The sequence below is a fragment of the Achroia grisella genome, unplaced genomic scaffold (assembly GCF_030625045.1).
Source record: "Achroia grisella isolate CSIRO2021 unplaced genomic scaffold, CSIRO_AGI_Agris_v1 utg660, whole genome shotgun sequence".
NCBI lineage: Eukaryota > Metazoa > Arthropoda > Insecta > Lepidoptera > Pyralidae > Achroia > Achroia grisella.
In genome coordinates this window covers 2,367,354-2,428,301 of record NW_026712984.1, presented here as the reverse complement: position 1 = coordinate 2,428,301, position 60,948 = coordinate 2,367,354, and the positions used below count along the sequence as shown (strand labels likewise).

At 32.7% G+C, this 60,948-nt stretch overlaps 3 protein-coding genes across 5 annotated transcripts; all 3 read right to left on the bottom strand.

Annotated features, from left to right (window-relative positions):
• Positions 1-2,097: 2,097 nt before the first annotated feature.
• Positions 2,098-9,261, bottom strand: LOC131849561 (facilitated trehalose transporter Tret1-like). The gene is made up of 8 exons (XM_059199653.1): positions 9,096-9,261; positions 8,358-8,587; positions 7,584-7,904; positions 5,699-5,822; positions 5,056-5,136; positions 4,100-4,317; positions 2,999-3,181; positions 2,098-2,322 (listed from the first exon to the last, which is right to left on the bottom strand). The coding sequence occupies exons 1-8, from the start codon at positions 9,154-9,156 to the stop codon at positions 2,098-2,100; spliced, it is 1,443 nt and encodes a 480-aa protein (XP_059055636.1). The 5' UTR covers positions 9,157-9,261.
• A 1,464-nt stretch (positions 9,262-10,725) lies between these two features.
• On the bottom strand, positions 10,726-17,390 carry LOC131849567 (facilitated trehalose transporter Tret1-like). Its single transcript, XM_059199658.1, has 8 exons — positions 17,061-17,390; positions 15,697-15,926; positions 14,666-14,986; positions 14,117-14,243; positions 13,342-13,425; positions 12,741-12,958; positions 11,990-12,172; positions 10,726-11,019 (listed from the first exon to the last, which is right to left on the bottom strand). The coding sequence occupies exons 1-8, from the start codon at positions 17,119-17,121 to the stop codon at positions 10,792-10,794; spliced, it is 1,452 nt and encodes a 483-aa protein (XP_059055641.1). The 5' UTR covers positions 17,122-17,390; the 3' UTR covers positions 10,726-10,791.
• Positions 17,391-20,056: 2,666 nt separating this feature from the next.
• On the bottom strand, positions 20,057-48,629 carry LOC131849558 (uncharacterized). 3 transcript variants are annotated; one of them, XM_059199647.1, is made up of 5 exons: positions 48,447-48,629; positions 29,662-29,740; positions 28,537-28,563; positions 22,932-23,027; positions 20,057-22,144 (listed from the first exon to the last, which is right to left on the bottom strand). In XM_059199647.1, exons 2-5 carry the CDS (start codon positions 29,738-29,740, stop codon positions 20,286-20,288), a joined length of 2,061 nt encoding a protein of 686 aa, XP_059055630.1. In that variant the 5' UTR covers positions 48,447-48,629; the 3' UTR covers positions 20,057-20,285. The 3 variants fall into 3 exon arrangements, with proteins under 3 accessions (XP_059055630.1, XP_059055631.1, XP_059055632.1); XM_059199648.1 differs by lacking the exon at positions 28,537-28,563; XM_059199649.1 differs by lacking the exons at positions 22,932-23,027; positions 28,537-28,563.
• Between the last annotated feature and the right edge of the window lie 12,319 nt (positions 48,630-60,948).

Below are 60,948 nucleotides of genomic sequence, written 5' to 3'. Positions count from 1 at the left end.
TAATTTAGTTTCTACATTAAAATAACACATACGGGCTATAAATTTCATGCGGGTGAAACAATTTGTACGTAATATTTTATCGTTTTAACTACTATATTGAAACACATAATTAATTCATTGTTAAAAAGATAATAGGAACATTTTACTTATTGTTTATGATTCCCATTTTCTCAGTTTTTTATTAATTAGTAACACTTTATTTTTATTGCCAAAACTTTTATACACAGTGGTACCTATACTGCAATGCCTTGTAATAATTTAATAGTACAATTATTTTGAGTTTGTACGTCTACTATAGTGTACTTAATGTTTTGTTATTGATTTAACGTATTTTTATTGTATTTGTTAGTTTAAAATGGTAATAGTAAACAAAAAATATAAGACGCATTTTATTCATCCGCTCTTCTCTGTATAAAGTATACCTCGGTAATTAATGTTAGCATTCAAAGAAATAATACCAGAATAGCGTGAAAGTAAATTTGCTATCGTAAAATTTTAGGCGTTCCAATAAACGTTTGCAAATTTATATATACCTACTTACCTATAAGTTTTTTTATGGATAATAACGAAATGGTACACACACCTAGCTAATGCTATTCGATGGCAGGGTGTCGGTGGAGGATGATAGGATAAACATGAATTCAAGTAAGTAAGCACATCATTCCTCAGGTATTACTGTATTCCAGAACCGGACCGCATTGAAGTCACTGTTCCTTATGACTGACTATCATTTTCTTTCTTTGTACAACTTACAGATATATGGTAAAAAGTATGAGCATTTCATTCTTTGTTTTCCTAATATTTTGGGTATTAATGCTAAAAATATAAATCACAAAAATTTTATATTTACATTACAAAATGATTATTGTCTACTTAATTACTAAAAATATCTTAAATAACGACTTATTTAAATAACACTTAATATTTAGGTAAAGATAATTCACATATTATACAACATTAGTTTTAAGCCAATGATAATAGGCTCATGAAACTAAATAAATTTAAAAACTAAAAAGAAAAGAACTTCATTTAAACATACATAGTATAAGTAATTCAAAATTTATTGTGAGATTTCCACTTTGTTTCATTATAAAATTGGTTTTACCCGTTGACTATGCCTTTACGATCATCCTGTATTGTTATGGCATATTAATTCTAAAAGCTACATTCATTGATTTGACAAAATTAAATAATTTTATTCAATTCCTTAATTTTTTTATTTCACCAAATTCAACAAAGCTGTAGTTACAAATAGATTATTCTTTATCTATCTATCTAATGTCAACCAACCAATAAATATCTACAATTTTTCTAAACATTCTGAAGGACTATGGTGTGATGCCACCGTGGGCTGTATTTTTTATTGCCGTATCTTATTCTTCAGAAGGAAATTCTTTTATATCTATATTATCTGGCTGAAATTGGTAAGCATTCATACAAAGAGTATAATTTAAAGATTAAAAATTAAAAAAGATGCTATTTTTCAACTTATATCAGTATAAGCCTAATTTATACAAATATCCGTGTCCTCGGCAGACGTCGTGCTGTCCGGAAAAACAGCGCCTACCATCGGGTCCAATTGTATTTTAAACCAATCCATGAACCTTTGAATATGCACATAAAATTTCATCTAAAACGGTCCAGCCGTTTAGTAAGAGTTAAGTGACAAAGATATATAGAATGATATATATTCAAATATAAAGCTAGTGTTTGAACGAAATTTAAAATTAGTTCAAACGCTACAATCGCTGTAATAATAAAACCTTACTACATTTTGTACTCTAATGATATATATCTAAAACGGTCCAGCCGTTTAGTAAGAGTTAAGTGACAAAGATACATAGAATGATATATATTAAAATATAAAGCTAGTGTTTGAACGAAATATTTAAAATTAGTTCAAACGCTACAATCGCTATAATAATAAAACCTTACTACATTTTGTACTCTAATTCTTTAAAAATTGGTCTTAGGCTTTTCAACATCACGCTGCGATCCTTTAGAAGCCGAGTAAATATAAAAAAAAGGAGTAATAACCAATGCACAAGGTGACTGCCATCATTTTTAAATTAACGCATGTAAAACTACAGAGCATAATTATTTGCGTTTTAAAAATAACAACTGAATAGCATCAGCTGATAGCCCTTTAGTTTCTGGAACACATAAATGAGAATACAGGGCTCCAATGAAACACACGACAGCGAATACACAAAAAAGTGGACCCAATCCTAAATAGGTTACTAACGGGTTGAATATGATGAGAGTGATGAAATTCATTGTCCACGCAACACCTAACACGAGACTGTTACAAAGACCACGTACCTGGAATTAGAAAAATACAATTATTGTAATACATATTAAACGACAATCCTTGTGGTCTATCGGTTTGGATAACAAACCAGACGATATTTCAGAAATAATCCCAGAGATGGCGATGGGCTCGCTCCTGCTACAACAGATTCAAATATACCCATCAAAATGCGAGCTTGTTAATTGTTGCGTTCACCAAGACGTCGATAACAGTCGTGATTTTATATTTATATCTGCTTTTGCACATCTTAATTTTAATAATATGATAAAAGCGAAAGTTTGTGAGTATTTATTAATGTTTGTTACTTTTTCACGCAAAAACTGTATGGATTTTGATGAAACTTCACATTATTAGGTATAGCTTGTACATCAGAATAACATATAGGCTATAAATTTTATGCGGGTAAAACCGCAGGCACAGCTAGTATTTTGTAATAATATCTGTTATCCACAACTTTGTTTGCAACAACTTTCATCCGCTATTTCACTTTATCAGATTATTTTCAAAATAAAACTTAGCCTACATTTATTAATTTGTCAAATGAATACACAATTAAAGGTACAAATGGAGAACTTTTATTTAAATCTATTTAGTCATAAAATTGTAACAAACATACACACAAATGGACATTTTCGCATTTACATTTAATATCGATAAATCAGAATTCGTCCAACAGACAATACTTACTTCTGGTAGAAATACTTCAGCAGGCAACACAAACGGTACTACAGCTGCTCCCAAGTTATATACAAAGCAGTATGAATATATCAGGACCACTGTACACCAGACTGGTGCCCAGTGAAACCACAGTTGTGTTCCAAGTAGCAACGCACAGATACCGGATGCAATTGATGATGACGTCAGTAAAGCCTGGTAACGATTGATTGATTTCTTTAGACATTTAGAAAACATTTGGATTAGAGAAGAAAATAATTTTAAAACAAATTATTGGTTAAAATTTGAATTCAATAATCTTTTACTTTTAAGGAATTTCATGATTATTAATACTAGCAACGTGTTCCGACTTTTTACAGAGTAATATGCAAGAAGAGGTCATAAATTTGATTTTTTTTTTTGCACAGACGAACGGTTCGTGTTCTTCTTAATTTGTTTTCTTTATTTCATTGTACTATACTAAGCTTCTTATTTTATTGTCTCATAACCGTTTACAATTGAAATTCTTAATCTATGATCACTCCAAATTGAAATTTCGAGTGAATCAATTTTGGCCAGGCCGCGTATAACCATTTCATGGATTGTAATGTATAATTCTTTAGCTTCAACCACAAACTTTATTTAAAACGAAATTAAAACGTTGAAAGTATAGTTTGTTATAACAGATTTTTTTTCTAAATTCTGTTAAGTATTTCATGAAAATCGAGTCACAATTATTAGTTTTGTGTGTAAAAATATTAATTGCTATCATAAAACTTATTTCTGAAGTAATATTTTACATTATAAATACGCAAAAATCAATTTTCATGTGATGAAAAAACAATTAAACTGACGGCAAATATGATGGTAAGTGGCAAGCATCGCCTATATACGAGGTAGCGTATATGTGATGCACGTTATACTTGTAATGCGCTATTCCGGAGAACTATAATGTCAAGATCCCGTATCCTGTAATTTAATTGTCGTTTCATATCCTTCAAACAAAATATAAGTTGCAAAACTAGGCTGCTTGGCGACTCAACTACGAGTATGTGATACAAAGGCGCCCATGAAGATTTTGTATAAATTCTATCTTAATAATTTTGCAGAAGTAAAAATAATAGTAATTTATACCTTTCGTCCCAGCCTGTCCAACATTAAAGCACATATCAGGCTTCCCACCAAAAAGTCAGAGGCGAGTAAAATAGAGCATAGGTTTGATTCCATTGACGGTAATGCTTCTTTGAAGAGTGGTTCTGCATACACTTGAAGTACAATTGCCCCCATCAATATCGTGGTAGACATAACTACCAAACATGATAAGAGAGCACGTTTTGAAGATGACGACTTCGCTGAAAAAATGATAATTAATTAAAAAATATTGTTGACAGGGAAAATATTACATCTGTCATAAACATGGTAAAACTTATACCTCATGTAACAATGATCAAACTTAACTTGGAAGTTCATTTCATCATTGCGGGCATTGACATATTAATATAAACGAAATATGATTAGCAATGCCCGCAACTTCTAAATTTGTAGAACGCCATCTATTGACTATAAAATCAAACTACAAAAATAAATAAATATATATATACTGTGCCAACTTTTCTAGTAGACGACATATTAAAACTAACACAAATTTCATTGTTTCTCCTCTTTGACCACTTATATTTAATAAAATATTCTGCGAAGATCATTCTAATACCACCTTTATATGAAATCTCAACATAAACACTGACCAAAGAAACTACGGATGAATATAAATAACATTAAGAACATCGGAAGCAGTATTAATATGATATTATCACACATGATGTTTGTTCAAAACATAAAAAGCAAAATACTACAAAAAATAAATTAATTACAAAGTACATAAATAACATTTTACATTATAAAGACATACACAAAGAAAATTACCTACTAAATATTTATATAATAAGTAATAGCAAATATTAAAAATTACAACTAAAATTGTCTCATGTTCTGCTTTGTATTATAATACACAAGAATACATTTTCTGTTTTATCTTAATAATACAAGTACACAAATGTACATACATACATTCATGATTAAAAGCTACTCACCAAGAAATTTCCACTGTGATTCAGTTTTCATTTCTTCATCGGTGCCTTTGTTGTCGAGTAATGTTTCAACTGCATTTATATCTGTAATACAATAAACAATTATTTCATTGTTTATGAAAATACTATTAGATTCATAATCACATTTCGCTAGAAATGTTCTAACTTAAATAGGTACGTTTTTAATATTATTTTGAAATCTTAAAACAGTATGTAAACTTCTTACATCTGGAGTTTCAAAATAACATAAAGTGAATGTTATACTTTATTCAAAGTCGTCTGCAGGTTTCATCTAGTTTACTTATTTTACCACCATACAATGGTAGAAATAACTGTATTTCATTTTTAAGAATGACGTTGGACAGTGAAATTACTGTGTACGATGGCATGATATCTTAACCTTCAGGAATATCAACGTTGTCGTAATCGCACATCTTGGTGTAAGAATTTATTATAATTATCTCTATTCAATAAAGAAATATTAGCTTATATTAAGGAAATAATTAATACTTCTTAATTATTTCTAATTATAACAATGTTTTATGAATTTATGTACCTAATCATACGTAGCATCCTCTATTGCACTTAGACCTTAGTCATTTTTATCTTTATTTTAGTATTACAGAATGATCTCTTGTTTTATTACCTTTTTCCTGTAATAGCCTCTCTATCCTTGGATCTAATAGCAATTTAATTTTTTTTATCTCCGTTTCAACTACTTTGGAATTTGCGTCTACTCGTCTGTAGAAAGCTATTGATTTCGCTGCATCCTGAAATATATATATTTTTTAAAACGTATAGTTCAAATATCAAAATTTTTGATACCGTCATTTATTTATATAAATGAACAATACTACAGGTGGTATGTCTCTCTGGAGACACCTTTACTGAATGGTGATCTTTGTAATCCTCGTCATGTCAGTTCAAATGAACCGAAATAAATATGCAAAAATAATAATAAAAATTAAGTGATCGCTGTCAAAGACATATGAGAAAAACTATTATAGGGGCTCTCCAACAACGTGCTGTTAGGGTTTTTCTGTGTTTGTCTGTGCTTTTGTGCAGGCATTGTCTAAGTTTTAAAGAATTTAGATACAGTTTTCAATAATATATTATGCTAAAATTTCGTTCATTTTATTCCAATCGGTTTACAAATGATAAAATTAATTATACTAAATCGCGAGATCAGTTAGTATATATGTATGTAGATAATATAGTAATACAGATTTATAACACAATAAGCTTTACACATATGTATATATCCAGTTTGATCTTGGGTTTTCCTTAGGTTCGTCACACTTTGTATTCCTATATAATTTTATCAAGTTTTACCTCCTAGTATATTCATTAATTTTATTTGCAGCGTACCTTATCTTACGTATTGTTTACTTGTGAATATAATTTTGTAGCTTTACTTTATTTGTTTTATAATAGTCGTTACGTTTGTCTTTATTTATAGACTAATTAATAAAGACCTTTTTAATTCAAAGAATGTGGTAATTCGAAAGGTCTACTCACTAGCTACTAGGTACTGGGCAATCATAACCTGTATGGATGAATGATGATTTACACCCGAGTGATACTGACACCAAAAAAAATTGTATATTAATTTATATTTCTGACTGAATATCAAGCAAACACTATCAAACTAAAAAATATTCCTAGAGAAGGCAGTAGGCTCGCCATTAAAATATACTCATCGAAATAGTGGATGTGTTGCGTTCACCACATCATCATCATCGTTGATAATGATTCTAACATCTGGGATAGCAGGCATGTTAGTTTATTTCTATAATAAACAAGGTTGGTAAATAAGGACTGTAATTTAAATTGTATCAAGCATTAATTCGTTACTGTACGTCGGTAACTTTATTTATTGATTTTAATAATTATTATTTTGCTAATTCTGTATGTGTAACATATTCTTCTTTTGAAACCTCTATACATTTTTTTACAAAAGTGAAGTATTTGTTTAGTTGTCTTAGGAACTGCTGTTTTGAAAATTTATTATACTGTTCGATAGCTAATTTATGTAGGCTATATAAAATCAAGCTTCAACCAATATGTAACGCAGACGAAGTAGTAGTTCTTAATCAGTTACATTTAAATGCTTGAATTTTAACTTACTATAATTGAATATATTAAGAAAATTTAAAAAACTTGTTAAATAGTTAAAGCGTACCTAGCGCAATTTTTATGCTACGTTTACATTCAGCCGCTTCCCCTGCCAATCGCGCTGCCGGAAATATTGCTGGGCGACAACTGAGCGAGAGGGCTGAATGTAAAAACACGCTGCCACTCGTGCTGCCAGTCCTTTGACTCGCGCACGAAAAATCGCCAATCGAGGGAGCGCCGGGCAGCGCGAGTGGCAGCGCTAATAGCATGGAAAGTGTTTCCACTCGTGTATACACTCTCGCGCTGCTCACTTCCCTGTCCACTCGGGCTGAGTGTATGAAAAAGTCTAGAAATAATATAATATTGGTATAGACTGGTAATGATGATATAGTATAGTGGAATTAGTGTAACCTTACCTCAAGTTTTCCCTTTTGTACCAGAAAAACAGGAGATTCCTTGAGTAGCGCCAACATCAATATATAAAGGATCGATATAATCAAATGTGTCTTCACCACTTGATGATATGATAAGTAACCGCCCAGTACATATGATACCAGTAATCCAATGAAGTAACACGATGCCACAGTCGATGCCAGGGCACCTCTTATAGAATCTTGACATATTTCAGATATATACACAGCCGAAACCACTTGACCCGCAGCGCCAGCGCCAGCAAATCCAACTGATGCAAGTACCAGGGGCACATGAGTCGTAAAAGATATTACTGTCCAAGCAATCTGGAAACACCAAGTAGGAGATTTTGTACAAAACCGTCTACGTGAGTCCTCTTATTCTACCGGCAAGCAGCTTGTCTTATACGCTGTGCTATGGTTTGAAAGTTAAATTGCAGGATACGGAAATATGAGATCTTAGTCCTCAGAAATGAGAATACTTAGGATACCCATTCCTATCATATAGGTAGTACAATTTCATTTTATTATGTCCATAGTCTTGTTAATATTTATAAGAGACAATAACATAAAAAAAGGACTATAATCGAATTATAAAGTAAGAGTCATGACACCTTAATTCTCTGGAATTGGAACGTACGAATGGTATGATGGGTCGCATGGTAACGTGATATCGGTAGTGCTGTTCATGCATATAGGCAATTGTTACCGCTTACCATCAAATGGGCAGTTAGTTATAATGGCAAATATCCATTCCAATTACATTAAAAAAACACGTACCACAAATGGTATTCCAAACAGCATAGCCGCGTACTTCCTACCAATTTTATTGAGAACATAACCACAGAATGGTGTTACAATTAATGCTCCAATGTTTGTCAAACTTCCCAACAGTGACATCTCCGTTTGTGACATGGGTGCTGATAAGACTGTGTCATTGGACATAAAGTTGGCGGCTGTGTACGATGGCCACGCATAGACGAATCCTGTGAGACTCATCAAAAGGGAAACTGCAAGGAAATACATCAAAAAATATATGACTCTTTAGGTAGACATCTTAGTGGTCTAGAAGTTTAACCCATCGCATTACTTCCGATGGACGCGGGTTCGATTTCTTGCACGATGCAAACATCAGTGTTCATTTATATAAATGTATTTAGATAATTTTATTAGTAAGGTATCCATAACACAAGTCCGGCCTAACTAGAATCTAAATGATTCTGTGGGAATTGTCCTGGGTTATTAATGATATAACAAAAATAGTTCTTGTAAGGAATCTTTCTTTTTACGTTTTTATCTGAAGTAAAGGACAAACAATTTAGTGACCGTATGACCGATACTTGATGGAAAGTGGTAATTATCGCCAGTATACATAAACAGCACAACGGACGTATAGAAATACCCACGCACGCAACTTTGTATTAAATTTACCTTTTTTAAACTTTGCCTCATTTAAATCACAAACAACGAAAAGCTAATGATTATTGATAAATAAATAAATATAAATTAATAACTTACTGGCCAATGTGCCCAATCCTTGAACAATAATGGCGGAAAATTTCACTTTCTCTCCAGTCATTTTTATACTTTATTTGTCGATAAATAATTTAAATATGAAGAGCTGTAGGAACTCTCCACCACTTACTAACTTAATTAATGTTAACTTGTGCTATAGTATATCATTTTAACATTCAGTCTAACCATTATCTTTACGACGCGACGTGATCCAACATTGTTATATAGATTACTATAATGGATAGATTATGTTAATGACAATAGACATATCATAAACAATAGCTTTACTTGTGTACTTTTGATTTTTGTGTACTGTGATAGTTATATTCTGTAATTTTAATGTCATTGTCCCTTCTTTAGAATTTTCAACGTTGTTTAGGCAAATATTTCTACCAATAGCTTTGAGTTTGTTTGTTTGTTTAAAAGGTGAAGTACCTATAATATAGCACTGGTATTACGAGATATTGAGACACAATAACTTACCATCAAATTACCAAAATTACGACGTTACTCATTATCAGCTCATTAGAGTAAGATTTTGTACTCAATAATAAGTATAAAAATCTTTGTCGCAACTTAATAATTGATCCTCTCATTACAAGGTATAATTTAGTTTACAGGTTTGATATAGCATAGTATGGACTTTCCAACTTCATTCTTCTAAGTTGAAAAATTATACTATGGATAGTATAATTTTCGAATGGAAACACAGGAGGAATGCGGAAAACAGTGTATTTTATGATATATCGTAAAATGGCTGTTTTTATTGTATTAAAAAAGTAGTATGACATATAATAAAACAATATATAATTCTCTCAGCAAACGAGTATATTTCTTCTTTATTTCCAATATATAAATAAAGAATACGAAAGGTACTAAGTACTTCTTGTTCATATTTCTGAATAGACTAAAGTTCACTTCTTCATAATAAAAATAATGACAGAGACATAGAGAAGCTATGTAATCGTAGTATGCACTCGGCTATAGAAATAGTCTCAAGCAACAAATTATATTTATTACAGTAATAATTAATGAATTTAACAATAATAATTAAATTTCTTGTCTAAATTATACATCGAGAACATTTTATAATTTATTTATTACCAAAAATAATAAAAAGAAAATATTTACTTTTTATTATTTTTGGTAATTAATACAAAAATATTTATAAAAAAATAATCTATATTTCCTACCAATATATAACAATATTTTTTCATATATATGAGGTTAAACGAGTTTGCTGCTCTCCTAATGGTAAGTGATTATCGCCTATGAGCTCCCTCAACACCAGGGGAAATGCACGTGCGTTGCCGTCCTTTTAAAAAGGAGTAAGCTCTTTTCTAGAGGGTTTCAATATCGTATCGTTTCGGAAATACCATTGCTGGAAGGTGATTCCTCAATGTGCCGGGCAAAAAGTTTCTGGAAAAATGCAGGATGGAATATCGTCATCTGATATTCGCATTTAGATAAATAATAATGCAGATATTTTTACCAAATAAAACATTATTACATATGGAACTAAAATGAGAACTCCAGTTGTCGGTAGTTAGGGTTATAGATTCAAAAACCTCTTGGCGTTCCTAACATTACTATTTACATTTATTTATTGTCACCTAATAATTTTTATATAAAATTTCATAAAAAGTAAGTAATAAATATACACCAATTCTACTAATAATCACTATTAAACCACTTCGATTTATTTCTTTTTCTTTAAAAATAACACTTGTATAGCATCCACTGATAGTCCTTTTGTCTCTGGTAATCTGAATTGACCATAGACAGACGTAAAGAAACAGATGGCGGAGAAAATGTAGAACACTGGACCCAGGCCGAGCTGCTCAACTAAGGGATTGAAGACTAGAAGAGTGACAAAGTTACCCATCCACATAATTGATAGGCCTATACTACTGCATATGTCCCTGACCTAAAATTAAAAAAAAGTTTTTTATGCACAAAAACAATAAATCTCACTAAGGTAAACTTTGTAAAAAGTCATCTGTGTAGGTAGTTGAGTTGCACCTATTATACGTCACAGGCGCCAAGCAGATTGCTTTGTAAACTGTGTTTCGTTTATGAGGTGAAGTCAAAGATTAAAGACATCTTTGTCTTCCAGAATGGCAATTTAGATGAAAGTTCAAAACAACGTGACGTCCATACTGCTGGTTACGTGTGTAGAATAGAATAGAATAGAATAGAAAATCATTTATTCAAATAAACTTAATTTAAGCACTTTTGAATAGTCATAACAATTTGTTTTTTATCTTCCAGAATGGTGTTGCAAATTTTGTAGATGAAAGTTCAAAACAACAAGTGGGTCACATGTCCATGATAAGAGCAAACCAGTACAACAAACAACTACAAGCAGCACTCGTTCACGAGTATGACGTGTGTAGATGACCCGGCCGACCACGCCGCCACATTCTGGACATTTTAGTGAGCATGACTACTCATTCCACACGACCACGTCACAGCTACAAAAATTACTATATGGTAGTTACAGTTTCGCCACATAGATGAAAGTTACCAATTACCATCAGGTGGGTCTAAAATGTTTGCCAATCCATTTATTTCCTATTTTAAACATTTTACTTATTGAAAGGCTCATTATTTCTGAGTGTTAATTATCCTTTATACATATATTACATCATCTGTAATTTCATTTACCTGGTAGTAAGACAGGCGGTATTTTTGAAAATATTTTGGCTCTTTACAATAATTGCAGTAATGTAAATTAAATGAAATCATTATTTGCGATAAATTAGTGCCAAAAAAAAGTATTTAAGTATTCCTATCAATTGTTTAGCGCCCATAACACAAGCTCTACTTAGCTTAAGTCTAGTTAGCGTTGTGTGAATTGTTTACGGTTTCTATTGTTTTTTTTTTTTAGATATTACCTCGGGTAGGAACACCTCAGCCATCAGCACAAATGGTATCATGCCACATCCCAACGAGAATGTAAAACTGAACGCGTATATTAAAAACGCTGTGAACCAATGTGGCGCCCAGTGCAGTTGCAATTGACTGCCCAATAGCAACGTACAGATACCACATGCTAGTGATGTGATGACGAACAGTTTCTGTGAACAAAAAACAGCCTATTTCAGCCGCCAAACAACTTTGGTAGAGGTAACCATCGTGGTGAACTTTCCATGAATGATTAACTAACCAAATTTTATGGTCATCTTGCGATGGTACCGTGTCAGCGTATAACGTAGACGGAAGTATTTAATATTTGTTTAATACAACAAGAAAAAGTTTACGTAACTTGTTTATTCTAACCTAAATTATTAGGGGAAGGGGATTGTCAGTGGAATTATAATCCCATTACTAATGTACCATATCAGGTTGACCTCCACGCGTTTTCCCTGGAAAACATCGTGATAAATTACTGGTGAATTTGTCATGATAGGCTAACTGACCTGACCTCATGCTCGTCTTATAATCCTCCACTGGTACCACGCCAGCGTAAACCGTTAGCGAAGGCGGGTGCACCATTTCATTATCATTCATTAAAAAACCTAAATTATTACTTATTAATTCAATAGCCTATTAAAAATCAAACCAAAATATCTTTATTCATATAGATCTACTACAGAGACTTGTGGTAACTCGGATCTATTGTTAGAAGTTAGGAGATTTATTTACCTTCCTTCCAAATCTGTCAACGACCAACACGCATCCAAAACTGGCTATGAAGAAGTCGATTGCTAAAAATATTGAACACATATTTGGTGGCATCGAAGGTACAGCGTCTTTGAACAGAGGCTCTGCATAAACTTGAAGAACTATGCAGCCCATCAGAAGAGTCAACGTCATCACTACAAGTACAGTAACCAGCGCTCGCTTTGATGATTTCGATGATCCTGCAGAAGAAATAGCATTATCTTTCAGTCATACTATAGTATTATATTGTGGAACTGTGTTTGCCTGTTTTCTTAGACACACTGTGTTTGTTTTCTCGACTAAACGGCTAAATATTAATTTCAGTCTAATTTACATATAAAATAAAGACAAATTAAGTTCCGGTAATCATGAAGACATGGACTATTAATTTTAAAAAAATCATTCACCACTGATGTATTACTTAAGTTATTAATGAAATTCAATTCATGTAAGAGAACAACATAGATTGTATTCCAAACAGGCGACACCGCTGAATACAACTAGTAATAGCAAACCTAAAATTTTTTTAAACTGTGTTTAAAGCTATTCTTTGTTACCTTCAATAGTATTAAAATACACTTACTTAATATCTTCCAAGGTGATTCCTTATTTATTTCAAGATCCTTCCCTAATTTTTCATTTAACAATTCACTTGTAACTTCGGGATCTGAAATTTATTCGTAATTCATGAAAATATTGCTATAATATTAATCAAATCAATGTCACATTTAATATTTATTTGATTATATACAACTTTATTAACATGATTTATATATAATTTCAATTTAAATTAACTTTATATAGTACAAGCAGTGCTCGCGACTTCGTTCGCGCTGCGCAACTAAAGCTCTCAAATATGAATAATTTTCTCCGTTTTTGAAACATTTTTCACTGATGTTTCGCTTCTATTAGTCGTAATGTCATATAGCTTAAAGCCTTCCTCGCCAAATGGACTATCCAACACAAAAAAATCAATTCGACCCAGTACTTCCTGAAATTAGCACGTTCAAACAAACTCTTCGGCGTTATAATATTAGTATAGACATATCCTTAAATATAGGAACTATCAATATCCATTATTTATGCTAAATTAAAATATTCGTTACCACTCCTGGGATATTCCTCCTCACTCCTGGGGAATCTTTGGGTCGTCGGTTTCTTTTTTTAATCATAATGTTATCCACCCGATTGCTCTAGCTATGTGTACTGGTGAGGTATTAGTAAAGGATAATACGATGAACATGAAATCAGGTCAGTAAGCGTTTAAATTCCTCACTGGTTTAACGACGATAGTTTCCAGAGGGGACTGTGGAACCGCGTAGTGAAGTAAGTTACATAATAATGGATAAACATTTTACCTTGCTGCTCGGCAAGAATCTTCTCCAATCTTGGATCTAATTGTAATCTTATTTTTCGTAACTCTATCTCTACTTCTTTTGAATATATATCAACTTGATTGTAAAACGCTATAGATTTAGCTGCTTCCTGCATAAAAAAAAATACGTTAAATCATGTTAAAAATGTTGAATTAAAGCATATGGCTTTAATACGTCTTTGTACACAATTATATAGTTCACTTTCACTTTTATATCCTACTAGATGTATCTTAAGATTTCACCCTCATTTCATTTAAAAGTATTGACTGCCGCCCAATTTCTTATTTTCCTTGTAATCCGACTTTTAATCCTGATGGAATATTAAAAATCAACACGATAAAGGTTAGAACTCAATCATATGTTGATTACATTTGAATGCAATGACACTTTTGCCGGCGTCATTTCTTGGATTAATTTTGTTTGTTCTTTGTTTTTTCATTACCGTAGCGTCTGTCATAAATATAAATTGATTAAACTAAGATATTCTCGGCTCTGATTATATTTATTTAATTTATGTTGATTTATTCTTACCTCTTCTTTGCCAACACGTACTAAATGAACAGGAGATTCTTTGAGGAACATAAGCAGCAACATACCAGCTACTGATAATGTCAAATGCGCATATACAACTTGATAATACGTTAGATATCCTCCAAGAACATAGGATATTAGAAGACCGAGAAAAAAGCCCGAAGATGAACACGCAGTCATTCCTCCTCTAATAGAGGCATGTGATATTTCTGATATGTAAATGAGGGAAACGTTTTGCCCTCCTATACCTATTCCAGCCACCGTCATAGCTATGAGTATAAGAGTTACGTTTGTGGTCAACGAAATTATTGCCCATGCCATCTGGAATTTAAAAAGAATCGTATAAGTATATAGAGAATGGCAGACAGTTGACGGTTCATCTGAATCATCACATCAGTATACAAAGTTTAAGATCCTCTTTCTACCGGAATAGGAACTCGTCTGCGATTGACTCACTCTTTCATCTCCGTTTTGAACCCCATTAACCAATTTTCTTTATTTATATTTGATTAACAGCCTAAAAAATAAGTTTCCGGCCTCTAGCTTTTAAAATGAACCTGTGTCTTTTCTCAGAATTTAGACTATCTCTGTACCAAATTTCATTTAAATCCATTTAGTAGTTTTGGCGTCCAAGTGAAACAGACAGCAGACAGATATGTATATAGTTTTTTTTATGTTATTGGGATGGCAGATTAGTTGACGGTTCATCTGAATTCAGTGATACTGACTCACATCAGTAGTTACATAAAGTCCAATATTTCTATCGGATGCGATTGACCCATTCTGTCTCACCTTTTTTTATTTCAACCTCAGAGCTAGCTTTTTTATTTGATATATAGTTTTTTATATCATTCGAATGCCAGATAAGTTAGCGGTTCATCTAAACGAAGTACGAACTACATGGTCACTTTGTCTCACCATTTTTTTTATTTCAACCTCAGGGCCCTCTTTTTTAATTTTATTTAATAATCTAAATTAGAATTTTCTCTAAAAACTGTCAATTGCAAGTATGTATAACAAAGTGTACTCACAACGTAAGGCAATCCAAACAAGATTGTAGCATATTTTCTACCAAGCACATTGAATGCATAACCACAAAATGGCGTTGCTATTAATCCCCCTATGTTTGGTAAACTACCCAGTAGTGATATCTCCCAGGTAGACATAGGTTTAGAGAGTACAGTTTCGTTTGATCTGAAGAAATCTGTTGTGTACGACGGCCACGCGAAAACATATCCCGTTTGACATGCTAGGAATGATACTGGAAGTATATAAACATAAAAATATATATTAAAGCCTCTTAAATGCAAATATCGCGAGTTCCAATCTGCCAGACATAAAAAATATATATATATTGACTGACTCTCAGATTATGCAATCTAGAATTAATATACAAGGCGGAGTTAGGCTCGCTTCCTTCCTGGTATTCAAATATACCCAGAATCTGTGGGCACATGTGAGACATAAAAAATATATATATATTAGTATGCTAATTATACAATCATCATTACATAGTATAAAATAAAGTCGCTCTCGCTGTCTGTTCCTATGTATTTCATCATCATCACATTGCAGTCCACTGCTGGACATTCTCCCAAGGCACGCCACTGGGCACGATCTTCCTTCTCTTCCATTTTTTACCCGCAACCCTACGTATGTCGTCGCTCCAAATACACTACGTTTGCCAATTCGAAGAACACGCCTACTGTGGCGAGCATCGGTTCTACGACAGATAACCAGCCCACTGCCACTCTCAAATACGAAGAGCTATGTCGAGATATAACACCGGCAATTGCCTTTCCATAGCTCGTTGAGCTCTCTCTTGGTGGACCAGTCGTATCGTCAGTGTCCACGTTTCGGCACCGTATGTCATAACGGGTATAAAACCTTGTCATTTGTGGTAGCGACGACGAGAAGACTTGACGAAGTATTTTTTTTTACCTAGTTGGAGCGTTTGCTAATAAATATATAACAACTCATCATTACATACGTATAAACATGATCTTGGTTTTGTCCAAATTCATCCGAAGACTGCGTTGAGACGACTCAGCCAGGCCATTCAGCATCTGCTGTAAGTCCTATGTATGCTTAAATCTTTAAAATTACGCATCGGATTTTGAAGCGGTTTTTTTAAATAGATAGAATGATTCAAGAGGAAGGTTTATAAATATAATACATGTACACCCATGCGAAGCCGGGGTGGGTAGCTAGTATTCTATAAAATATACTATAGCCATTGAGCGTTAAGAATGAAAACGAATAGTGTGATGTAATAAAAAACCTCTAATGGTAAAGTATAATAAAAGTATATACCTACATAAAGTAATGACAACCAAAGGTAATAAATAGGAACTATTTAGTTTGTTTTATTTAAAAAATAACAAATAATACATACTGCAAAATGTTCCCCAACATTGTATAGCGAAAGCTGACGATTTTAATTTCTCACTGTCCATTTTGAACAAATGTCACTTATTATTAAAAAAAATCTTTGTTAATTTAGTTTGTAATATTTCTACATTCTTATTTTATTATTTTTCCTTTCCATTAAATTAAATTAAAACTTTCTTGTTTTTACAAAATATCTTATACAATAAAAATATTTACAAAAAAGAATAAACTACATATGTCACAAACAGTGGAAAGGACTAAGTTATCGGTTCAGATACAGAGTCAAGAAAATCGTGACAATTACAATTATTACTATTATAAAAATACTCGTTATTGTAACATAATTTATTATTAATATGTTAATGATAACTAACGTGGTATTTGATACTTGGGTTTATTAATAAATACATTGATGTAAGACTACTCCAACTACCGACACTTATCAGATAAGAGTACAGAAAAGATTCAAGTGTTTAATAACCAGGTATTATGTTAGTGTAGACGGAAATCTTTATGTAAATATATATATTGATATTATAGTCAGAACTAGCTTGCCGCTCCAGCTTTACACGTGTAGTAATGGACCAATTTTCAGTTTAATCGTCTTCTCTCTACGTTCGTACTGTATATGAAGAAACAAATAACAGAAAAATCTATTTAGTATATACCGCGCTTAATAGAAACTGAATTAACTTACACATTTAAAATTTTTGAAAAATAGTCATTATTTGTAAAGATGGTATTTTCAAAATTTGTAACTTTTGAATCAAGTCAGTTTATTATTAAGCACGAGGTATATAATTTTATATCCTGTACGAATGTTCAAACATATTCATTCATACAAACGTATGAATGAATGTTTGAACACTCAAACACTACTATCAACGTAACAAAAAAAATACAAATAGGTGCAGCCATTCCTAATTAATGAGCTTATATACATATATACATTTGGCAATTATCATCGCTGGTAAAAAAATATTTGTACTGTGATCAAATCGTGTAATATTTTTTTCTTTCAACGCAATCAAGAAACGTCAGAACTTTGTCAATATTTTATTTCACATGATTAAATTTCTTAAATTTATCTAAGTAGTATAAATATATTGAGAATATTTTTATTTATTTATTTGTATCTGAAATTTTAGGTGGTGTAGTCAGGAATATTGTTAACTGTGAACGCAAAAATTAAAAAGGAGTTCTTGTGATTGCACTTATTTTTCAATTTACATGTTACTAGCTATGCCCGCGGTTGCGCGTGAATATGTTATTTATATGTTATTCTAACGTCTAAGCTATATTACTGTAAAGTTTCATCAAAATCCGTTCAATAGTTTTTGCATGAAAGAGTAACAAACATCCATCCTTACACACAAACTTTCACGTTTATAATATTAGTAAGATTTGTTATTATAATGAGGTTTTTTTTATATTATTTTATATGTACACTGTTAACAAATTAAATGAAAAGTGTTGTATGTCGGGGGCAATAGAAAAATCCTTGTTGGATAGTTCACAAATGTAATCCAGTGGAATGAACATTTACTACTTTTTATATGAATTAGATACATGGTTCAATATCCAACAGTGCTTAATTAATATATTTAATTTAATAAAATTAGATAAGATAATTAGATTATTACATTTAGAGATAGTTATAAATTTTTATTGTTCAATGTCTTCAAGATAATATCTTATTTGCTGCCACGTTGTCAAATTTACGTGGCAGTAAATATATTTAGGGATCACACTCATACGTATTGCGAATCCTTTCCCCTTTTTTATTTTCTTATTAATTTGTAAAATTTATCTACCATTTTTTACCATAATGCCCATTATTTGAAACATTATTGTTGCAGAAAACATGGCATAAACAAATATAGTACTGACCTAACTTTAGAGGAGCAGCATTTGAACCATAAAGAATGGTTACCAGTCTACCAGTAATTGAAATGGCAAAGTAGCTGATGACTTAATGGTGAGCCGCAAATATCTCCTATATGTATCTCACTCATCTCTTTTTCAAAAGAACGCCTACAAATTTTATATTAGCAATTTGACTAATCTTCCACACAAATATAATATAGCGTCAGGTTCATCGACTAATGAATGCATTCAGTATCAATCGCGAACATTCTTATATAATACTTAGTTATATAGCTCCGTATTCCAAGTTTTTTTTATAGTTTTCTTTTTACCTATACACAATATACCTATACAAAATAAAACTACCATATCCATTTTTATTGAATATGCCACTTTTACATCTCAGGTATTTTTCTATGTATTAACCATTCATTCATATATTCATTCATTCATAATTTAAGAGCTACGCTCTTGTCGGTGGAGCTATTGCATAACCATAATCATTTTAATTTTTTTATATTTAATTTACTGCTAAAATCTTATTTCCGTACTATACCCTTGGAAATACCGCTGAATTCATTCAGAATTCTGAATTGCCCATAAGCATCCTTTTGATTCTTAAAATTATTATTAGTAATGGTAGTAGGACATAAATCTCTAATCACTGCTAAAAGTACAGAAGTTTCCTAGAGCAGTATGATTAAGGAAATAATTTTACGAAAGAGTCTCTAAATTGGTATGTAAATAATATGATATGCAGTTTTTTGTCAATTCTTTTATTTTACAATAAAAAAATCTTAATCTAATATTTACACTGTTTCTTTTCATTTATGACTTAAATCAATGTTTTCATACCGTCTCTCATTCTAGCTATTAATCTATCTTTACGTCCCTTACGGACTAGGCAGAGAGAATTTTCATTCGAAATTATGATTTTTATGATTAATACTTATTCGGTAACTATAAATACTTTGTTTACTTAATATACAATATCTATCATCTGTTTAGTTTGTTACAATAATTATTATTATAAATTGGCAGTGTTAATTAAATTAAATGAAATATTATCATAATCATACATCACAACATTTTTGTTGAAATACTTAAAAAACAAATTAACTGTTTCATCAATGGACAAAGAAAATGTTAAAATGAAGTGACAGGTAAAAAATACTTATTTTTTTAAATTATATTTGATAGTGGCACGTGATTTTTTCTTTTATACGCTGGTATATTTGTTTTATTTTTCAAATGTCACAACATTTAAACAATTAACACTTTTTTATGTTGTCAAATAACTCTGAACTCACATTTGAGTTATATTTAATTATTTTTATTAAGTTATCATACGTTTTAATCGGTATTAAGAAAGTTTATTCGAACCCCTTGATTTCATCCAACAAAGTGATACCATGACACTACTTAGCAAAGACCCTAGCAACACTAAAACTCCACCCCATAATGCTGCTGATGATGAAATACAAAATCCAGTCGGCTCCGAAGGCAGGTCTTCAGCGAATACTACTCTCAAACCTTTACTGATTGTCGTGGATGGCTCAATAGTAGAGTTACCCACATGAATAATATCTCTTCGTCTCCTCCTAGGTTCGATGCTTCCAGGTAGGGGACATACATCACAGTCGGTCTTACATAATTCCACATCACATTGGATGATCAAATCCATTTCATCAGGGAACTTGAAAGCATTGAAGAATGCATATGCAATGATGGACGCTCCTGTGTTTCCTGTCTCTCTAGTCTTCTGGAATGCACCAAATAGTTTAGGTTTAAGCACACAACCGTTACTGTCTGTTAGTGGTACAATATGATTACTTTCAGAGTCACGAGCAACGCATTCTCTTACTAAGATATCAAAACCAGCATCACCAGTTACAGTAACGACCAATGTCATAATTTCACCAATTTTGACCAAACCGTTCGCTTCTGGAGCAAATGGACCACGTCCTATTTGGATGTCTAATCGGGCCATAGCAGTATCGCCACTGAAGTTGCTGGTGATCTGATTTAACATGCCAACACTAAGCGAGGAAACTAATTGCTTGGTAAGATTGCCTTCCCACAGGCATCTTACTCGACGAATGTGATCCCAAACTTCCTGGATACCTGGTTCATTCTGAAGTACCAAAACGTTTTCTAAATATGCCTGACCTTCATTCTGGAAGTCGCTGAAGAACCTCGTGCCACAAGTGTTTAAACTGACAGTGAAAGAATATTTGATCTGATTGGAGTTTTCCCGTACGTACACGCAGTCAGGTTGGTTGTAATGATCTTGAGAGTAGATGATGCCATTATAAACTTTATTGAACTCAATGTTGATTGTCATCATGTCTTTACCGCAATCAACAGTGATGGCGTGAATATGTGGTGGATGACGATTATCATCCTCGGTTGAGGAGGAAGAGCTTCCATCTCCGATGTCTGGTCGTGATGGTCGCTGTGGTTGGGACGGCACTTCAAAAGGTGACTGTGTGTTTTCATCTGGTTTGTAGGGAGGAGAGGTTGGTTGACTGGGTTGGTAACTGGATTGAGGCGGTTGATACGATGGCTGGCTAGGTTGATAAGTTGGTTGGCTAGGAGGTTGGTAAGTGGGCTGATTGGGTGGTTGATATGTGGACTGACTAGGAGGTTTGTAAGTGGGCTGATTGGGTGGTTGGTATGTAGACTGACTAGGAGGTCTGTAAGTGGGCTGACTGGGAGTTTGATATGATGGTTGGCTGGGTGGTTGATATGTAGGCTGACTGGGTGGTTGGTAAGTAGGTTGGCTGGGTGGTTGATATGTAGGTTGACTGGGTGGTTGATAAGTAGGTTGGTTAGGTGGTTGATTCGGTGTTTGATAGGATGGTTGGTTTGGATTGTAGGTTGGCAGACCAGGTTGATACTCAGGTTGACTTGGTTGATACGATGGAGAGCTAGGCTGGCTTGGCTGGTAAGGAGATTGTGTCGATTGTGAAGGTTGATATGCAGGTTGAGTTGGTTGACTTGGTTTATAGGATGGTTGACTCGGTGAATACGGTTGGTCTGGTTGGCTTGGTTGATTAGACGGGTATCCAGGACTGGTGTATGGTGGACTAGTAGGCGGTGGTCCTTCATTGTAAGCTGGTGTAGGCCGGGATCCACTTGGTGGGTATCCAGTTGGTGGTAAGTAGCTAGCTGGTTCAAAAGGCCGTGGCTTCTCAGGTTTGCCTCCAAAGTATTGACGCGCTGAAATTAGTAAAAAAATATATTAGAATGCTTAACAAAAATGTTAATAGTTTGTGCTAATATGAACTGTGTCACTGTGTTATATACAGTGCTTTTTGACATAATGTGCAAATTTTACACCCCTTTTATTGCATAGTGCTTTGTTTAGTGGACACAGTGTAAAGTACTAAAGTATAGTGTTATAAAGTAAAATATAAATTACGTAATTTGTATAATGCACTTAGTGACACTGAAAAGAATTTACACACAATTATATATGTTTTTATAATTTATTGCATAAAACCATATTTATATTTAGATAATAAATCAGAGAAAACGATTAAATAGAAAAACTTATAACGAAAAGTTTATATTCAATGCTGTAATCTTCGACTGATATGTGTGTAACTATAGTACCAATAAAACATAATAATAATAATAGTCAACTAATTTTATGTAGTTTTACACATTGTTTCCATATTTACTGCATCTCAAATTATTTTTAATAAATCATAAAAAAATGCTAAGAAGTAGTTTATGGAGACAATAACGATAACGACAATCACGAAAACTTACGGTAAATTGTTTAGTCTAATTTAAATTACTTGTTAATATTATTTTAATTATCTAAAATTATATATTACTCTGTACTTATTAATAATATGGATTTTTAAATAAGTATACGTTTACACAAATTATTAAATTATACCAAATCTAAAATAAATGCCTCTTATTTTCTTACAGTATACATAACAAATTCAGAATCTTCATAAAAATCAAATTCAAATTACAACTCAACAATGCAGACCTTTCCTATTTTTCTGCTGATACAACCCCTGTATCCACTGCAGTAGATTGGAGACCATCTCATCTGCGTCTGCCTGACGTGCTGACTGCAGATCCGCTGAAAACCAGTTCATCATCAGGAACAAAATCACCAACGGTGGAAGAAGCCATCACCGGCTAATAACTGCAGCTATAGCATTAGCCATAAGATGTTTTAGGAAAGCTTCGAATCAACAGATTAGTATGAGATGAATTGACCTGAATCAATAGGCTAAACAATTAGGAAATACATTTATAAATGAAAAGGAACAAAGTATGAAGATTTATGATTGAAATATGATAGTTTACTAGGGTTATCAATGTTATATCACTTATAAGGCATACGCAAATATTTATCATTTGTTAAATTTTAAATCATACTGAACAGCAAAAGTAATGTTTTGTTAATTTGACAAATTTATTAATGATTATTATTCTAAAACTTGTTACTTTAATTACAAGCCCTCTTAGTATTTATGGTTAAATCTCTATCAATGTACAGTTCTTTCAAGATATTACTTTAAATTCATATGATAGATAGTTGATATTTTGCATAAAATTAAATAACACATTAACATTGATTACCAATAAATCTGTTATAAATTCATATAATTGACATAAACCAAATTGTCAAGAAACATGCATATGACGACAAAATTGATAAAATGATAGAACAATAGAAGAACAACGAGAGAAAAACATGCAGGTTATGACAAAGTAAAAAGAAACTTGTTTAACAAGAAGAACACTGATAGAACATGCAGATTACAACAATTTTTTTCTATTACGATGGAGGAAAACTAGCCTACGGCCCATCTGATAACGGTCACCGTAGTCTATAGATGCCTGAAACACCAGGGTTGTCGCGCTGCCATCCCTTAAGAAACCTTAATATACCCTTCTTGAAAAACCCCATGCTATAATCTTACGAAAATAAATCTTAGTTTATTTTAGAGAAACAAGACGCTGTAAATGAATAAGTAGTAATAGAATGTTAATAATAATTATAGAAGCTGTATATTATTCCAAATATAAAACAATATTGTTACAACTTATATTACGGTATATTATTATATACAAAAAGCAAATAGTATGGTATTATTAAGTAAATTTTATATTAAGAACTTGTAGCAAGAAATAGTATAACTACATAAGAATAATAAACTATTTGGTAATTATCAAAATAAATTATTTACTTCGTCGTAAAGGTTAACAGTGAAGTAGAAACCTTCAATAATAATCAGCCTCAGTGGAATCGGTTAACACCACCGCCTTACTTCAAATGGTGGTAGGTTCATTTCCTCCCACAATACGAATATTTGTATTTATGAGTTTGATTGTTTGTGTTGGTGTGTTTTGTTATTATATATGTATTTACAAAAAAAAACTATCAGTTGTCTCGTACCCATAATACAAGCCCTGCTCGGCTTCGCTACACTACAATTCCATAGTTTAAGACTATAAATGTCTTAAACTATGGAATTTTGTTTTCCTTACACATAAATTATTCAGAAATACACGATAAGTTTTTTTTATATTTATAATAATAAAGTGCTAGCGTAAAAGTATTGCCACCTACCGACCAAATTTCAGAGCATTCAGGACTGTATTCAAAATCCAGTCGTTTAGGATGAGTTACAAATACACCTAGATTAGAATTATATGTACATATTATTTTCGAAGACAATATATATATTTACATTCAAACATAAAGCATTTACACCATATATCTTAATTTCAACTTTTAAATTGAGATAGTTTCTATGCAAAATTATTAATTTAAATCACAGGAATTTATTTCCCAATAAAAAACCGTTCCTTGGTGTATGTTTTAGTTATGAAATGCATCACTTGACAAAATTTTACGTCTCTAACCACTGTGGTTTTAGTTGTGTGTTGATAAATAAGTCAGGGCAAACGATTTTACATATGTACATAGAAGACAGACATCACATAGTACAGGCCTACCAACGGCCTATGTGTATTGGCAGTTCTACCATGATGTTACGCCTTTTGTTAGACGACATGATATAATAGAGTCAATATTAAACTGACCTTTTTTATGTTTATATTATCTTTCTAATGCTAATTTAAAAACTAAACGTATAACAGTTTATGCAATAACGCAAACTGTGGATTTTGTCACCTCCAGGCTCTGTAATGAACTTGACCGGCTTTTTCTAACATTTATCGATGATAAATATCATAAACAACTTTATTGATTTTCTTTTATTGACTATAATGAAATGGCGCGCGTATATGTTTAGCAGACATCCGAAAACCATATATTGAAGAAGTACCTATCTATGGCTACAATGAAAAGAGGCACGCTACTGACTACCTAGCTGACTTATGTCAATAGGGACATAATGGAGTTGGGCCTGTCAAATGACGATTCTTATTACCAATATATGGCGCCTCAAGATTCGAGAAGCCGACGTAACGGGAAGAGGAGAGTATAAATAATAATGGAATGGTGGCGGCGCAATAGTGGAGGAAGATATGAAGAGAAAGAAATCAGGTTATTTAGCCCCTCGTGTTAAAGTCAACACGAATTAACCACGACGCTTTTCAGGGGCGACCGTGTGGAAGCGATGTGTTACTTGCCCATATTACTAATAAACTCCTCCTGCACCATCTCAGTATTATACTTTAAAAGCGAATGTTTGTCTGTCTGTTTATTATATTTTCATGACAAAACGACTGATGAGTTTTAATGGAATTTGACATTAAGATAAATTAATGTCATATTTTATATATTTTTTTTATATACTATATGGTGGCAAACAAGCACACGGCCCATCTGATGGTAAATGGTTATTTTGGGCCCAACATGTCACGTGCGCGTTGCCGACCCTCCCTTAATATACCCGTCTTGAAAAACCCCATGCTGTAATATAAAAAGTAAATGTTATTTTGCCCAACAGGTCGTTGTCTCCTATTCTATAAAAAATCATTATTATTCGAAATAAAACATACTTAAGGGATACAGGTATAAAAAAACTACCATATCTTTTTAGTTCGACTAAATTACACAGAGCCAAATAATGCCGGACAAAGATTCTGACACAGATTTTTATATTATAGAAGCTTAATAGCGAATACGCAGGTTTAGCACGGGTATTTTAACAAATTTACACAAAACCTAATAGAACTACATACCGTAAATCTTTTCTCAAAAATCACTCTGTAGATGGACAAAAATCGGTTCAGTAATTTTTGAAACCTTTTATTTCTGGTTTAGGAGAACTTTGTTTTACAATATATTTAAATTATACATAAAATAATACTCATAAAATACAGTATTTCTCATAAAAAAGTTCCTATTGTGCGGGGATCGAACCCGCTGTTAAATTAGGTGTACTCGACTACTAGACCATCGAGATCATCAGTCACTTGACCTGCATATTTTAAATATCTGCCAATGACGACATCATAAGTATTGGCCAGTTAAAGTTCAGCATATTATGAAATAATTCAATAACTATTTAACAAAAGGGCCTTCATATATATCGCAATAGTCATTTGAAATAACACATTGTAATTCTACTAATATTATAAAAGTTGTTTTCGATGCATTGAAGTATATATTTATTCCTAAAGATAAAAGGTAAGGTAAGGATTGTATTACTAACTAGCTGTACCCGCGACTTCGTCCGCATGGAATTTAACTTTATTTTTCTAAAATAAAAGTAGCCTATGTTACTCTTTATTACATCAGCTACCTGCCAAAAAAAGTCCCGTCAAAATCGGTCCAACCATTTCAGAGATTAAATGGAACAAATAGACAGACAGACAGACAAAAATTGTAAAAAATGTTATATTGGTGTATGTACAGTATATAAATACGGTACATACACCAATATAACATTTTTTTATATGCATGTAGTAAAAATCGGTTATTTCCATATTACAAACAGACACTCCAATTTTATATATATGTATAGATGTTTTTTATAATGTGTAGATATTCCTTTATGACTTAGATATAGTACGAGTATGTTTAATCTTGATGGTCTTGATAGTCCAACGATTTAGCACACCGCATTATTTCCGATACTCGCAGATCTGATTCCTCGCACGATGCAACTATTTGTATTCATGAATATGATTGTTTATATCGGTCTGGTTGTTTCCTATATATATTGTGTAAGTATTTACAAAAAAAATGTATTTAGGTACTAGAAGTTAGATAATTAGCCCACAGTTGTCTAGTAATTAAAACAGAAGCTCTGCTTAGTCTGGAAGTAGATGACGTTTTGTGTATTGTCCCTGTTTTTTATTGTCATCTGTGTTAGTACTTAATACTTTGCGACTGTAATTACTGTAACCCTTTATATATACCATATAGAAAGAAAGAAAGAAAGAAAGAAAATTGTTTATTTGGTACACTGAAAATAATTTTTACATTTTAATTTACATTTTTATATTAATAATTACAGTACCAAATAGGTCTCCGCTCAGCATATGTCGTGACGGGGTGCCGCGACGCTGGTTTTCAGCGGATACCTTCATATATAATAAATATAATAAAATAATAATAATACACATATATATAAGCCTTTTTTCTTTTGCGTAGTCAGGTAAAAACGAACGTTTCTACTGTATATTCGTGTGCGATTATATCTTAAAATAAAACAAATATAGATACCTAATATTTGCTGATGTATATACGTGTACACTTGGTGTAACAATATCATAAATAACAATGTCTAGACATGTCTGTAACTTATGAGGATCCCATCATACTATATTACATTTAGATAATATACAGTGATAAAATGAATAACACAAGAAAGAAAAATAATTTGCCAATGGTAACGAATTATGCGTACCACGGACAAAACACGAAGCCGTAGTGGCCGTAGTGCAGTTTATGTACCTATCTATGACTGTTGCCACTTACCATCAGACCGTCAGCTTGCTTGCCATTCCGATTATCTTATCTTAATCTTAATAATATATTATAAACGGGAATGTTTGTTAGTATGGATGTTTGTTACTCTTTCACGCAAAAACTACTGAACGGATTTTGATGAAACTACAGCAGGAGCTTATGAGAATAACATATAGGCTAAATTTTTTATTGAAATGTATCACGGGTAAAACCGCGAGCACAGCTAGTTTTATATAAATGAAAAGTGCGACGGGACAGTATAAATCTGACTTCTGAGTTGGTAATAAGGATACGAAAGTTAATAGTATAATTATAGTTAATATTAAAAATTATAGATAATATTATTATGTATCTATATACTATTATTACTATCCTATCTAAATTTAATTTTAACTCTACTTTAGATTACAAGAAATCATGCAATGCTGCCATGCAGCTGCGTGGCGGAATTTGTCCAATGCAAACTTACAAACATATTCGCAAAGAAATTTGTAATATTTACAAAACAAATTTTCGCAAACAGTACACAAATAGATTAGAATTTAAAAATATATGTCTAATATTAGACTATAAATAAAGAAATATGACCAATAGAAGCGTGAGGAATGAAGTTAAATATTGTAAAGTTAGTCAATGATTATTTGAATAATTAAATTGCGTAGCGCATTTTGTTGACACTCTGTGTACGTACCATTCCTATTTCTAGGCTTGCGTGATTCTGTAAGAATATATTTTGCAATTATTAAATCTGTAATTGTTGTTTATACACTTTCCTAAGTAAGTATATTAATTATCAATTTATTTACATAACCTAATTGTACAACTAAAACTTAAAAAATATAATATAATGACTAAAATATATTATTAAAAGGGGTCCCTTAAGGCAACGTTCCGAAGATACTGGCAGCGTTCCCTCTTTGAATAGCTAGACAAATTCTTTGTCCAAGGTAGCTGCCAGCTCTTCGGTCTTCTGTGATGTTTTGCAATTATTTCTAAAAATATAGATTATTTACATGTATACAACTTCTCTTCTTAATCGTCATAAATCATTTCAATATTTAATTGGACTGTAATTAATTTCAGTTAAATAATTTATATTAAAATTACTTCTTTATATTTTATAAGATAAATATCAGTTTATTTATTTAATACAGGAAAATGAATTTGCAAATATATTATGAAATTTACTATGGCCTTATCAAATTAAAGAATTACAATGAAATGAGACTATTAATAATCTTATTATTTATATTTATTTATTATGAATTATTATACATACTGGTAAGTTATTATAGTTAATCTTATTCCAATAAATATGGATATTTTATATGCTGTCCTTATAGCACATAATAAGTCAGTCTATGAAATACGCTTAGAATTTCTATAACTATATTTTATTTTAAGAATCTAAGAGTATAAGAGTAAAAAATAATGTATATATTATAAACTAAAGTCCAGTTAAACAGAGTATAAAAATAGAAATAAAGTAGAGTTCACTTATGATTTTGTAGAATCTAACCCCTATTTACATGCATTTTCCTGATTAATATATTATATATACACCATGCACTGTACAAATTATTTAGGACATTAATATAAATATATATTGTACATTAATTTAAATATTAAAAAATAATAAAGTATACAAATACAAGTGTTTCAAAAGAATTTAACTGAAACTGTTTAAATAATTTACTAATTTATTTATTTTTACATTAAATATTGATTATTACACAAAATGTTATATTTTTAAATATGTGTATAATGAACGTTAATTATAAATAAATCATTATAATTTAAATATTCATTCACTTACGGAATCTAGACTGCGTGTCCGCTGCGCTTGCGCAGACCACCAGCGTTAGCAAAATAGCGCCAACGCACCACCGCGCCATCTGTAGGAACGAAATAGAAATCAAATAAGTACATTAAATACAAATAACACAATCTTTTAGATATATTACGAACATATATCATCAAAATATAATGCAGATCAGCATATATCAACAAAAATATATCATCAATCTCATAAAGAGTTAAATAGGTTAAACACAGGAGTTTTCCATGAAATATTGGCAGAGCCAGCTTCCGATGCAGCCAAGTTATTGTTCTGGCTGGTATCATATTAGTTTAAGATTTTTAAGTTGATTTTTCTAAGTTTTTTACTCGGTATAGGTTACAAAAAATAACACATTCCTATTTCCAATGCCATTTCTACGACCTTGATTATTATATTTTTGATCACATAAATATATCATTTATACAATAGTAGCTGCACCCGCAGTTTCACCTGCGTCAAATTTTAGCCCTTGTGTTATTCTGATGTATAAACTATATTTCTATAAACTTTTATAAAAATATATTCAGTAGCTTTTACGTAAAAGAGAAACTAAATCCATACCTATCTATCCACAGTCACAAACTTCCACGTTTATAATATTAGTAAGATCTAGATACCCCTGGGAACGATCGCGATTATTCGTGGTGAAGTCTCCACGGTGTTCTATCTGACACATCTTAAAGCTCATCCTAACATCTTACATTGTTGCCTCCCAGCATACACCGTTAGTACAGGCGAAGGTAACATTCCATATTCCTCATTGCTATAATACTTAGTGTAAATTATATATTTAGCATAATCTGTACAAACAGATTTAAATCGAATATTATTGTTAATGGGTACAAATTAGTTAATTATTGTTAAACACGTACAAAACTAAATGGCCCACAAAAAAAACAACATTTCAAGGTACAATTAGCATCTCGATATGCAGATAAGCACTATTGTTGCGCATGTGCAGAACTAACGATAAATCAAACGCATGGGAATCGAACCAACTACCACAATGCACAATACCGCGTGTAACGTGGGAGATTTCGTACAATAACTTTTTAAACTACGCCTTAATTTTTAAACGGCGTTCGAGATGCCTGTAAATTAAGTTGGTAAATGGGAACAGACAGGTGTCGGAACTTTTGATGTTGAAATTATAGACCAACCAAACAAATAGTACTAGATGGAACATTGTTATACAAATATCTGTTAACACAGTCTATACAAAATTATACATAATGTGACTGCAGTTCTATAATTCTCTCTGTTTACTATATTTTTTTATTAACCTAATCTGGCGTCAATTTTATGCATTTATGCATTTTAATATCTCATCCAGGCCATTCTAAAAATATGCTTGTACTGATTGAATCCGTTTTTCTGAGATAAATTAATAAATTATGTGAGGTAGAGCAAAACTACGCTAAAAATAAAATAATACGCTCTTTCTGTAAAGAAATGTGTATACCATTAATGATGCTAAATCTAATTCTTGTATGTAATAAATATTTTTTTATTTCATAATTTCATTAAGAATTATTAGATGTTAATATATGGAATCTTTCGTCATAAATGAGACGACTCTTTCACCTTTTAGTCATCTTACTAAAATATTTTAATTAATAAATGTATAAACACATAGGAAATGTTGACATTTCCTATGTGTTTATACATTTATGAAATAATAATTTGTACAGTAATCTATAGTGTTCAGTCATGTAATTCCAGTTAGTTTTAGGTTTAAATTAACTATGGTATAGATCTAATTATACTATTGGTCGCTCAGTAATCGAAAATCGACTACAATTGTTTTAACTTTCAGTAAGACTATAGATAGAGACTAATAATATTAATTTGATTTAATAACCGCAGGCTTTAGCAATAAACAAAAGAGTATATATGCGTATGTCTGTCAAATATATATATATATGTGTGTGTGTGTAGTATGTGTAATGTTTTTTTTTATTGAGTTAATGGATTTTGAATTTCAAATAAATTCTGCACATCTCTGTATAGGTGTATGAAATTTCATACTTCTCTGTCCGCGCAAGCTTCGTAAAAGGGGTAAAATATTTGCTTCACGTGTTAATAAATACATTTTAAATAGTATAATAAAAATACAAAATACAATTATTTTGTAACTTTTTTATGTATCAAGACAGACAAAGTTATCTGTCCATGTAATGGTATATATACTTCTTCCCCTTGGAAACCATTGTTGTTAATTTGACGACCTCGGTGGTCTAGCGGTGTAGCACACCGCTTTACGTCCGATGGTCGCGGGTTCGATTCCTCGCACGGCACAAACATTTGTATTCATAAGTATGATTGTTTGTGTCGGTCTGGATGTTTTAAAAAAATTATTTATGTATTCGTATCAGTTATCTAGTACCCATAACACAAGCTTTAGCTAGCTTAACTTGGGACTAGATGGCGCTATGTGAATTGTCTTGAGATTATTATTATTATTATATAATTACTGATGAATTCATTATGATGGCCTGCCATACCTGACTTCGTCCTCATCATTCTACACTGGTGTCTCGCCAGCGTAACCACAACATTACCACAGACAGATACACTATTCCATTATCTTCCATAAAAATACTATTACCCAATAGTATTTTATTCTTATTACATAGTGTTGCCAACAAAATTACATATGTAATATTCTATATAGTAATAATATTAGGATAGTTTAAGATTGCACAAAACACGAGAACGTATAGTTTAGTGCCTATTGAGAATATAGCAATTCGTGAGAGTGCAATTATAGTAAGTACGTTTTAAATATAGTGAATCCATTTTTGTTTCAGGTATTTGTGTTAGTTTTGTTTCATAGTTTTTGCGTTTTATTTCGTCATCGTCATTATATTCGTCTTTGATCTGCTGATTTGTCTATATTTGTATTTTTTATGGAACTGGAATGACAAACAAGCGGTCGGACTATTTGGTGGTAAGTGGTAACTATCGACTATAAACATGAACAGCATCATCTGATGCCTTTAGTACTCCTCAAGCATTGCCATTCTGTATAAATCGTTCGTACATATAATGATGTACACTGCTTAACTTACAACAGTCGCGGGTTCAATTCTTCCCACGATGTAAATTCTTCATATTTTTGAGCATAATTGATTGTTTAGGTTTGGTTGTTTACAATGTATATTATGTATTTCTATCAGCTGTCTAGTACCCATAGTATAAGCTCTGCCTAGTTTGGGACTTGATGGCGATATGTGAGGGTTATTAATATTGTCATGATTAATATTATTATTCATTATACACAAAACATTGAAATATACATAAATAAATAATAAAACTGAAAGATAATTTGTGGTTTGTATACTTAACTAATCATCATGAACTTTCGCATTTACATAACTCGGACAGACAGAACTATAGAAGAACAGATGCTACTTTATATTCCGGTAAGATCTAGCCACATGATCAAACAATAAGAATTAAATTAACAGAGTCATCGGCTATAAATTTGCCTTAATCCCAATCGCAGTCAATGCCTGATCTTTGTGTAATACATAGTTCTTTTTTCAAATATTTTTTAATGTAATTGACATAGCATGCAAGCTTACGGCCCACCTGATGGTAAGTGTTAAGCGTCGCATATATACATGAACAGTACCACGGACATCATGTTATTATATGACGCCCATATCCCAGAGGACTAAGACGTTACTCCTATATACCCTATAATTTCACTTCACAATTTGACCCTACAGTTGAAGCATGCGGATTGATTTTTTTTTTTTTTTTTTTTTTGGGTTGATAATGGAATGGTGCACCCGCCTGCGCTAACGGTTTACGCTAGCGGGGCACCAGTGGAGGATGATAAGATGAGCATGAGGTCAGGTCAGTTAGCCCATCGTGCAAATTCATCAGGAATTTAACACGATGGTTTCCAGGGGGAACCGCGTGGAGGTCGACCTGACATGGTACATTGCATGGGGTTATCAATCCACATTACTTACAATCCCCTTCCCCCCATGCGGATTGATTGCAGAAATAGGTGAGATAGAGAGACTCTACAAAATATACTTAGATAAATATGTTTATAAACATCAATATAAAATCAATCAGGATAAGCATGAGTGGTATTGAGAGTTATTAATTTGTTTTGATAATATTTCTTCAGCATATTTTCCTTACTTGAAAGTGTTAAGTTTCATTTGAGTATTGTACAAAATGCACAAGAATTCATTAAATCTTTGAACACACATTCTTGTGGACATTTCCTTATTTATACCAATGTTTAAATATAATTCACATGCCAACTGCACTGAAACACGCTGTTGTAACTCTGTCCCAAATTCTGTTCAACTTTAACATCAATCTGTTACATTATTACAAAGCAGGTCGCATCTTTTGATGTACGAACTACAACTCAGCAGTGAGTAAGTACGTACCATTGTTTTAATGTTTTGAGAATGACCTCTGATGTAATGGAATTTATGTAGACGGGCGGTTTCAGAGCGGTTGAAACGACGCCGGAAATAGCGACTGTAGTGGAGTTGCGATTTTTCAAACTGATGTCTTTTAAAGCACTTTTATGTAATTACTAACAGTGCCCATTGTTTCATCCGCGTTAAATTTCAATAAAAAATATATCCTATGTGTTATTCTGATGTATAAGCTATATTGCTGTAAAGTTTCATCAAAATCCGTTCAGTAGTTTTTGCATGGAAGAGTAACAAACATCCATACATACAAACATTCTCATTTATAACATTTGAACACGTTTCACATAACATAAGAGTCTGTTGAATAAAGATATTTTTATTGTAATTTGAAAGAGACCAGACTTTGTTATCAAGAATGTATACTCCGAAACCCTGCACCGATTACAAAATTCTTTAACTTTTTGAAGAAAACATTATTCTAGAGTAACATAAGCTATATTATAGTAATATCTACAAAACTCACAAAGTTAGGAGCAAGGACGAAACCAGAGAGAACCGCTATAGAATACAATTATTTTAAATTAGTTTTCAACGCCCGTGTACAAACATTGTATCTACACATTCATTACATAAAGCACATCAATGTATGCCGATAATACAATGAACCATGAAATGTTATCTATACATCTATACATATAAATAAAATTGGAGTGTCTGTTTGTAATATTGAAATAACCGTATTTTACTGCATGCTTATGAATATAAATACGGAACATGCACAAAAAAAACACTTTTTAAAACTTTTGTCTGTCTGTCTGTCGTTCTGTTTGTTCTGGCTAATCTCTGAAACGGCTGAACCGATTATAACGGAACTTTTTTGTGCAGGTAGCTGATATAATAGGGAGTAACTTAGGCTACTTTTATTTTAGAAAAAATCTTTTATTTTATAGAAAAATAAAGTATAATTCCTCGCGGACGAAGTCGCGGGTACAGCTAGTGTAATATATATTTTGTCAACTAAATCAATCAGAACACAACTATTGAGTTGTGTGGTCTATCCTTAAGATCAGAGTTTAGACTAGACTTTTGTTAACTAAATACAGTTTTCTTATCTATATTTAAGAGATACTATGTAGTTTAGTACTAATCTATTGTAATAAAACATGACGATGAAAGACCCCATACGGGTTAACAGTGGTTTCCGCTACTTATTTAACACTAGCTACCAGCCCCGGCTTTGCACGAGTGTTCATGTATTATATATATAAACCTTTCCCTTAAATCACTCTATCTATTGATAAAACTACATTAGTATGCATGCTGAAAATTAACTGAAAGATGTAAGCGAACAGACAGTGAAAACGACTGCTATTTATACTATGTAAAGATAAGAAAAAGTCATACTGTGAACATCCTCCTTTTATTAAGGCGGTTCATAATAAGAAACATTACTACATAACGCATCTTATCACCGCATCGTGATTCATATCTGTCAACGCGGAACACCATAAAATTAGACTATGTATTCTATATCGAGAAGAATGGGGCCTTTAAATTGCGATTATGCAACATGATCGATATATTGATACAATAGAATCGATTTAGTAATACCCATCACTATTGCGATGTGGTCACGAGTTATTTTACCCAATTTGAATAATCGAGGATATTCATTATGAAGCCGTGGCAGTTAGTTCATCATAATAACAAATTAAAATTAAAATTCAAAATCATTTATTCATGTAGGACATTTTAGCCGCTTAAGAACGTCAAAATGTTTATGGTATAATTTTTCCATCCCGAGAAGAACTGGCAAGAAACTAAATAGATTTTTTTTAAATAATTGCACCATATAATACATTTACTTCGAGTAAAATGCTATTATAAAGAATATTACATATAATTTGTCTGCTGACTGACTAATGTTGCTAGCAACGGAATGTATTTAAAACAATACATAACACAGTTTATTATTAATGGACCCTCCATAAATTACCTCACATGAAAGTCGTGATTTTTGCCTCGTCCATGCCACAGCTGGTCACATTTGTGACGCCTGAGTAAAGTCATACCTTACAATTGTACGTCCTAAAATTATTCAATTTATTGAATAATTTGTTCAGAAATAAAAATTGGTTTAAGAGAGTTTTACACTTACAAGTATAACTCTTAAATCAATTTACAATTGTGACAGACTGTGACATGCCTTTCACGTTGACACGCATTCCATTTAAATATCTATTAATATATATTTTTTATTTTTGAATGTCACGTCACTAAATTTCCGACTCCTCCCAATCTCTGTCACACAGTGTCACATTTCGTAGAAGGTGTGATGTAATTTATAGAGGATCACTGTGTTTGCAATGTTAACTACAGATCTCATACATTTAAAAAGTATAAATAATGTAAAAGCATAAATAAGGTCAATCTATCTATCTACATATTTATAAGATATATAAAAACTTGCTAAAAGAATTGTAACTTAGATTTATTTTTAAAAATATTTTATTCTTATGCAAGTCTCATTAATCTTCAAGTCGATTTCCTAAATTTTTATTTACTCAAAGCAATTTATTAGTAATCATTGATACGACTGTCATGTATTTATATGCACAGCTTCGTAATAATATATTTCCTAGTATTAATTATCCATCTTCACGCCATGTCCCCACTTATTACCACAATCTCCTGTTTGATAACAATTACATTATTATTCATAAATATTTAACATACTTTTGAATTTATAATATGTATATTTAATCGACGTAAACACGTCATTTTCTTTTATATTTGCCGTTAATTCACAGAGCAATTAACGCTAGAAAAATAAACCTTGAATTGAATATATGCAATGAATTGAATATTTACCTATAATAGTCCTAACAAAGCATGCTTGCTGAATCTTACAAAAACTTAATACAATTTTTACAATTTTACTTTCACTTGCCGACAAAATCTTTAAAATTAATAAACAATTGCTTATAAACACGCCGAGTTAAAAATCATTAACAATTTGCTATTACTACTACATACAAAAATTATTTCTTCCTTATGAAGCAAGATTACACTAATGTAGACAATGTGTGTCATAAACATTGTATTATGACAGAAAAAAATGGGAAATGAGCTGACGGTCCACCGGATGGTAGACGTCAACCGTGGCTATATATGTACGTATAAATTATTACTGGACCACTACTAATACCAAACAACAATTAATTACAGCAAATAAATAAAGCTTGTCTATTCTTCTTTGTTAGTGTGATGCGGCACCTTATTGTTTTGTGTGCAGTACGCATGCTGAGACCATCTGGTTACCAAGCTTGAAGATTTTAGCTAACAAATAAAGACCCTGGCCATGGTGAAGCGTTCAAGCGACCATTCTGTTGGTCAGGCTCCGCTGTTATCGGTAGTACATGAACAGTCCTATAGACATCACATTATCATGTGACATATGTGATACCAGTTATCCGTTGCAATATTATAGGGCTAAGATGTCATGAATCTTATTCTATAATGGCATTGCCTTATCGCACCCTGAAACCAAAACACAGTTTCTGGGCTTTACAAAGTCTAACTCAATAAGTTCGTGGCTACACGACATGTATCAATTTAAAACAATTTTCGATTGTAAATCTAATTGAATGTTTTCCGTATCATTAAGTGTAGGAGATGAATCATTGCCATTCTCCTGTCCGTATTTATGTGTAAGCATATCGTATCTATTAAAATATCATTCACCATAACATGTTAAGCGTGTAATTAGCTTATCTGATGCCCTTTCACTTTCAAATTGCTGCAATTTAGTGATTATCGTACCAAAAGTGAAGATGATATGAATATTTTCTCTGTGCTTTGTGTTATACTGCTATAGAGTTTGGACATGCAACAGGTCAATGACATATGTACATTTACGCTTCAAAGTTTTAATTACTAATATTTATAATTACTAATATTATACACAACAAGAACATAACCTTTCTTTACACCACATCGCTAAATAATATAAAATATACTTAATCAGGAAATTTATCTTAAATATTAATAATAATAATATTAATAGAAAAACAAGGCCAGCCGATCCACTTTTGAAACTAATTCCGATATATTAATATTGATTTTGGAATGTGCTGTACAGCGATGTATTAGTTTCATATTTCGTCATTGCACTTTGCTTCGTCATTATTTTACTAAAAAAACTATTTAGACTTGATTTAACAAGAAATTGAATAATATATAATTTAACATTTATCATTACATATTACAAAACAAAGTCGCTGTCACTGTCTATCCGTCCCTATGTATGCTTAAATCTTTAAAACTACGCAACGGACTTTGAAGTGGTTTTTTTAATAGATAGAGTGATTCAAGAGGAAGGTTTATATGTATAAAGTACATGTACACCCCGGCGAAGCGAAGCGGGGCGAGTAGGTAGTAATTTATATATTCTTGTTAAATAATTATTATTACTCATTGAAATTTTATCAATTTATAAATTATACATAAACGATGAAAAATCGTACTTGAAATTAAATAATAATAATAATAATAATCTCAGGACAATTCACACAGCGCCATCTAGACCCAAGTTAAGCTAGCTAAAGCTTGTGTTATGGGTACTAGACTACTGATACAAATATATAGATAATTTTTTTTTTCGTAAATACATACATATTATACATGGAAAACACCCAGACCGATACAAACAATCATACTCATGAATACAAATGTTTGTGTCGTGCGAGGAATCGAACCCGCGACGATCGGACGTAAGGCGGTGTGCTAGACCGCTAGACCACCGAGGTCGTCAAATTCATTTATAATTGCATTTCAAATAAATGCCGACAGACAGAATTGTATAGAATTGAAATTATCATTGAGTAGACGTCATGATAAGACTGCTTGACACAAACCTAAATACCTCTATGTGAAGTAGGCTCAGTCATACAACATTATGTAATGTATGTAAGTCTGTGTACAGTTGGTGTTAAAGGTCGTAAACTTCCGCGTAACTTCGCGTCGTAGAAATGAAAGTGATTTACACTTTCAAATCCATATGTACAAATATTACGTCAGTTTTCATTGAATCGTGTGTTTTGCCTAACTGTTATTTAATGTTAAACAAATTCACACGCAATTGGTCATCAAAGTGTGCTTAACTTGGTAATCAGCACCTTATATGGGTTACATTGTCAGATATCAAAATATAATAAATATAGCAAGCAGTTAACACTCATTTTGTTGCTTTAGGATATAATCATAAAGTTTACTTTTGAATGTTGGCTTACATTGTGTTTTATATATAAAATTCTCGTGTCACATTGTTCGTAGTATATGTGTACTGTATGTACATCTTGCAAAAATTACTGGGTCAAGAGGCTTGGTACCGTAGTTCTTCAAAATAGTAATGCTGGCATGGTACCGCAAGTGTCGCATGGCTATTTGACATCCGTTATGATCTTAATGTATATAGACGACCGTTACTATATACCACCCACTGATCTATCTGTTAGTACATCTTTCCAATTACATAAAAAAACACTACTAATACCAATACAATAGCAACATTATTAATAAATCATTAATCATACATATTACTCGTCTCATATTTCTACACTTCGCCTAGTTACGATGTAATTTACCTACTTCAATTGAAATGAGTTATGTGATGCTGTCATTTAAAAAAACACGTCTCTCACGCCCGCGGTATATCGAATTGATCGCATTCTCTGTTGATATTCTATTTCAATAGTCATTATACTTCAGGATTCGTCCTCAGCAGTACCTTTTTATTATTCGAATTTGTACAGAGGTTTTATCCCGATTATGCAAAACAATTGATAGTATTAACTACTATAGATTGAATAATTATTTATTTTTTTAGCCGCAATCAAAAAAGTAGGTATTATACATAACAAAGGTTGTCTGGGAGAGAACACTATAGCACTAAGTCCACCTATTGTACACATTTTAGTGGTCAAAAGCAAATAAATATATAATATAATCTATAAAATCTCTTGTGGTAAATAAAGCAAATAAATATATAAAATAATCTATAAATTCTAATATATAAATTCTCATGTTGCTATGTTTGTTACCAAACTCCTCCGAAACGGCTATACCGATTTTTATGAAATTTTGTGTGGATATTTATTTACAGGTAGGTCTTAGAATCGGACAACATTTCTTTTTTTACACTTCAATGATAGAAGTGACCCACCGCTAAAAAATTTTGTTAATTTTTTTGTCATTTTTTTCAAGTTATTAGATACTCTTATATGACAACCTCTGTGCTCTAGCGGTCTAGCACACCGCTTTACGACCGATGGTCGCAGGTTCGATTCCTTACACGGCACAAACATTTTCATTCATGAGTATGATTGTTTGTATCGGTCTGGGTGTTTTCTATATATAATATGTATGTATTTACAAAAAAAAATATATTATTATTATTTTTTTTTTACAAAAATTCTCACATTCCCGTCTTAAGGAGAGGAGATGGCAACATACCCCCGGCAGAAGCACAGTCGGGCGGGGTTCAGGACCCCAGGGAGAGAAACCGGCGTACAATTATTATTATTATATTATGATTTAACATTGTTTAAAATTTAGCAAAGTTTAAAATTGTACGATTTTAAAAAAGCGTACAATTTTAAACTTTCACCCTTTTTCGATCGACATCTATTTTTTAGCGTTATTATTACTGAAATGTATATGGCAAAACATTGGCTGGGTCAGCTAGTATTAGTATATAGTATTAAGTATACCGCGGCACGCTCTGGTTTCATACATTGCAAACAATTATGCTGTACTCCCACGCATTATGCAAAGTTTTGCGGACGAAATCAACGCACCATTGTCTTACGCGTCATGTTTTTAGCGCTAACATAAATATTATTTGGTCGTAAAGCTTAATTGTGAATTGATATAATCTTGTAAGGTAGAGAAAACGTTACCATAAATAAACCTAGTGGGAAACAGAGTAACGCAATAATTGCAAGGTCTTTAACTTATTTACTTACCTGCCGCCGGCACTTAGGTAAATAAACATTGTACCTTCAAACAGAGTGATCTTTATTCTGTTTTTATGTTGCACACTGTTTTACTTCCTATGGTCGCGAGTTCGATTCCTAGTATGGTATAAACATTTATATTCATGACCATGATTGTGGGTGTTTTAAATGTACATTGTGTATATATTTACAAAAAAATGTATGTATATATATATGTACATATATATGAGCAGTGCTTGTGTATGGGTACTAGATAATAATGTATGTTATCTGTGATAATACTCATAAATACAAATGGTATGTAAGGTATCGAACCTGCGACGATCAAGGGGATATGCTAAACAGCTAGCTAGAGCACCTTGGTCGTCATGCTAACAAAGTTAATAATGCGGAAAATACGAAATATGTACTGTCTTTGGAAATTGGATGAAAGTTTATCGTGACCGGTTACAAATGCGATCGATCATCATTGAAGTAATTTATGATTTCTACTAAAATTTCTACTATGCATTTGCTCTTTCATCGTACATTGACACTGAGATTAAAAAATATATATTATATATTCATGTTGACAATAACAACATTATAAATTGCATATTTATATTTATATAATATACAATACTTATATTTTTTAAATTGAAAAGCCATTTTTTTGTTTGGTCGAATGCTCTAGACTGACAAAAATACGTATGAGAATTAAAAATTCTTTCTTAAAAATTATTGTATAGTCCATATATCGAGAAAGGCTGTCAGCTATAAAATATAGTAAAAACGGGGAAAAAATTACGCAGGTGAAGTGAAGCTGATCAGCTAAGATTTATATAGTAAGATATGGTATACCTTCATGATTTCCCAAGTAGGACAGTCAGACGCATTATCAAATATTGTAAACCAACAGCGAAATACAAATAATTACAAATAATATGTACTTAAATATAAGTTAAAGGTTTTCATTTGATACAACACTGAAGTATTAACACATATTATTGTTCTGTTTATCAAATATTGTAAACGTTACATTTGATAAGACCACAATGCTCTCATTGGAGTAGTATGACGCTCCTATCATTAAATTACAACGTTCTCATTAATGAGTCACAAAGTTTGCAATAAAATGCTATTTCTTATTTATGCAAAAGCTACACTTCCTAGATTCACAGAGTTGACATACAAACTACGTATATACATCCGAAGTATTTCCTCGTTGAAAATGTTGCATGCACAGATCTCCTGCACGTATCACGATAAGTTAAACAAGTTTCATAATAATGTTGGAGTTGTTCAACTCAAACGCATACAAAATTAAGATGTAGTGCATTTCAGGAATCATCGATACGGAGAAGTTGTCTGTGAATATACCAGAAAGCTTCTGCGCTTCTGGAACGGGTATAGCTGGCTGTTCTAGTAGTCTCTGCACTCCGCTCTACACGTACAACAACCCAAATGAGAGGTTAAATGTAGCTATAGAGAGTAATAGCATTACTACATTTGATGAGACAATGAATTATTAATTCTACTAACAAAATTGTTCGCTTCAAACACCTCTGTGTCAATTATTTCTACCGCCTGCTCGCTTTATAAACCAGTTCCATAACCAACAGTGTGAACACGAGAGTTTTATATTTTAGACTAGCTGACCAGTGCCCTGTTCGTTAGACGAAAAAATATTTTAATTATAATGAATGAGTGTGGTTATTAGTACCGAACCGATACAATCATACTCATGAATACAAATGTTTGCACCGTGCAAGGAATCGAAGCCGCGACTATCAGAAGTAAAGCGGTGTGCTAAATCGCTAGACCACCGATGCTGTCAATATTAGTATAGATAGAACGGATGTATATATTCTAACGGAACGAAATAAATAATTGGCAATATTCACACGTACAAACAGGAAATCAGAAGCAGGTTTTGTACGTGCATAATGCATTTTCACTGTCTGTGGCGCATCCAGAGTTCATGTGGCGAGGAAAGTTATTTCTCTCACAAGCTAGACTGGGGTCAGCGAAAGTTGTGTCCTAGGTCAAGGCTCGATCAACGAACTAGCATCCCGCATATCCACAGGCCAGATAACTGGTCGTTATGGATTGCATGATGTGTATAATGCCATTGCTATTACATGTATGTCTTGAAAGTTTTATTACTCTACCTAGCTATGTCCTGCGGCATTGCTTGTGAGAAATGTTGCCTGTGTTACTTCCAGTAATAATAACTACCGCAATAGTGTATACATACATAAACATAGCTTGAGAGGGAAGAGAAAGGTAAAAATAATAATCATCTGGACAACTAACATAACGCCATCTAGTCCCAAGCTAAGAGAAGCTTGTGTTATGAGACCTAGACAACTAATAGATACTTAAATATTAAATACCTTTTTTTTTGTAAATACAAACATACCATATACATATAAAAATACCTAGACCAATAGAAACAAGCATTCTCATGAATACAAATATTTACATCGTGAGAGGACTCGAATCTATGACCATAGGAAGTAAAGTGGTGTGCTAAACCGTTAGACCACCGAGACTTTATGCATAATACTTGCTGATGATGGAGCTTTTAGATGTGATTTTTTTTAATCGAATTTTTACCTGTGCCGGGATCTTACTACGTTTTATTCGTTATTACGCGATGTATTACTCGATACTCATCTCAGTCAAACGAAGACGTGTAAACATATGTAGATGTAGTCAAGTCATGTCAAGTAATATGTCTGCCCATATTTTACCATGTACCCACCCTTTAAACAAAATTTTGCTTTTGAAAAAATTGTAACTCGCGACTTCTCGTTAAAAACAGTCTACAATAACATGTCCTCCATAGACAATAGTGACTTCTGACCAAAAAACCTCATGTCTGCTACATCTGACCCAGTTAGTGATCGTACAAAACATTGAAACATCATTAATATCAAATCACGTAACATCATTATGAAATTTGACATTGCCCATACATTATACGAAAATGTGCATTCTGTTTATTAGTACTAAAGTTCATATTGCAATGATTAACACGGATTGCAGGAATTGCCGCCCTTCAGGTGATGTTCCAAACCGATGATATCAAACATTTTTTTAATTAATTGGAATGACGATCAACTGGGATGGTAATTGGCAACCGTCTCCTATATACGTGACCGTATCACGTCGTCATGTGACACATAAATAAATAAATAAATAATAAATTTATTTGCAATAGATTTTGGGTACATACATATATGATGTTATACAAAAACATGGCCCTTGCAAAATCTGCTTATATTAAGCGTACAAATCTTAAGTTAATTAAATTATCGATTGTTTATATAATTATGAATTATTATATATACCTACCTACATATGGTATATGTCAATGTACTTCATGGATTAATATTCAGGAAAAATAAGATATCATGGCTTCATCCCCAATAATATCATTCCCTTTTCTCACCCTTCAATGGAATCACAGCTTACTGAGCAATCTGCTTAATAGTAGAAATGAGTGTGACAGAGGTATCAAAGCAGTAAATAAGTATAATGTGTACAAACTAATTTCGTTAAATTACAGTTTACCATTTCTACACCAGTCCCAATATATTTCATCCCTCTGGCCTACCGTCACGAGATGTGACGTCTTTATGACTAAAAGTAAAACATATACAGTTCACCACTATCAACCCAATATATAGCTATACTACATATAATTAATTAAACAAAAACCGATAGACATGCATTTGGAAATAGCTTTAAAATTACATAAATAATTAAATAACACATCGGAAATTAATTTAAATAAAAAAATATTTGAATCATATTAAAAAATTATCCGTGTCATATAAAATAGTATTAGTTATGTAAATATAATTATACGATGTGATAATAACGATCTTATTGTTGGAGTAATCAGATTGTAATTTTATTAAATAATGTCCTATGATCTACCGTAACTATCTTTTTTTCATCGTTACATAGCTAAATTCACTTTGAACTGATAAATAGGCTTATAATGACTAATCAATATAGTCATAAGTAATACGTCATTCTAGGAGTTATATAAAAATAATAAAATAATAATAACTACAGAAATTAGAAGCAATGACTAGTTGAACGTAACATAGAAGGGACTTCCTTAAGTAATATCGTTAAATTAAACTATAATATAATTATGCAAGTTAAACGCATAGAACGTGCATATTAATTACGTGGCACAGTTCCTAATAATTCTCGTATGAAGCATTTACAAAGTATTTTAAATAACAAATTGTGATCAAAATCGTCAAGTAGTTCGTTCGTCAACGCTATAAAAATAATAAATAATAATAATATCTCAGGACTGATAACACAGCGCCATCTAGTCCCAAGCTAAGCAGAGTTCATTTTATGGGTACTAGACAACTGATATAAATACATGAATACATTTTTTTTATAAATAAATACATATTATACATAGAAAACACCAAGACAGATACAAACAATCATACTCATGAATACAAACGTTTGTACCGTGCGAGGAATCGAACCCACGACCATCGGATAGTAAAGCGGTGTGCTAAACCACTAGACCACCGAGGCTGTCAAGGGTGGAGTTAAGACTGTGAAATTACATGTTAAGATACAACATCTTAATTCTCTGGAATGGCAATACCTAAGTGGTATCACTGGTGTCACTTGATAGCATGATGTCTGTAGTGCTGTTCATGTACAAAGGCAATTGTTATCATTTGCATTTCTGTGGATTATAATTAGACAAAAAAATGTATGAACTATTTGAGAGTTGCAGTTACAATTCAAATTGTATGATTTCCAAAAAGGATCTTAAAAAATTGCTATTTAAAAAAAACTATATAAATTATAAGTAATTACATTTTTATCAGTATTATGTCAGTAATTTCATTTTCTAATAAGTTCTTATAGTGTCAAAGCAGCGTCTACATAATAATAGTGAAATGACACTAATTTTTTTAGTGCTCTTAAGTAATCTAAATTCAAGTAGAATCAAGAAGAAAGAACAAGAAATTTACCGGTTCTTTTCATAAACAATTAATTATAACTATGGATTCATCTTCCTCTATCGCTATTCAGTCCTAAACCATAAAAGCTTGAGTTATAAGTACTAAATAAGTAATATAAAAAAACATTTTTTTGGAAATAAATAATATAATATGCATGGAAGACACTCAGACTAATACAAACAATCGTACTCATGAATTCAAATGTTCGTACCGTGCGTGGTATCGAACCTGCGACTGTCGGAAGTAAGGCGGAATGTTAACCACAAAGGCAGTCAATACGAAGTATTTTTTTTTAATTCTGTCACTCTAGCCCCGCGGGTCAGCCAATTTCTAACAATAATTACAAATTAGCTGACCCGCACAACTTCATCAGCATCACACTTACATTATATTTCGCTTAATGTACATAATATCTTTTTAAATTGTAGCCCATGTGTTATTAAGATGTATAAGATATATTACAGCAAAGTTTCATCAAAATCCGTTCAGAAGTTTTTGCGTGAAAGAGTTACAAACATCCATCCAACCATCAATCCATCCATACTCACAAACTTTAGCGTTTATAAAATTAGTGGGGTTTGGTCAAGAATGAGTAAATGCCGGTTGCTTTTTTTTAAACAGACAGAACAGACTGGTCGAGATAAGCATATTACAACAAAAGTTATTTGATTAGCACGTTTCGAGATAAAACTCAAAAGTTCAGTAATTTTCTATGAAACAATGGCAATTGTACGCCAGTTAGCTGTTTTATGGTGTTTAATTTGTCTATAAGGACACGTTAACTAAATGAGGTAGATCAGTGTTGTAAGCAGTTTTACGGCCTCGCCGGCGGTCTAGTCGTTTATTGCACACTTACTTGAAATGATGCGAGTTCGATTATCACACGAAACATTTTTATTAATGACTAGGATTGTTTACATCTGGGTATTTTATAATAACAGCTTACCGCGAGTTTGTCTGCTTATTTTTTAGTTAAAATATAGAATATGTTTGCTCTCGCGTTACAATGTATTTTCATATTAAATTTCGTTCAGATGTTTAGCCGTGAAAAAGTAACAAACAGACACACACGTTTTGGAATCTAAAATATTAGTAAGGATAATTGTATAGAAAAAAAAGGAATTCTTGTCTCTTTTGTATATACTGAGGTATAGTAATTTAAACTTCTTTAAAAACAACTTCACAATATCTATATATGAGATGAATTACGGATGTTAGACAACTGATACAAATATATTAATTATTTTTTTTGTAAGCACATATATAACATACATAGATAGCACACACAGACTGATAAATACAATCATACTTATGAGTGCAAATATTTGTGCTGTACGAGGAAACGAACGCGCGAGCATCGGAAGTAAGGCTGTATATTAAACCGCTACACCAGTGATACCGTCAATACAATCCACATTGTAGTCCTTTTATAACCATCTTGCTCTCACTTTTCCATTCTTGTATGGTGTGATAGATTAGAAGCTATAACCCAATATAATATGAGTAAAATAAAATTTGTAAACAAGATCGAGTGTGCACAATACTCATGATGAATCATGAACGAAAAGTGCCGAAAATATTTTATGAAAATCTCCTATATTTAAAATTAATCTCCTATTTGTTTTTACTATTTTCTATTGAGCTGATAATAGAATGCTACATTTTATTATATTCTCTATAATCTAAAAACTGTCCAATCAAGGAATATATATTATTTTTTAAATGGTAAAATCTTCAATAAATTGCTATAAAGTATTCAATATAAAGTAAGTATAATCTGGGTAAGCGCACTACATCCCAGGTTTAACCATCATTTCCCATCAGATGAGGTAAGACCAAGCGCAAACCCATTAATAATAAAAAATAAATATAATAAAATGAATTTCTAATAGTTTAAAAAATAACATACTTTTTTTATTAAGTATCTTAACGCTTGGGATATTGTCCCATATAATAACGAAACCTAGAACATATATAGACAATGTGTTTTACGATTTTCCAAGTATTACGTATTACGAAATGATATTAGAGTTCACAGAAAATTGATTATTTTATTAATGAAATACATTCTCATACAAAAACACGTATAATCTATTAAAAATCTTGAATTAGCGTCAGATTGAATGAAATGACAATAACTGCACATGGTAACACAACAAAAACACGTGAGAGAGTGTCAGTTTGTATGAGTTCATTGTTTTTGTTTACTCGTAAAATAGACTGCAATAATCTGCGTGTGCCTAGAATCTATTAAATGTAAGCATTATATTAAAACTACAAACAAAATGTATATTCCATTTTTTTTATTTATTAAAATATTAATAAAAATCACGCACCTTAATTAATTAACAGGTTCTTCGTTTTTTGTAACACAGAAGACCGAAGTAAAGTGCGAAAAACTGGTATTCACAACACTACAGTCACTGCTATGCGTATCCAAATCAACTCACGTTTCAATTTTGAACTTAGAATGACCGTTTGTATTTTTTAATTCAAATATCGAATGCACATCCACTACGAATGGGAGGCGAATGTACGCGTGCGAACCATAGACCACGCTTATAAGCTCTTCCCACATAATACTGCCAATTTGTCATGACCTCTCGACATTCCCTTTCAATACAACCTCGCGGCTCTTTGTAAACTAGATATTTTTCGCGCGTTGTAGGGGCTGACAAATTAATGAAGATTCGGTAATTAGCTGCATTTAAACATATTGTGTTCCGACCGGGTTCTGCTTGCGTAAAACACAATGAAACGAAGGCTGACTCCATTCAGATGTCTATATAATTGGTGTTCTTTCACAGTCTAGACATATTTTACACTGATAGTGCCAAATGTCAAACAGTTCAACAAAAGTATTGCATTAGGTGAATGAAAAACTTACTAATAGACCAATTTAGATGCTTATAGTATAATAGTTATTGCAAACATCGAAAGTGTCGTGAGTTGTCCTTCCGCGGATTCGGAGTCTGGCTGGTCCTCATTTTTTATATATTATTCGGGTAACTGTTAATATAGCTGATAACTCCAGCTACGATACAGCTAAAAAAATTACGTAGATTGTTTAGTGGCAGAAATACCTTTTTACCAGACTGTAAAAAGTCGTTTGCGTGGATACCTCAGTCTCACCTATTTAAAACAGCTGGCTTTGTAAGCTGTATTTCGATTATTGACAGAGTAGTCCTCTGCAGGTGAAATGCATAAGTGGTTACACGGCTGTCCCGTGATGGTGCTGTTCATGTGTTCATGCGATTTTTAAATAAACCGACGGCTTACCATAATGTGAGCGACGGCTCACCATATTTTCCATTACAATTACATTTAAAAAAATGAGTCACAGAGATACCGCAGACGGTTTCGTACTACATCTGTACCTCTAGCTATCCTCTGGTAGTCCTCTGGTAATATAAAAAAACAAAACACTAACAACAATAACTGTGAAATTGATTAATTAAGTGTGAAATTTTAATTTAAAAGTAACCCTGTCATCGCTTGTATAATTAATAATGGACGTTTTAATTTACATTTAATATGGTTATTAGTTCCGATCGCTTCATTTTGAAGACACTGCGCGATAGTTAACGACTTCCGTGGTACCAGTGTAACACACAGTAACGTAGTATGTAATAGTATCTACTAATATAATACATATTAAAGTCACGCAGTTTACTTATTAAACTGTTTATTACCTGCGTAGAGTTAGACTGCAAAAAGTCATCTACGTGAGTACCTCAGTACCACTGATTCCAGCCACTTAGCAGCTCCCTGTAAATGTTAGGCAGTGATACAGGATAAGAGAGTTCTGTTATAGCAATGCAGAAGTGGTGGCCGTATGTGGTGCTATTCAAACATTTTTTTTCACAATTTCACAGAGAACAGGATTTCACTTATATACGTATATACCGTACCAGATGTAGATATTTATACCAGTCATTAATAAAGTATAAATGTTGGTAAAAGTATAAGTAAAGATTACCACTTACCGTCACATAAACTGTCTGCTTATTTATTATTCCAGTTGAATGATTTTTGAAGAGAATAAAAAGAACTTTTTTTCAATTATACCTACTTAAATTTATACACTTTAGAATAGTCACACTTTGTTTTAATTTATCATTCATTTCAAAAGCAGTCTGGACACAAAAATGAGCAAGAAACTTACCTGTTCTTTTATATTATAAAATGTTTCTTTCTATAAAGATACGACTTGTATATAATTTTTCGTCTTTCAAAATAGACCATTTTGTGTCGAAGCATTTAATTCCGGCACATTGTAATGCATGGTTGCTCCTAGAATCGTAAAATAATCAGATTGCAATGGGTTTATTACCAAAATAATAGATAATTTGTTACATATTTAGAAATATACAAGCGGACGTAATGTCTTGAGATCTTCTCAGCTAATTGGGGTAATACGCAATGTTGCTCTCGATTTATCTTGCTCATCGACACAAGTAGTACAAAAGAGTCTTCATTTATGCATTTGACCATGACACTATACTTATTTCGATGCGAATTTATTTTCTAATGGCTGATAATGATATGGTGCACCCGCTTGCGCTAACGATATACGATATACGCTGGCGCCCAACCACCTATAGAGCAGTGGAAGATGATAGAATTAGAACCACGATGTTTTCAAGGGTGGACCGCGTGGAAATAGATTTAACATACATTGATAGTAATGCTACAAGCCTCTATTGCAAATAATCCAAATCCTCTCCTGATAGATTTTTTAGCCATAGTAGAGAATAACCAATAAATAGATGCTAAAAGAGAGAGAGAGAATTAGCCCATCAAAATCAATATTCAGTGTTTTTATCACCGGGGAGTTTCTGTCAATGAAAGATAAGTGTTTATACGTAATTTGAACTGTATACATAATCCAAGGTATACGCAAACCAAGGGATTCATTCTGTAAATATTACTTTTTATATGGAGTGTTATAGTAGATACCTAGCAAGTATTACGACACATCCTCAACGGCGATCGGATCGGACCACCAAGCATGACGCAAGAAGGTGCGCTACCGAGAAAACCACCTGCGTCGAATCAGCATTTTAGTCCCCACAGCAATAACACCCATTTCCCTGATTTTTAATTTTATATAATTGCACTTACGGATCACACATCGATCCGAAGACACCTATATAATTGTAATAATTAATTTTTAGAATTAAATTTAGTTTACTTATAAAAATTGGTTTTTTTGGGTCTTCCGCCAGCGACTTCAATAACTGGCGCAGTCGGTAGGATACTCGAGACGTATCGAGAATAGAAATAGGGTATATCTCACATCGATTACCGTGTCGTCTATGATCGCTATCGTCGTCGCGAGCGATTCGCGTCCACGAGTATCCAGAAAGAAGAACCTGAAGTTTCCTGGCTGGAAGAGAAATCAAGACATCGATCCTAGAACTACCAATATGCAGCGCATGTGAGTACACTATACATTTTTCCTGTAAAGTTGCTCTCAAGGTGTAAAATTTAGTGAATAGTTATATAGTTTAGTTGCAACCATTTTCCACCCTAGGAAAATCACCCCTAGAGGGCCTGCGCGCGATAGACTATCCCGTAGGCTCAATTTAGATAGAAATAGAGATTTAACTTTAGAATCAGTGTCCGAGGAGTCGGAATATAGTAATATGGGTGACGTAGATAATATTCTGAAGGCCATGCGCCTAGTACCAGAATTTGATGGTAATCCTCACGTCTTACCTAGATTTATCCGTCTTTGTGACCAATTTGTTAATGAGTATTGTATTAAGGAAAATCCTGGCAACGAGTTTGTTAATTTATGTATTGTAAATGCTATTTTAAATAAAATAACTGGACCAGCCGCGCGCATAGTAAATTCTAACGGATTATCTGAGAATTGGGATAGCATTAAAAAAGATTTAATTAATAATTTTTCGGATCAAAGAGACGAGACCGCTCTTTACAATGATCTTATGTTAGCTACACAAGGAAATAGGTCTCCACAGGAATTTTATGACCATTGCGTTAACATGTTCAGCACTATAATGACTTATGTGACTTTGCACGAAACTATTAGCACTACTGTCGAGGCGAAACGTATTTTATATAGGAAACTAACTAAAGATGCATTTGTTCGAGGCTTAAAAGAGCCATTAGGTTCTAGAATACGTTGCATGCGTCCTGATAATGTCGAGAAAGCTCTCGAGTTTGTACAAGAGGAATTGAACGTCATTTATTTGCAAGGCCGTAATGAAAATAATGATAAAAAGGCACATATGCATAATCCACTACCTAAACCGTCTTCTTTGGCCTTACCATCTAGTACTATGCCTATTTATAAGCCGATCAATTCCTTAGTACGACCACCTCTTTTGCATCAGTGGCAATCACCGCCCATGCAACAACCATGGAAAGCTAGTTATCCGCCTAACCAGCCTGTACAATACAGACCTCCAGGTATACCTTCACGCACACAACAGATATTTAGGTCAACACTCCCAAATTATAACCCTCAATTTAATAAATTTCAATTACCTTCAAGGCAAGCTCCGCAAACTCAAGGGCCTAAACCCATGAGTGGTGTAAGCCATTATGTCGCTAGGGAAAGACCTATACAGGGTCAATTAACTGGACATGATTGGCATAGACATGGAAATCCGCCTCCAACGAACTATTTTAAGACTAGGGATATGAATATGAATGAATGTTCTGACTATAATTATAATGATTATTATTACTATACCGATTTTTCTCCATACTACGATTATGATAACTATTATTTCGAACATAATTATGATTTAGAAAATAAGACGGATTACTTTAATTATAACGACCAAGATTTTAATAACTTGAATGAGGATCATACTTACTCTGCGGATCCTCAACCTTCAACAAGTTCTATTGAGGAGCAGGATTTTCCCAAGCGGAGGAAATCAGAAAAATCAAAATAGAAATTAATATGCACACTCAAAGGCAATTACCATTTATACAAATTTCAAATCCACCTATGAAATTCCTTATAGACACTGGAGCGAATCAATCATTCATATCTCCAGAAGCTGTAGACCGATTTTTCTATAATGTTCACTTAAACTATGAACCGTTTGAAGTAACGAATGCCCATACTACGTCTAGACATAATTATTCTATTACTATTCCTTACTTTAAAGAGTTTAGGGAGCCAGATGGAATGAAATTATTCATTTATAAATTTCACAAAACTTTTGATGGTTTAATTGGATATGATTTACTGGAACAACTAGAATCAAATATAGATCTTAAAAATAAATTACTTAAAACCCGTAATAGTAGTATCCCCATTAATTTATATAATTCTTGTAACGTTAATTTATACGAGGATGTTATTCCTGCTTATTCAAAGAAATTGCTAAGACTTCCAATTAATTTACAAGACGGTGAAGCTTTTATTAAGCAACAATTTTTTTCTAATTGTATCGTTAGTGACTGTGTAACTATGGTAAAAAATAGTCGCGGATTTGTTGAAATTGCAAACCCAACAAATCATGATATAATATTTTCCATGGATCGTGCTATTCAAGCTGAAACATATAACATGGAATCATTCCGTACTAAGCAGTTACCCTCGCGAGTACAAGAAGTCCTCTCACGACTACGCACAGATCATTTAAATCCGGAGGAACGCGCTAACTTAGAAACATTATGTACTAAATATGCGGATGTGTTTTATATTGACGGAGAATCATTAACTTTTACGAATAAAGTTAAACATAAAATTAGGACTACGGACGAAATACCAGTGCACGGAAAGAATTACCGGTACCCATACGTACATAGGGATGAAGTTAGAGATCAGATAGGCAAGATGTTAGATCAGGGTATTATCCAACCATCAGAATCTGCATGGAGCTCACCTATTTGGGTCGTACCCAAAAAGGCTGACGCTTCGGGTAAAACTAAATGGCGATTAGTAGTAGACTTCAGAAAATTAAACGAAAAAACATATGACGATAAGTACCCTATTCCTAATATTACAGATGTTCTAGATAAACTCGGAAACTGTCAATACTTCTCTACTTTAGATCTTGCCAGTGGGTTTTATCAGGTCGAGATGGAACCCAGTGATATTGCTAAAACAGCATTCAACGTTGAGAACGGACATTATGAATTTTTACGCATGCCCATGGGTTTAAAAAATTCCCCATCTACTTTCCAACGGGTAATGGACAATGTTCTTAAGGACCTTCAAAACGTTGTATGCTTAGTATATTTAGACGATATCATTGTATTCAGTACCTCTCTCCAGGAACACATGATCAATCTTGAGAAGGTATTTCAAAAACTACGAGAATCGAATTTTAAAATCCAGATGGATAAATCCGAATTTCTCAAGCTTGAAACCGCTTACTTAGGGCATATAATCACCAAGGATGGAATTAAACCAAACCCCGACAAAATTACAGCTATTCAGAACTATCCTCTTCCAAAAACACCGAAAGAAATCAAACAATTTCTTGGTTTGGTTGGATATTACAGAAAGTTTATTCCCGATTTCGCTACTATTACTAAACCATTAACGACATGTCTGAAAAAAGGTAGGAAGGTAACAGTTAATTCAGAATATGTTAGTTGTTTCGAGAAGTGTAAAACTCTCTTAACTAACGATCCGATTTTACAGTACCCGGATTTTGCAAGAGACTTCATTTTAACGACTGATGCATCTAATGTAGCTTTAGGCGCGATATTGTCCCAGGGTTTAGTTGTCAGGGTCTTGTCTAGGTTCAGACAAACCCATTTGCTTTGCATCGCGTACCCTTAATGACAGTGAAGCCAACTATAGTACGATTGAAAAGGAGCTTCTTGCTATTGTCTGGGCGACTAAATATTTTAGGCCGTATCTATTTGGTCGTAAATTCAAAATTGTCACGGACCATAAACCCCTCCAATGGGTAATGAGTTTGAAGGAACCGAACTCGAGAATAATTCGTTGGAAGCTAAAATTATCCGAGTTCGATTTTTCAGTAGTTTACAAAAAGGGACGAAATAATACTAACGCCGACGCCCTTTCTCGTATTGAAATTCACAACGAGGAAGCTAATTCACTGGTTGTCAACCCATCTGAACGCCCTCTTTCAAATTCATCCACTCTATCTGCTCATACTAGTAGAGAAAACCCAATATTAGAGATTCCAATAGTTGACCAACCACTGAATAAATTTCATAGACAGCTCGTCATTACCGTAGTTAGTGACATTAGAAAGCGTGTTACCACATCGAAGCCTTTTGAAACACACACAAGGATATCTGCTCAAGTATCCGAGACAAATTTAGAAAGCGATATCGTAGAAATTATGAAAGAATATGTTACTCCTAAAATTAAAACCGCACTATTTATTAACCCACGTTTAGCAATGTATGATATAGTACCAATTATTCAAAATAAGTTTAAAAGCTCTGCGATGCAACTTGTATTGACTACGTCTGAAGTTGAGAATGTAAAAGAATATTTAAGACAACAGGATATAATTAAAAATTATCATGAAGGGAAAACTAATCACCGCGGCATTAATGAATGCTACTTAGCTCTATCAAGACGTTACTACTGGCCTAAAATGAAGGACCAAGTAACAAAAATAATTAATGATTGTGCCATTTGTGGTCAAGCCAAATACGATCGTAATCCTATACGACCACAATTCCGTATAGTTCCACCTGCTACAAAGCCATTTGAAGTAGTACATATAGACCTATTCACCATACATCATGAAAAATATTTAACTATCGTAGATGTGTTTTCTAAATATGCACAGGCATACCACATACGGGATAGCACAGCTATTAGTATATTACAAGCCCTTTTAAAATTCTGCACACACCATGGTCTACCGTTATCGATAGTATCTGATAACGGCACAGAATTTACAAATATGTTATTTAATGAATTTACTGTTTTGCATAAAATAAATCATCATAAGATTTTACCGCATTCCCCAAATGATAATGGAATAGTAGAGAGACTCCATAGTACTTTATTAGAACATTTACGTATCCTCAAATTAAAACATAACGACGAGGACGTAGTTAATCTAGTTCCGTATGCTATTTTAGCCTATAATAGTTCTATACATTCTTTTACAAAATGCAGACCTTATGATATTATAACAGGCCATTTAGATCCCCGAGATCCTCTCGACATGGATATAAGTAGGCACCTATTTCAACAGTATATACAAAATCATAGAGAAAGAATGCAGTTAGTTTACGACACAATAGGAGAGGCATCGCTGGAAAGCCGCACCCGTATAATGGAAAATCGTAATAAAAATAGAGAGCCAGAATTTGAATATCAACCTCAACAAACTGTATATATTAGTAACCCATTAGCTAGCCGTCAGAAAATAGCCCCTAGATATAGTCAGGATACAGTTCTTGCCGATCTTCCTATACATATATATACCTCAAAGAAAAAGGGACCCGTCGCAAAACGAAGATTAAAGAGAACCCCTAAAAGTGCCCAATTGTTACAGGGTGCTTCTGATCCTGGTTGCTCCTTTGATAACTCCTCAAGAGATCAATCAGGAGATAACACTTGAGAGTCTCGATGATGGTCCTGGACTGCTACCATTCCGACTTGGAACAACAAGGCTTATAACCCATTACCATACCTTTCTACAGCACGTACAATTAGATAATATTAGTAATACGTTAGAATTAGTACAGAACCAGCTATTAGATTATAAAATTATGTTAACTAATGATACATACATACTATACGAACTTCAAATAGAATATTTATCTAATAAATTATGTAAGGTTAAAGATCAGTTAGATACATTACAGCCAAAGCGTGTACGGAGAGGTCTCGTCGATGGTATAGGCTCTATAATAAAAAGTATCACGGGAAACCTAGATCAATCTGACGCTATTAAGTATGACAATGCTATCAAAATTCTCCAAAGTAATGACATAAAAGTAAATCATGAGCTTGAAAGTCATATCAGCCTCAGTAAGGAGTGGATGGCTCAACATACGGATATAGTTAATAAATTAGTTGAAAATCAGGTAAAAATTAACGAGACTTTGCAGCTGTTATACGATAACGATGCTCACTCAAATAACGACCTAATAAAATACGCTAAATTCGCTCAATACTTAGCAATTATAACTGAAAATATAGACGACGTATTAAATGAACTATTTAGAATCGAAAATATATTAGCTTTCATTCGCGCTTCTTCTATGCATCATTCTATGATTAAAATCGATACTTTAAACAAAATGGTCCAGAAGTTAGTTAAGATTTATGGTAAGGATAGAATATTAAACTTAGAACTTAGGGTATACTACGATATAATTAAGCCAGGTTTCTATTATTCAGATAATCAGATAGTTATTAGTTTTAAAATACCCATATTTTCCTCAGATAGTTACGATTTATACAAGTTGGCTGTAGCTCCCAATAAATATAAGCAGGTCCTCATTCCTCCTTATCCATTGATTGCAACTAACAGGAAAGGTTATGTGTATATAGAGGCAGAATGCCCGAAGTATGAAAATTGGTATGTCTGCGGAGATAAGATGGATCATCAACTTCGACAGCATCCTGACTGCATACAGAATCTTATATTCAAGCAATCTATCGACCCAGTCTGCGAAGTAGCAACAGTTAACCTATCTAAAGTGGCTATGGAAGAGCTAAATGAGAGACACTATATAATATCATTCCCCAATGCTACTACAATTCATACACTATGTGGAAAAGAAACTATAGTATTCTGAATGGAAGTTATCTCGCAACAATCCCAGTAAACTGCTTTCTTTATACCCCGGAATTCACCATAACTAACATTAATAATAGAGTGGAAGGACAACCTATGAAGATACTGCAATTCTCCCAGAATATGCAACTCCGTGACCATAAAATACCTCATGTAAATCTTAAATCAATAGACCTTACAAGACTTCATGAAATTCAGCACAAGGTGATCTTGCAGCATCCTACACACGAGCAAACCTCAAAATCGTTCCTATTTCATACTACGATTCCACTTTACATCATTATATTGGGCTGTCTTATAATAATTACAGTATGGAAATATAAGACTAGTCAAGGTACACCTGAAGAACTGCCCCCTGAAACTGAAACCCCTACCAGTATCGAGATGCCACAGTCCGCAATATTCTCTCAGCTGAAGCTTCAAAAATAATTGCTAATCTGAACGGGGAGGTGTTATAGTAGATACCTAGCAAGTATTACGACACATCCTCAACGGCGATCGGATCGGACCACCAAGCATGACGCAAGAAGGTGCGCTACCGAGAAAACCACCTGCGTCGAATCAGCATTTTAGTCCCCACAGCAATAACACCCATTTCCCTGATTTTTAATTTTATATAATTGCACTTACGGATCACACATCGATCCGAAGACACCTATATAATTGTAATAATTAATTTTTAGAATTAAATTTAGTTTACTTATAAAAATTGGTTTTTTTTGGGTCTTCCGCCAGCGACTTCAATAACTGGAGTCTCAACACTCAATCCTGTTTTTGTTAGTAATAGGTGGTAATTTTTTACTGACATTATGTTTCAAATTAAGAGGAAAAAAAGTGACAGCGTTCTCAGTTGCGCTAACAGGACGCTGAAATGCTTGCGGGGCGACGGAATGATACGATGATCATGAACCTTACTTCAGTTAACGCAGCTAGACTTAATCACCCAGAATTAACCGCAATGATTACCAAGGATATTGGTCTTATTTATATTTCTTATATATTACGTCCTTTTCTTAGCTCTTTGACTCTGTTATATATTCTGTATTCACATAAAATCATAAATTCAGCCAAGTAAAAGGACGAATTAACTTTCTTATCCATTCTTATTGGTTGAGTCTGGATTCCGATTGGGCTGTAGAACAAAAAAAGACTAATGATTAACATTATTTGAGTATTGTATTATATTCGCTTATACATTGCCTGTATGATTCTTCAGATAGTGCGGCTAAGGCCATTTGCTCACTACGATAACGTATTAATTAGTTTTAAGCCACAATAGGACTGGCATCTACTTTTAGTTTTTACAAAAGTCCCTAATTTTTAAAAGAAATAAAATAGAAGGAAAACTTAATGAATGTTTTTCTTTTTTTTATTCCTTTTTAAAACCTTGCCCTACTCTACTATAAGTTTAGAAATAGAAATTCCATGTTAAAGATATATTAACACTAAAAATTTCTTCATCGCATGTTAATAGATTTTAAATTGTGTATATGAGTAATATCATCAATAAAAAATACCACATATTCATTATGTTTTTCTATCAATTGTAAGTAAAAGTGGATATACGTGTTTCTCCCAAACACCTGGATTGATTTTGTCGCAATATAATAAGTTAGTTATATATTTATTTGCGTATTCATTTCTTACCCGTGTGTTAATTATGAAAAGCTCGAATAAAATGAATAGTAATTTGTTACTAATACTCTAATAATGCAATTGTAAAAATAAACATTTATCATTTAACGTATTCTACAGACATAATGGAAACTATTACAGAATTAATTTACTAAATTTCTCCAGATGTATCAACTTTCGAAGTTCGTTTCGTGTTTTTGGAAAAAGATCATATGAATGTTTTAGTTTTTCCTACGTACCTTGTAATACTATCATGGTATGGACATGTAATGCATAGGAATGAGGATAATATTTTAAGAAAGGTGTTACATATGAATATGGATGGTTATAAGGGCAGAGGATGGCCGAAAAAGAGATGGATGGACTGTGTGAAAGATGATATGGTAAGAAAGGAAGTAAATAACGCGATGACTGCGAACAGGGATGAATGCGAAATGGAAGCGAAAAACATATTACGCCGACCCCAAATAAATGGGATAAGGAAGAAGCAGATGATGATCACCTTGTAATACTAATCGTTACGGAAATATAGATGCATTGCGGAGATGTATTGCATCTAGTTCCAAGCTAAGCAGAGGTTGTGTTATTGTACTTTTTTCTTTCTGTAATATACATAGAAAACACTCAGATATACGCACACACACACAATCATACTAGTGAATAGAAATGTTTGCATCACGCGAGGAATCGAACCCGCGATGATCAGAAGTAAAGCACTTTACTAAGCCGCTAGACCACCGAGACTGTCCAAAATCACTGCCATATTACCTTCTCAAGATCTTATTAATATTACATATAAATGCGAAAGTTTGTTAGTATAAATGGATGATTGCTATTCTTTCACGCATAAACTACTGAACGGGTTTTAATGATACGTTACATTAGATTAACATAGGCTAAAATGTGAAGAGAGCAAAGCTGCGTATACAGCTTAGTAATCTATACATATAAATAAAATTGGAGCGTTTGTTTGTAAATGAATATAAATACATACATATAATAGATAATGTACATACGCCAAAATAACATTTTTTTCAAATTTGGTCTGTCCGTCTGTCTGTCTGTTTGTTCCGGCTAATCTCTGAAAAGGCTGGACCGATTTTAACGGGATTTTGGCATGTATCTGATGTAATAAGAAGTAACTTAGGCTACTTTTATTTTAGAAAATTAAAGTTAAATTCCACGCAGACGAAGTCGCGGGAACAGCTAGTAAATAAATAATAAATGTCACTTCAACCGAAACACATCTTACAAAGTAAGTTACTAGCGGCTGAACTAGGATTGCATAGTATTCATTTCAAATAAACATACTTTCACGAATATACTCGTAGTATTACAAAGAATGTCACAAGTTCACAAAGCGACATGTATCATGTCGATTATGAAATACGCACGCATAACAAAAATGTTTCGCGGGAATCGAATCCACGGTCACACGGAAAGATGCAACGGCTGACTGCTTATA

What these genes read in the sequence shown, in the direction of transcription:
- LOC131849558 (XM_059199647.1), bottom strand. Translation starts at nt 29,740, where the DNA reads ATGGCGCGGTGGTGCGTTGGCGCTATTTTGCTAACGCTGGTGGTCTGC. An exon ending in GGACACGCAGTCTAGATTCC is followed by an intron (nt 28,564 to 29,661) that starts GTAAGTGAATGA and finishes ATATTCTTACAG; the next exon opens with AATCACGCAAGCCTAGAAAT. An exon ending in TCAGCAGAAAAATAGGAAAG is followed by an intron (nt 22,145 to 22,931) that starts GTCTGCATTGTT and finishes TACTAATTTCAG; the next exon opens with CGCGTCAATACTTTGGAGGC.
- LOC131849567 (XM_059199658.1), bottom strand. Translation starts at nt 17,121, where the DNA reads ATGGACAGTGAGAAATTAAAATCGTCAGCTTTCGCTATACAATGTTGG. An exon ending in TACGTGTTGGCAAAGAAGAG is followed by an intron (nt 14,244 to 14,665) that starts GTAAGAATAAAT and finishes TTTTTTATGCAG; the next exon opens with GAAGCAGCTAAATCTATAGC. An exon ending in GATTCTTGCCGAGCAGCAAG is followed by an intron (nt 13,426 to 14,116) that starts GTAAAATGTTTA and finishes AATAAATTTCAG; the next exon opens with ATCCCGAAGTTACAAGTGAA.
- LOC131849561 (XM_059199653.1), bottom strand. Translation starts at nt 9,156, where the DNA reads ATGACTGGAGAGAAAGTGAAATTTTCCGCCATTATTGTTCAAGGATTG. An exon ending in GAGGCTATTACAGGAAAAAG is followed by an intron (nt 5,137 to 5,698) that starts GTAATAAAACAA and finishes ATTGTATTACAG; the next exon opens with ATATAAATGCAGTTGAAACA. An exon ending in TGGACAGGCTGGGACGAAAG is followed by an intron (nt 3,182 to 4,099) that starts GTATAAATTACT and finishes AATCGTTACCAG; the next exon opens with GCTTTACTGACGTCATCATC.